The following is a 72,089-nucleotide window of genomic DNA, read 5'->3' as shown; positions in this document are numbered from 1 at the left end:
TGAAACTGGTTGAAATTTTAAAGCTTTACAAATACATCTGAAAGTCTTTCCACCGAGAGGAGGAAGGAGCCAAGGAAATATTTAGGCAAATATTAGCAGGCTTTATCTATGGCTATGGGCACTGTATAAGTTCACAGTGACCTGAAACCAGATTATATTTTGTTAGAGAAGAACGGAAAAGTCAAAAGCATCGACTTTGGCCTTCAACTCAAGACAAACCTGGGCAAAGGCAGAACTGGCAGCATGGTGCTTACCCTATTGGTGCACCAGATCTCTTCCTAGGACAACATTATGATGGTGCAAAAAAATACCAACATATGGATCTTAGGAGTAGGCTTATATTTCACTGTTGTATTTGACTCTGTTGTCATACAACAGTTCTGAAGACAGGTTGTAGCAGGTGTGTACCCTGCTCACTGTGGGGTGTCAGAAGAGGCAGCTTAGCCTCTAAATAAAAGTAAATCCAAACTATGGGCTGACAGTCACAGAGGTGATGATGTACCCCTGGTCAATGAAAACTGGAAGAAGTTCACAAATCCTTATGAAGAAGTGATCCCTCCCATGCCAGATACTCCAAAAGAGGAAGAAACGTAATATATTGAGTTTTGAGGTAAAATATTATAGATTCATTGAATCAAAAAGGTATAACCAGAACATGGCATCCTATTGCTTAATGTAACAGCAAGTAATACACAGGAATTGCTGCACAAAACAGGCTCAGCAGCTTTGTCCAGTTACGGTCCCATTCTCTACCCTTGCTGATTTCCCTCTAGGACTAAATAGGAATAGAAGTGAACACAACACAGACACATTGTTCTCCTCATCTTCCAATGGCCTAGTGTCTCCCTATGATCATAAGGCTAGTCAAAGAGGAAGCAAAGAGCCATTAGGCATGCCCTTTTTCTTTTCAGGACATTCCCGACAACACCCACAGCGAACAAAGCATACATACACACCAGAAGTGTCCTGTGTCTTCACTCACCAATCAGCCACACTTAGAAGAGCTGTAGCAACGAGAAAACAGAGGACAACCTACTTTCCTGCTGTCTCTCAGCAGAGAGCAGGCCATTCCCCAGCTGGGCATTTCCCAGAGGCATTAAAGGATGAACCAATTCCAATGGGGAAATTCACTGATGAAGTTGTGTTGCTGCTTTCCTTCAAGAATGAAACCTTACAAGGGGGTGGAGGAAGAGTTTTCTCCCAGAAATGAGGCCAAGGGAGATTGTCCAGAGAACACGCAGATGGCAAAACCCACGTGCCTTTGTACTTTGTCCTTCCCAGTTTGCTCTGTGCTCATTCTTCCTCTGGCTCTGTTTTCCAGTTCCCCATAATTCTTACCTTCTTATATCCTCTAAGTATTTTATGATTCTTCCCCCAACCCAAGCCTTCTCCCTCTTCTGGATTTCTTCTCTTCCCAGCAAGGACTCAATATGACTGCTGTGTAGCCCACTCTAGAGCGTGGTGCAGCTGAATGCATCCATTCACCTGAAGTTTATCACACTCTAAAAACACCAGCTTCCACAAAGTGAGGTGGAGAGTGGTATGAGCTCATGAAGTCTTCCATAGGTTACTGGTCCTAGCACACACGGCATTTATCACAAGAGCTATAGAACAAATTCTTATGCGGTCAAAAGTAGCATCACATTTCATTCAGCCTCAAATCTAATAACCAGCAATGACTTTGAAAAATTGAAATTACATTTGCTGCAACAGTGCAGATCCTGTGAAGAGGTAGGTCCTGCAACAGTGGAGGCACTGAAATAGCGCCGGTTCTGTGACAGTGAAGGTCCTTTGAAAGTGGAGCCATTGATCGTGGAGGTCAATCTACCTACAGGGGAGCTGCTGCACAATTGAAGGTTCTGCTACAGTGGAGGTCCTGCAAAATTGGAATTGATGATACAGGTGTATTCTTGTCACTGTAGAGATCCTGTGGCAGTGAAGTTGCAGAATCATGGGAGATCTTGCTTCAGTTGATGTCCTGAAACACTTTAGTTGCTACGGGTGGTGCTACGACAGTGGAAATCCTGGGATAGTGGAGGTTATAGGACAGTGGGTGTCCTGAGACAGTTGTAGTGCTCCTACAGTGGAATTCCTGTGACAGTGGAGGTCCCGCAATAGTAGTGTTGCTTGGACAGTCCAGTTCTTGGACAAAGGAGGTCCTGTGACACTTGAGATGCTGAGACACTTGAGCTCCTGAACAGTAGAAGTGCTGTGATAATTGAAGTGCTGAGAAACTTGTGGTCCTGTAACAGTGGAATTGACACACAGACAGTGGACTTCCTGAGGTAGTGGTGGTGCTTAAACAGTGGATGTCCTGTGACAGAGGAGGTCCTGCAATAGAGGTGAACAATATATGCTGGCTGATGACCCAGAGCTTCCAGAAAATAGACCACCAACCAATATATATCAGAGGATGGCATTATTTGAAACCAATGGGATGGAAGGCCCTTGGTCCTGTGGAGATGTGATGCTCAAACGTAGGAGGAGGCTGGAGTGGTGGGTTTCGAAAAGTTGGGTGAGTGTAGGAGCAGCATCATAGTGGCAAAATGGAGGGAGGAGGGAGAAGATGTAGGAGTGGGCATTTGTGGATTGGCACCTAGGACGGGGGATATCATTTGAGATGTTAAAAACAGTGGAAATGATAAGGTTTACATTGTCTGACCCAAACCTAAGGGATACTACATAAGGAACACAAAAACCCACAGGTGCTCACCAACAATCAGATAAAATTTGGCCTTATAATCCTATATTTAAAGTTTGATATGATTACAAATATTAAAATGGGACTATTTTACATATTCTAATATATTTAATTTAGAATTAATCTGTTTTTCAATGCACCAATCAGCCATAATATAGTTTAGATTGTTTCCTAAGTCATGTGTTTTAAGAGGCGTATCAGTCTACCAGCTAAATTTGAAACACCTTTTACAGGATTGTATTATTTAGGTACCAGGAATATTAAAGAAGATGAAAAGAATAGGAAAGTTAAAATGATTTAGTAAGCATTAAGTTTTATGGATGCATAACAGCTTAAATCTTGATGAGATATGTGTGAGAAAACTAGTAGGGGGAGCATAAGTAAAGGAATGGTCCTATCAGTGCCTCTAAACCATAAAATGCATTCCTACAGTTATCTGAACTTCATTGACTATGGAAATGAAGGTGACCCCCCCCAAAAAAAGAGGCAGATCAGATCGTTTTCTTTCTGATTATGTTCACAGCATAGTCTTCTTTATTTGTTTATTTGACTGTTTTTGTTTTTTAATTTTTTATTAGATACATTTTTTTACTTACACTTCAAATGTCATTCCCCTTCCCGGTTTCCTGTTCATAAATCTTAGGTGGGGCTGCTGTAAGTTTCAGATTCTTTGCTTGGGAGCCATTACCACACATGATGTTTATATTTTTGTTCACTTTTATCAATCTATTTTTCTGCAGTGTGCTCTAAGAGGGCAACGAGTAGGGTTACATAATTATTGGTATTAACAGCTGTACTCCCAAATCCTACTCAGTATGGAGTCTGTCGATGTTCAGCATAAGGAGGTCCAAGTCAGGGGACCTTGATGTGCTGATGCAGCAAATGAGAGTCCACAGAGGCCCCAAGCGGGAGATGGAGGAAGGAGCCATAAGGACAGTTGGGAGAAAACGGGTCAACTTAGGGAAGAAAGAAAGAAAGAACGAAAAATCAAGAAAGGCAGAGAGAGAGAGAGAGAGAGAGAGAGAGAGAGAGAGAGAGAGAGAGAGAGAGAGAGAACGGAAGGAAGAATGAAAGAAAGAGAGAGATAGAAAGGAGAAGAAAAGAAAGGAGGAAGCAAGCAAGCTGGTCAGCTGTAGAGAAATGGGACTGTAATACCAGACAATCAAGACACACAGTAGGAAGGGGGATCAGAAGTTCAAGGCTAGCCTGGTTTACAGCACGAGTTCAAGGTCACCATGGACAACTTAGTCACACCCTTTTTCTAAAGGTGAGGAGGGCTAAGGCTACTAACTTAGTGGTAGAGCACTCGTGGGGAAAGCAGACTGCTGTCCATTGATACCTCTCCTTCCTTGCTCTGAAATACACAATGGTATTAGAAGAGTCAAAGGTTCTTAGCCTAGTATCCACTATTCTATTTGCTACATCGTTAAGGGTGCAGTTTTTGGTTTTGGTCAGGGATCAAATCTATGAAATAAAACTTAAGCAATACTCTTATTGCTGTCAGAGTGGTAGGTGGATGATAAATGCTTGCCCACCTGCATCAGTACAAAGCTGGTTCCTTGGACTCCCTGCAAATACATCACTGCTAACTGTATGCCTTGTGTAGGCTTTTCCAGCACTGTACATAGCTAGAAAACCTTCCCTGCTATGGACCCTTGAGTGGGCATCCTGCCTCTCTCAGTCTCAGAATGGAGCAAAGATCCCCTGGTTACCTCTAGGCTCACAGGTCAGGGACCTCTTCCATCCCATTGTGAACAAGACTGGCACGGCTACACACACCTTGGAAAAAGAACATATTGGCAACCCTTAACGAAAAAGATGGTTCTTACTTTCCATTATGGCATTCTATAAAATAAGGGTATTTCCTGGTATTATTACACATGTCATTGATTGTGTGTGTGTATGTTTTTGGAGGTTGGAGGGGGATAATTCATTTCTCTAAGCTCCTTCCTCAATGCTGGGTGATAAACATTGACTCTCATATAGACTTTTAATAATTATACAGTTATTTATATATTCTTAAGATTTGTTTATTTCCAACTTTTTTAGCTCTCTCCCTTTCTGTGTGTGTGTGTGTGTGTGTGTGTGTGTGTGTGTGTGTGTGTGTGTCTGTGTATGTAATTAGATATGATACTCAGGGATAGTAATCCTACCCTAAAGCTAGCTTATAACTTTTTATGTTTTAAACAGCTTTATTATGATATCTTTTATATATAAAGCTGATATGTGCTAGAGGTGAGCATCTTGATGTTCTTAAAGACCTGTTCTTTCTCAGATACAGAACGCGAGCTGGCTAAAATCCTTGCTGCTCCTGCAGATTAACCTTGTCATGCACTGAAGCGATGGAGCACAGCCTAAGCACACTCCCTGAGCTGCTTCCAAGGTTGGTAGCACTAGCTCCATCCCAGGCACAGCTGGAGTGGGCAGCTGTAAGCTTGAGGACCTGTAATCAGGACACTGGACCCCAGGAGCACCTCACCTGCAGGTCATCCTTTGTACCTTTGAATGTCACTCCTGGGTTCTCACTGCCTGGCACTTAACCACAGACATCACTGTAGAACTGTCTAAGGCCAGAAGGGCAAAAACATTGTTGTTATAAATCTGTACTATGGAAACATCAAATGTTGAGCTTCTTGAACAGTATTCTGAAATGAACCTGGGAGAAACAAAAGAACTATGGCCTGAAGTCTCTTCTGAAACACCCACTCCAGCATAAGCTTCCACAGGCAGTCACTCTCCTCTGCACTACCATCCCCCTTGTTTTGCAGCTCATGGATCTCCTTGCTTAGCATATCCACAAGGTGCATTTGCTGTTGCTTCTCCAGCTTCTTCCTGACATCTCGTTTCCATGGGTCAGGAGACAGACTCCCCAGAGGACAACTCCTCTTTACTGATAGTTATGAACTGCAGATCCCTGTGCTCAATAGTGGGGGGCTGCTGCGGGGACTACAACACCACAATGACTGTTTCTTGGGGCCTCTGCAGTGTGGAAGGTTTTCCTGGTTTGGCCGGTGTCCTCAAAGAAGAGAAGGAAGCAGGTTCAGGGAATGAGAGTGCATCTGTTGCCCTTTCCTCTCCTGCTCCCCATGCTTCCTCTCTGCTTCCTCCTCCAGGCAGGCCTTCTATATCTCAGACCACCACTGCTGCTCCTCACTCTTTTTTGCTAGCCAGCAGCCACCTAAGCAGACTGGGATCCTGCCTCATTTGCAGAAGGAGGGGGGAGTGGCTAATCCACTGAAATGCCACCAAAATCTGGTGTAATGGACATGTGGTGGAGGAGGTGGTGGAGGGAGGTCTGTTCATATGGGCTGGGAGACAGTCAAAGGGGTGGACAGCACCTCTGCTGGGGTTTTCCAATGGCCAGGACCACTCTTGGTCAGAGTGGAAGCAGGGGTAACTGACTTGGAGGAAGGGTTCAGGTGCTCCTGGCTGGATGTCATAGATTCCACGGAGGAGCTCTGGATCCACATATCACTGTTACACTAGAGACCCTTGCCAGCCTCTACTCAATGGAGTTCAAGTAGGTAAAACTCTTCCTGAAGTTCTTCCTTGGAAGGGGTAAGAGGCTGATAAAACAAAAGAGGAAGCTCTACTACTTCAGGGACTCACCAGAGATATTAGCAAAATTTCATGCATGTTTCTTCCTCACAGAGGAGGTGCCAAAAACTGGGGAATGGGTGAATAACCAGACCTGACACTGCTTTATGGCTCACCCGCCAAGTAGCCATCTGTTCCTGTGTCTATGAAGGAATAAAAAGATTTTTCTATACACTGATGCATGCTGTTTGTGGCATTGTCACTCCTGCAATTTAGCTCCTAACTTCAGGTCTAGGTAGAGGGGTCTGTTCTTGTGAAATGTAAAGAAGTAAACAATCAGATGCTTGAAACTGCATAAAAGGCATACTTTTTCCTCGGGGATCTGTTTTACAATCTTTTAAAAAGCATTCATGGGGGTTGACACCCGGAAAGGAGATTGGCCATTTCAGGAAAGGGTGATGGAGGGAAGATTCGTATGGTGGGTTACTGGGAACACAGAAAGGGCTAATATTGGATTATAAAGGAAATAAATGGTTTTCTAAAAAGCATGTATTTTAAATGCCGTGCTAAAAACTATAATTTTGACCTTATGACTTCAATAAAAAAAAATTTCACATTTTCTTATTTACTCACTTACACTAATTCTCATTTTCCCAGATTCATTAATTTAGTATTAATTTACTTGGGTAGCATAATAAAAATAAAACTTTAGTGAACAAAATTCAGGAATGATAGTTAATGTAATTTGTTGGGAACTTTCTCAAACAAGTCAGATATTTCACAAGTAAGAAAGTGTTCCAGCTCATCTCAGACCTCAGTGCAGAGGTCTCCAGTGGAGACAGATGTTAGCTGCTGTTGTAGTGGTATATGCACACTTCTCTCCAGGAGTGGAGGCTGATCTATTAGAAATAGTGTTAAAAAACCAAGTGTCACATTAAATGACAAGTAAAATAAACATAACAACATTCCTTTAAATGCAGCAGCCATGTCATACCCATCATACACTGAGGGCAGGATGTTTAGCACTGAGTCAGAGACAAAGATGTACCAGAAGTCGGCTTCACACACCCCTACAAGTCTCCTGACACCACAGACCAGGATAAGGACTTTCTCCAGGACCAGATGAGATCTGTGCTAGAGACATGAGAGTAAATACGTGAAGCCTTTTGGAGGTTGAAGCCTTTTGGAGGTTGGGGTCCCTATTCAGGATACTCCATCCTCACTACTTTGTTAGCCACTCTTTTAAGTGTAAAAATGATCTCCACTACCTTGGAGACCTGACACTTTTTTGAAGACACATTTACAGTGCATTTTGATGTATAAGGTCAAGGGTTTTTCAAGTAAAATCCTAATTTTGGACTAATTCGAGAACTCTATGAAAATAACAATGATCAAAGTACAATGTGCCTCGCTGGCTTCTGGGTCACAAGGTGACTTAGAGAATGCCTCCTCTTGTCACATTGGGGCTGAAAAGGTGATCTGCTCTGTTTTTAATCAGCCTGTCTTTACCAGGCAGTTTCATTGGATCACTGTGCTCTGTCCAAGGCTTTTGAGGACTCTCTGGGGAGCCGTTTTGAGCTGAATTATTATAGAGCTCAAAACCTTTACTCTTCCACCTATCAATGATGGACAATGCCATCGTCTGCTACACATGTGGCTGGAGCCATGGATTCCTCCATGTGTACTCATTAGTTGATAGTTTGCTACCTGGTAGTTCTAGTGGGTTGTGGTTGGTTGATATTGTTTTTCTTCTTGTGGGGTTGCAAACCCCTTCAGCACCTTCAGTCCTTTCTCTAACTCCTCCATTGGGGTCCCCATATTCAGTGCAATGGTTAGCTGCAAGCATCTTCATTGCAGAGCACTTACATGCGAATGGGTGGGTGGGAGCAGGAGCATCCACATAGAAGCAGGGGCAGGGGGTTGGGAGAGCATGGGAAGGGGATAACGTTTGAAATGTGAATACATAAAATATCCAAGAAAAATAAAACTCATAAAAACTTCACTCTGTGCTCTGGGTTTACCTGAGCCATAACTATCTGAAACTGAAACCAAAGCCAATTCATTCATTCTCTCTCCCTCGTTCTTTCTAAGATGAAGAGCTTCATAATTCTTATATTTAATAACTGCTCTTGGTATAATAGGGTGATCTTATATATACATTCTTGACTAGCCTAAAAATGCAAAAACGAGCAAGCAATCGGAACATAACAGAGCCCAGGGTCTCACTATATATTTGAGGCTGGTCTGGAGTTCACTACACAGACAGGGGCACCGGAAACTAACAGAAATCTGCCTCTTTCTGCATTCTTAGAGCTGGCATTAAATGCACATGCCACTACAAATAGCTTTATATGAACATTTTCACAAGCTTTTACATATATTGTGTCTAGAAAAACATTTGATTTACTTAGTATCTAGGGGGGAAACTGACCTTATTTATTTTCTCAACACCTGAATTGTAATTTGTAAATAACAAAGTAACCTTTTTTGAGTAATTTTTAAAAAGCACTCAACTACTCTTCTCTCACTTGATAACACACATATTATTATCCATCAGAATGACAGCATCACATGGTGCTGTCACCTGGTGTGGTTATCCACACCTGTTCACAGTTTAGTCTTCCTGTCTGCTCACCTGGGACTCATTCGTTACCCACGTCCCTCTTTGAGTTAATAAATGGTGTTCTGCTTTAACATGCCAACACATGGTCTAGCCAGGATTGTTTCCTGTTCTACCCTTTAGTAAACAGGATTCTAGGCTGTCAGATACTGATACTGTTGTTGATACTCCAGCTACAAAGGTCAGGGCTAGGGTGTGCAGGTTCCACAGCTGAGTCAGGGTCAGAAGAGAGTTCACAATACTGCACTTAACAGACTGTGAATATATCTAGGAAACCGTACCATCAGATCTGATCTGGATCATGATCCAGAAGTATTTCTCAGCATCATGCACTCAGTCTCAACTAACTTCTTCCTTGAAGAGCTGAGCAAGAGCTGTGGTATGAGCTACTCCATGGGAATTTTAGGGCCTCTCTTTATAAATATAATTTATGTGTATGAGTGTTTGCCCAGCATGTGTGCACATGAATGCTTGACTGGTGTCCAAAGAACTTAGAAGAAGGCTTCAAATCCCCTGAAATTAGAGTTTCCGGCAGTTTTGGGCTAACACTGGTGTTGTAAAATACTGAATCATCTTTCCAGCCCCAGATTTTGATAACTTTTAGGAGGAGCCATATCTCAATACAGGATTACTATATGTTGGCTAACCTGGCTTGAGTCACTAGCTCTTACCTCTCTGCACAATGGAGGACAATGGCTGGTTAAGAAAGGTGGACAGGCAGTGAGAGAGGATGCCTTGATGTGCAACTTCCAGGGTAATCATGGAACTGGTACTAGTCATGAGTTCAGCTGCCTTAGGTAGAAAATATGAGGAAACTGCGGTCACTGTCACAGTAGAGTCTATGTTCAGAATACTTGTGCTTAGGTTCCTCAGCCTGGTTGCTGTTTGGGGAAATAAACCAGACTTTCAGAAGATTATGTCCTCTCCACGTCACTTCTGATAATTAAGTATAAACAGGTAAATATATTCTATTCTATAACATTAACATTAAGATATTTAAACATTTTACAAGTTCTCAGTATATGTGTACATATTTATATAATTATTTAAGAAAATACTCTATACTAATATACATTCTTAAGAGTGAACACAAAATGAGATTCATGTACTCTAAGAACTAGGATTATAGTGAAGGTGAGTAAACACAAAGAGCTTTTACATCACTGGTTTTTTAATTCAAATTTCAAAATTAAATGCAAAATATCACTTCAATACACTAAAACTAACCAATTAGTTGACGTGTTTAAGTGACCAATTAGTCATACCTTTCCTGAGAAAGTCCAACCAGACTAAATCCATCCACAATGAGGAGTTGGTCATGGGCACCTAGTTGTCCAACCTGAACCACCAGAAGTATGCAGGTGTAGGGAGAAAAGAAAAAAGGCAGCATCAACGCACAGCAGCATTCCTCATAGCACACAGTCAGTGCACAGCAGCATTCCTCACACTACACAGTCAGTGCACAGCAGCATTCCTCACACCACACAGTCAGTGAACAGCAGCATTCCTCACAGCACACAGTCAGTGCACAGCAGCATTCCTCACACCACACAGTCAGTGCACAGCAGCATTCCTCACACCACACAGTGAACAGCAGCATTCCTCACAGCACACATTCAGTGCACAGCAGCATTCCTCACACTACACAGTCAGTGCACAGCAGCATTCCTCACACCACACAGTCAGTGAACAGCAGCATTCCTCACAGCACACAGTCAGTGCACAGCAGCATTCCTCACACTACACAGTCAGTGCACAGCAGCATTCCTCACACCACACAGTCAGTGAACAGCAGCATTCCTCACAGCACACAGTCAGTGAACAGCAGCATTCCTCACACTACACAGTCAGTGCACAGCAGCATTCCTCACACCACACAGTCAGTGAACAGCAGCATTCCTCACACCACACAGTCAGTGAACAGCAGCATTCCTCACACCACACAGTCAGTGCACAGCAGCATTCCTCACACCACACAGTCAGTGCACAGCAGCATTCCTCACAGCACATAGTCAGTGCACAGCAGCATTCCTCACAGCATTCAGTCAGTGCACAGCAGCATTCTCACACCACACAGTCAGTGCACAGCAGCATTCCTCACATCACACAGTCAGTGCACAGCAGCATTCCTCACAGCACACAGTCAGTGCACAGCAGCATTCTCACACCACACAGTCAGTGCACAGCAGCATTCCTCACACCACACAGTCAGTGCACAGCAGCATTCCTCACATCACACAGTCAGTGCATAGCAGCATTCTCACACCACACAGTCAGTGCACAGCAGCATTCCTCACAGCACACAGTCAGTGCACAGCAGAGTTCTTCACACCATATTCAATGAACTGCAGTGTTCTTCACACCACACAGCATCCACAGCCATGAGCATCTGCACAGTTTTTCACAAAGCTCGAGTGCAGAATGCCCTTCACTGATTCCTTTAAAACAAATACTGGCCCCATCTGCAACACCGCATTGGACCAGGACTTAACATAGATTTCCAGTCTATAATGGCCAGCACCCTATGCAAAAACAAGGTCAGAACAGCACAATGAAATCACACAGCAGGAAATGAGCAAAATCCTACCCACATATACCCTGGAAGCTTGACTAGTTGGGAAAGTTTCTATTTCATTGTTCCAAACTTGTAAGACAAATACTCCTGTAAAAATGGATATTGGGTCAGAAAATGTCTGTAGACTTGGAATACTCAAAATGATTATTTATAAAGTCTAAAACAGCTGCGAATCTAAAGGAATGAGAAACACCTCAAGTGACCAGCCCTTACCCACATCAGGACAGATAACCAGCTTGGTACTAAAAAATCCAGCATCTGCCTTCTCTTTCTTCTATTTAAACATAAGGTTTAAATTTCACAACAATAACTTCTTGGAGGAAGCAGTTAACAGCACTTTGTAAGGAAATATTATCCAGAAAGTGTTCTACTGGAATTCATAAACTGAACAGTCAAATGCACTTACAATAGCATTCTATGGAAAGCTAATGAAATGTTTGAGAAAAAACTTAGGTATGGTATATAATTTCAGGATCATCAATATTCTGCTTAGAGATCATAATATAACAACAAAAGAACTTTGAATCACATAGGGAAATATTATACAATGCAGTCATGTGCATGAAGCCTTACCCGGACATTACTGGATTTAGCACAACATTATGTGTATACTTTTGTACTAACAATAAAAATAACTTACCTTAATAACTGTGAGATAGTATATCATATAATAATGTATCATAAAAAGTGACTTCAGGAAATGAAGAAAAATTTCTAAAGAAGTAATCAAGAAGATGTTATTTTATATGCACACCATCTGTATTTCCACCCTGTAGTTAACATTTTAGTTTACCTTTTTCATTGGTGAGACTGGTCCATTTTCTCCCCTGCAGTAGGGAGTAGGGACAAGGCAGCAGTCATCAAGTATGCAGTGTGTTACTGTTTCATAGGCATACAACCTGTGTTTTATTTACATATAGATATATGGATGTATATAATAAAATTATGAATAAAATAATAAATTACATTGTATATAAGTATATAAATAGAAATTATATATTATAAAAGAGAACTGTCTTATACAGGGTTCTTTAGAGTCACAGAACTTATGGGTAATCTCTGTACAGAGAGACAATTGGTTGATGACTTGCAGTCTGTAGTCCAACTCCCCAACCATGATCAGCATCAGGTATGAATGGGAGTCCAATGATCTAGCAGTGGCTCAGTCCCACAAGGCAGGCAGACAGGCAGGTGAAAAAGAGAGACTCTTCCTTCTTACAATGTCCTCATGTAAATCCCCAGCAGAAGGTGTGTCCCAGGTTAAAGGTGCATACAACCACAGCTGGATCTGGGACTTGCTTTGTCACAGGTGACCTTGAACTCAGAGACCTCCTTGCCTTAAGCTCCTGAGATTCCTAGCCACTTTGCCTCATGATCTCCATGCCAAGATGCAGTTCAGAAACTTGTATCTCCCAGCCTCAACATCAGGATCAAAGGTGAGCTTTACAATTCTTGGTATACAATTCCACATATAGTCAAGTTCACAACCAGGAATAGCCACTATGAGTATATATGATGTGTCATTATACATGCACAGTATATATATATATATATATATATATATATATATATATATATATATATATATATATACATATAAATTTGAAAACACCACAACATTTTATTAGTATATGTTAACCGAGTAAAGTGACAGATGTGGCATTTGTCTGCACATCATGCATGGGTGGGAGAAGAAATTATAAGCCCTTGCATCAAATGGGGAGATGCAGTTAACAGCAGCTGATAGAAATTCATTCTTCCTTGGGGGAAGGCCATTGGTACGACTCTCAGTGAACAGCTTTACACAGAGTATACAAGCCTGACTAGTTCTAATAGGGCTTAATGAGATACAAAAAATGTGTTTATGTGTATTTCTGTACACACACACACACACACACACACACACACACACACACAGAGGGGTGGTTTAGTGGTGCTGACTTTTAACCCAGGATCCGATTCAGTTGGACCTCTGTGAGTTCTAGACTAATCTGATTTACACAGCCAGTCCCAGAGCAACCAGGGCAATAGAGTCAATAGGGGGATTCTGAGAGGAATCTTTTAGAATTTGGAGGAGAGAAGTTAGGGTTGATAAGACCATATTTTACTGTATACATGTATGGAAATTTAAATAAGTGAGAAAATACATGAAGTAACTGAGAGGAAAAAAAGTACACTCAATAATGGCAACTTTTTGAACTGACTTTTGTCCATTTACTTGGCAAAGCAGAAATAAATATGCCTTTAACTGATTTTATCTATGGCAATGACACTTTCCTTGAATCAAAACAGTTAACATAGATGATTGGAAATGACCTTGAAATCACAGTTACCCTCAGCATCCATGGGCTAGATTGAAAATTGTTAGTTCTGATTAAAAAACTGGAAGATATTTCATAACTTTGTATTATCAACTGCGGATTATTTTATAGATCTATAGAATTCCACACCTCAGCTGTTAAATCATTCAATTCTCCCAGTAAACATCCATGATACAATAAGGATGCCCTAATCTCTTTGAACAGGTGCTCTGGTGCAGACTCTGCCTGAGACAGCCCAACAGCTGCATCCTCTCTTGTCTCCTTCTAGAGAGCTTCATGACTCTGCTGAACAGGATATAAGGTTGGGTATTTGTTTGGATTTTACTTGGGATTTTTGACTTTAGCCTTTTCCCTGATATCTTTCCATGATATATATTCTATTTTTTTTAATTTTTACTTTAGTTTATTTCAAGCACATTTTGTTACATGTAATTTTAAAATAACCCCGCACTAAGTCTGGCTAAACACAGGCATCAGAGTTTCACACAGCCCCCATGGCTACTCCTATGCATCTGTGTTACCCTGTATCCTGAGGCTCAATTGCTAAGCTAATTGTGAACCAGTTTAACATAAAATACCTTGACTACTCAAGATGAAATTGCTCTTTGTTTGAGCATGTGAAAAGATAGTCTTTTTATGAGCCAAATTTAATAATAACCAATCATAAGTCTTTGCTCATGCCTTGTGAAGGATAGCATAAGGAATCTTTACCTTTCTTGTTTGGTTCTCTAGAATTTTCTAGTTCTTCAGGGTGGCTCCCTCTGCCCTTTCTGACCCAGAGAACTCTGGACGGAGTCCAGGGCCTAATTACTTTTCCTATAAGCAGAAACATAAGGTCTTTCTCCCAAACTAGCCTGTCCTTTAGCCAGTAACCAGAAAGATTTTTAGCTTGACATCTTTCCCAGAAAAATAGTAAAATAACCAGAAAATTCAAAATCACACACATTTTGAAAATTAAATTCTCAAACAAAGGAACTAAACCAAACAAGCACAATAGAAACCTTTCTTTCCGGCCTTTTCTGATCTGCCAGGCCAGGATATTGAACCCACTTTTGAGAGAACAGGAGCATCCTGTGAGACACTGAGACTTTCCTAGAGGATTTTATCCTCATCCAATCTCTGTTGTCTGCTTTGCAGGTTGTAGTTTTTCTGTTAGCTCAGCTTCTCCCTGCACAGCAGGAGCTCCCAGTAATCTGGGCTCATTTTCCCTGAGTTAGCTCTGAACCTCAGGAGGAATTCCCCAGGTGACTGAGGCCAAAATTGTGTCCTCTTCTATCCAATTAAACCAAATTAGCAACAACTAAACCAAACTTTATTAAAAGCAGGCACCCTTTACTTTCCCTCTCTGCCTGGAGCCATTCATTATACTGATTCTTTTTACAGGAGGAGAACTCAGAGCCTTATTTGGGTCTGTCTATCCCTGTGTTTAAGATCCCCATGTGCTGGAGTCCCTTGACTCATCTCTGCTCATTCAGGAATCTAATTCTCTCATCCCTAGGACAAGAATCTTAACTCCCTAGTGGATTGTTGACTACCACACTCAACGTCATCTATTGCATGTAGTTTTAAATTAAACCCATGCTAATTCATCCTATGCTCTGGTATCAGTGGTTAGGTTCACCCTACATGGCTAGTTCTATGCAGCCATCTTGTCTTGGTTCCTGCTGTTAGTTTGCTACTTTAACCAAACGAAGTTCCTGGAGTGCTGTTGCAATTCTCAACCCATCCACACCCTCTGGCTGGCCTGCAGAAGGCTGGGTAATGTTCCTCTCACAGGACTTGCCTTAGTCATTTGAAATAAAAACACCAGAGGTTTATACAAGCCAGATTTACAGGGGTAAATCTCCAAACCCAAAAGGCCCATGCAAAGAACAGAAAAGTCAATAATATAATGACAAACTGAGTGATTAGATTGGGCGAATACACCTCTATGCTACTCTATTGCCCATTTATGAAATCTCTAGCTACTTGTGGCTCCACAAGGCCACAGGGGTCTGCTCCATTTTCAACCTCTTCCTCCTCCATCTACTTCTTGCCCACATCCTCCATCTCTATTCTTCTTTCTCTCCCTTTTCCAATGCATTCTGCTCTACCTTTTCCTTCCACTGTCCAATCACAGGCTGTAACCTTGATTTGGCTAATTACTATTTCACCTTACATCATCTGAATATGTGATCTATTGCACTACAGGTCCACCCTCTTGAGAAATCAAAAAATACAAAGAGCAATCCACAAGGCATTTTGCTCATTTTGAGTTAACACATATAGTGATTTTAGCTTCTGATTCACTACATCATGCTCAGGTACTAATTGGTCTATTTACACCTTTCACAATTTTTGTTATTCAATGTACTGTGAAGGGTGAATTTTTATTGTTTCACTTCTGCAAAGAGACAGAGTTTAGCATTGGAGACTCCCTACGGCATGACTGGAAGGGAGGCCTTAACACCCATGTGTCCTTCTAGGTAAAAGCTCTTTCATAGGATGCCTCCCTGAGTCCCAGGATGTATGGAGGGCTCTGTGCCCTATCCAGGGTTGACCTCAATATATTAACTGGAGCAGAGGCGTCTCTCTGATAGAACACCCTCCTGCAAGATGTCTATGATGGTTTGTATATGCTTAGCTCAGGAGTGGCAATATTAGGAGGCGTGGTCTTGTTAAAGTAGGTGTGTCACATTGGTCATGGGCTTTAAGACCCTTTCCCTATCCACATGCAAGCCAATCTTCCCCAAGCAGCCTTCAGATGAACATGTAGACCTCTCACTTACTCTGGCACCATGACTGCCTGGATGCTGCCATGCTCCCAGCTTGATGATACTGGACTGAGTCTCTGAACCTGCAATCCTGTGTTCATTAATGTTGTCCTTATAAGAACTGCATTGGTAATGGTGTGTCTCAACAGTAAACCCCTAACTGAGACAATGTCCTTGTTCCCTGCTCCAGCTTCCTGGCTATAGAAGCTTCACACATGAGTGGCATTCTCTTGGGATATGGGCCTAATAGGCTCTAGGCTGTCTGCTTGATCTGAGAGTGCTAGGACATCCTGCTCCTAAGGGCATTGTTACTGTTCCCATGCAATACTGTAAATAGCATCAGCAGGCTCCTGCTTTGTTACCCCCCTGAACACAATTCTGCCTTCTCCAGGAGTGGATCCAACAGCTCTCAGAACCTCCTCAGGAACTATGTGTTTCCCAAGGATTACCTGGACTCGCTTACACACCCCTATCCTGTTTTCTGAAAACTTTTCAAAGCCCATTCATCTGAGACTGGTGAGTTCAGGACAGTAGTCCCAAGTGTCTTGTCCTACCCTGACAGTTCACTCTCATGAGGCATCACCTGCCCTTGACAGAGGATTTTCCCAAGGGGCATGGGATGTGCAGGAGAATTGTGTGTGCTGACTCCTGTCAGATCCGCACAAGATGGCATCAAGGCACAATTTGCTCTTGATTTTGGAACTCATGGTCCTGTCACTGTCTTGTTGGTGTTTAGGTCCCTGTCAGTCCCTAATTGAGTTTTAGCATGGGAACCCAGGGCAGTTGTCTACAAAGATATTCCTAGTATGGACCACATCTTCACCGTGCCATACGTAAAGCACTACAAAACACCAGGCAGGCAGAGAACCCTCAGGGGCTGGAACTGGCATGTTCAAACACTCTGACTTGACCTTGGCCAGCACAGATTCAGAGAACATCTTCTATGTAGGAAGATCTCCTTCCTCCTCTCAGAGTTTAGGACATCTAGAGTTAGGCTAAGGTGCTGGCACACATGTGAGCAGAGGCAGCACTCTGGGCTTGTTCAGTGTCAAAGCCTGCCTGCCACCCCTGTATCACAGTCACAGCAGCCCATCTCATGAGAATTCTAGGGGTGCTGATATCCTGGATGAATAATCCATGTTCTGCTGCTAGTTTCTTTGCTTCCACATGGACAAATGAGAGAAGGGATTGATTTAGTGTAGGTGAGGAAGCCCTGCAAATATCTACTTGGTGTTACCAAAGACAGCGGTTTCTGACTGGCAAGATCTTTGCATTAATTTTGAAAAATGCCACCTAGGAAAAGTTAGTAGGTACTCTCAGGAAGGTGCAGCATGGCGGGTACAATGGGACAGGATCCCTGAGGCTGGTGCAGAGGGACAGGGTCGTTGGGGCAGGTAAAACTGAGTAGGAACCCTGGGCCAGGTACAACAGGCCAGGGACCCTGGTTCAGATACAACAGAGCAGGGATCCTGGGTGAGATGCAATGGGGCAGGAGTTCTGGTGTAGGGATCTTGTAGTAGTGGCCCTGTGGCATGTGCAACTGGCAGGGAACCAGGGGCAGGTGCACTGTGACGTGCACCCAAGGTGGAATGTTCAGACAGGTGTGTGTTTGCTTCATGCAGCTGCTGTCTGAAGTAGAGAACACTGGCAACTGACCCCAGAGGGGATTTTGGGAAGTCCTTCCAAGAATGCCTCAGCTCCTAACTGAGAAGCTATACATTCCACAGATGGGCCTTTATTGAGATGAGCAGATTCTAAGGGGGCTCCCTTCAATGAACAGCCAAAGAAAGCAGAAATGAACAAGCAATTGCAGCAGCCATGTCCAATGTGTTTAGCTCAGAAAAGTAGGACTGGAAGAAACTGATTAAGTCAAATCACTTCTCTGTCTATCCATCCAACCATCCATCCATCCATACATCCATCCATCCATCCATCCATCCATTTCCCTGAGGGAAGTCAGATTTTATTTCTGAGAAGGTCAAAGCAGCGCTCCCTTGTGGTGACAATGAGGATTGCAGGCAGTGAGATAAGTGGGTATTGATTGATTGATTGATTGATTGATTGATTGATTGATTGCATGATCTGTGATAGACTGCCACTTGTAGCCAGTCCCCATCTGGATCGGCTGTACCACAAACCCAGTCTCAGTGTGACACAGAAGAGGCCTAACAGGAAAGTATGTCCTCTCTCTAAGGGACACTGTATGATAACATACTCTGGAGTGCAGGTCAGACAAGGCCTGTGTTTAGGAGACTTGTGGACAGATGAATATCTGTGAGTCTGGACTTAGACTCTGTGGAGGGCTCAGGTCACCTGACTGTCCTGAAGCTACCCACTGTGATTTATTTCCCTCCTACAGAGTCAGCCACCTGAGCAACTGCATTTCCTAGTTATCCCCTAATCCTCTTACACTGTGTAGAGTGTTCAATCTCAGGGAGGGCCTGGGAATCTGAGAGACACCAATGAGCCCTCTGGGCCTGGCTGAATCAACCTGAGGCTACTCTGAGTGTCTTCATTTTGCTCACCCTCCAGAGACCTCAAAAGTCAGCAGTGAGCTTGCTGAGAGGTCAGGAAACTCCATATTGGCCCAAGAGCAACTGTCCTCTTTTACATGTTAATCCACAGAGCCTGTAATTCTGATTGGTGCAACAGTCTGGAAGAGTGAAAGATGTCACCTCCCAAAGACAAGTGCTGTGCTAGTGGACACTGAGGAACTTCAGGGATCAAACCCTTCCCCATTCTTCTCCACCCTCTCTTGTTCTTCCTTGAGATGTTTCCTGCGGATCTAAAAGATCCAGGCAATCCATGACATGGGTTTGAACATTTTCTCGACATTTTATTCATTGCCTGATAACTAAGACTAGGTAAAATTTATTTATTTATTCATTCATTCATTTGTTATACATACGTACAGGGTAGCTGTATTTAGAAAGACCAGAGAGGGCATCAGATGTCATTAGAGACATTTGTAAGCCTCCATGTGTTTGCTGGGATTTGAACTCAGGACCTCTGGAAGAGCATTCAGTGCTCTTAGCCACTTATCAATCTTTCCATTTTCCAGGCTAACTTTTTTACTTCCAATAATGTCTTCTTTATTCAGGTTACATCCTGATCCCAGTCACTCTCCCTCTTCCCTTCCCAGTCCCACCTTAAAATCCTTTCTATCATAATCCTCTCCCTTCTCTTTGGACAAGGGGATACTCCCTGGGTACCACACCACCCCGGGACATCTAGTCCCAGGTGGACCGAGCACATTCTGCCCCACGGATTTACAATCAGGCAGTCAGGGTATAGGGAAGGGTTCCCATGGCAGGCAAGAGAGACTGAGACAGTCCTGGATCTACTTGTCAGATGACCCACATGGAGACCAACTGCAGATAGCTACACCTGCCCCTGGGGTTGGTTGCACAGGCTCTAGCATACTCCATGGTCCAAGGTATCTGACTATAGGGGACTTCTTGTAGTGTTTTAACCCAACCAGTTTGCTTGGCACTCTCCTCCACTCTTCCACAAGACTTCCCAAGCTCCATCTGAGGACTGGCTGTGGCTTTCAGCTGCTGAGTGAAGCCTCTGGAGACAGGTGTGCTACTTTTCTGTCTGCAAGTAAATCAGAAAGAATATCAGAAATAGCGTCAGAGGTTGTGTCTGTCACATGAGATGGATCTCACTTTTGGGCAGTCATTGATTGGTTGTTCCCTCAATATCTGCCTTACCTTTATCCCTGCACACTTATTGGCAAAACAGATTTTGAGTTGAAGGTGTTGTGAGTGCATTGATGTCCTCTTCCTCTTCTAGAAGTTCTTTCTTGCTACAGGAGGTGGCCATTTCCATCTTCTGCTCCGGTAGGAGTCTAAGCTAGAGTCACCCCCATAGACTCCCCCTATCCTCTCCCTTACCAGGCATCCAGCAAGTCACCAGAGATCCCTGGACACTCCTGCCCAGACAATTTGTAAACTCACTCCTAGCCCTCTTCCAAACCCCTCTCCCTAGACCTGACCAGCATTTCCATCTCCTTTCCTGCCTCTTCTCTTACCCTGTTCCATCACTTCATCCTACTTAGACTATTTTGTTTCTCCTTCTTGTGAGATCCACACCTCCTTACTTAGGCCCTCCTTCTTCCTTCATGCCTATCAACCTGTTATCCTGCACTTTATGGTTAATGTACACTTATAAATGACATACATTTTTCTGTGGTTCTGGGTTACCTCACTCAGGATAACATTCTCAAGTTCATCCATTTGCCTACAAAATTCATAATGTATTTATTCTTAATAGCTGACGAGTATTCCATTGTGTAGATATACAATATTTCCTGTATCCATTCTTCAGTAGGGGGACATACAGGTTGTTTTCAGTTCTTGGACATTACAGATAAAACCACTATTAACATAGTTCATCAAGTGTCCTTGTGGGATGGTGGGTCACCATTTGATTATATGTCCCAGGGTTGTTTTGCTAAGTCCAGATGTAAACTGATTCCCAGTTTTCTGAGAAACTGCCAATATGATTTCGAAAATGGATGTACAAGTTTTCAATCCAAGCAGCAATGGAGGAGTGTTCCCACTATTCCACATCCTCATCAGCATGTGCTGGATGTCACTTTAGATTTTTATTTCATCCATACTGATGCACATAAGTTGGAATCCCAGGGTGCTGTTGATTTGGATATACCTGATGACCAAGGATGGTGACCAGTTCTTTAAGTGGCTCTTGGCCCTTCAAAGTTCTGCTGATGAATTTATCTCTGCACCACATTATTAGATTAGGATATTTGGTTTCTTGTAGTTTCACTTGTTATTTATGTAATTTGAATATTAGCCTTTTGGGCACTATAGGGTTGGTGAAGATCCTCTTCCAACCTGTATGCAGACATTTCTATTAAGTGTTTTGTTTTACTTACAGAAGCTTTTCAGTTTCATCAAGTTTCATTTATTAATTGTTGATCTCAATATGTGAGCACCATTGGTGTTCTGTTCTCTGCAGCGTGGAAGGTTTTCCTGGTTTGGCCGGTGTGGTCAAAGAAGAGAAGGAAGCAGGTTCAGGGAATGAGAGTGCATCTGTCGCTCTTTCCTCTCCTGCTCCCCATGCTTCCTCTCTACTTCCTTGTCCAGGCAGGCCTTCTATATCTCAGACCACCACTGCTGCTCCTCACTCTTTTTTTGCTAGCCAGCAGCCACGTGAGCAGACTGGGATCCTGCCTCGTTTGCAGAAGGAGGGGGGAGTGGCTAATCCACTGAAATGCCACCAAAATCTGGTGTAATGTACATGTGGTGGAGGAGGTAGTGGAGGGAGGTCTGTTCATGTGGGCTGGGAGACAGTCACAGGGGTGGACAGCACCTCTGCTAGGGTTTTCCAATGGCCAGGACCACTCTTAGTCAGAGTGGAAGCAGGGGTAACTGACTTGGAGGAAGGGTTCAGTTGCTCCTGGCTGGATGTCATATATTCCACGGAGGAGCTCTGGATCCACATATCACTGTCACACTAGAGACCCTTGCCAGCCTCTACTCAATGGAGCTCAAGTAGGTAAAACTCTTCCTGAAGTTCTTCCTTGGAAGTGGTAAGAGGCTGAGAAAAGAAAAGAGGAAGCTCTACTACTTCAGGGACTCACCAGAGATGTTAGCAAAATTTCATGCATGTTTCTTCCTCACAGAGGAGGTAACAAAAACTGGGGAATGGGTGAATAACCAGACCTGACACTGCTTTATGGCTCACCCGCCAAGTAGCCATCTGTTCCTGTGTCTATGAAGGAACAAAAAGATTTTTCTATACACTGATGCATGCTGTTTGTGGCACTGTCACTCCTGCAATTTAGCTCCTAACCAGGTCTAGGTTGAGGGGTCTGTTCTTGTGAAATGTAAAGAAATAAACAATCAGATGCTTAAACCTGCATAAAAGGCGTACTTTTTCCTCAGGTATCTGTTTTACAATCTTTTAAAAAGCATTCAAGGGGGTTGAAACCCCGAAAGGAGCTTTGCCATTTCAGGAAAGGGCGATGGAGGGAAGATTTGTATGGTGGGTTACTGGGAAGACAGGAAGAGCTAATATTGGATTATAAAGGAAATAAATGGTTGTCTAAGAAGCATGTATTTTAAATGCCGTGCTAAAAACTATAATTTTGACCCTATGCTTTTAATAAAAAACATTTCACATTTTCTTATTTACTCACTTACACTAATTCTCATTTTCCCAGATTCATTAATTTAGTATTAATTTACTTGAGTAGCGTAATAAAAATAAAACTTTAGTGAACAATATTCAGGAATGATAGTTAATGTAATTTGTTGTGAACTTTCTCAAACAAGTCAGATATTTCACAAGTAAGAAAGTGTTCCAGCTCATCTCAGACCTCAGTGCAGAGGTCTCCAGTGGAGACAGATGTTAGCTGCTGTTGTAGTGGTATATGCACACTTCTCTCCAGGAATAGGAGGCTGATCTATTAGAAATAGTGTTAAAAACCAAGTGTCACATTAAATGACAAGTAAACATAACATTCCTTTAAATGCAGGAGCCATGGCATACCCATCATACACTGAGGGCAGGATGTTTAGCACTGAGTCAGAGACAAAGATGTATCAGAAGTCGGCTTCACGCACCCTACAAGTCTCCTGACACCACAGCCCAGGATAAGGACTTTCTCCAGGACCAGATGAGATCTGTGCTAGAGACATGAGAGTAAATACGTGAAGCCTTTTGGAGGTTGAAGCCTTTTGGATTTGGGGTCTCTATTCAGTATACTCCATCCTCACTACTTTGTTAGCCATTCTTTTAAGTGTAAAAATGATCTCCACTAACTTGGAAACCTGACACTTTTTTGAAGAGACATTTACAGTGCATTTTGATCTATAAGGTCAAGGGTTTTCCAAATAAAATCCTAATTTTGGACTAATTCGAGACCTCTATGAAAACAACAATGATCAAAGTACAATGTGCCTCGCTGGCTTCTGGTTCACAAGGTGACTTAGAGAATGCCTCCTCTTGTCACATTGGGGCTGAAAAGGTGATCTGCTCTGTTTTTCATCAGCCTGTCTTTACCAGGCAGTTTCGTTGGGTCACTGTGCTCTGTCCAAGGCTTTTGAGGACTCTCTGGGGAGCCGTTTTGAGCTGAATTATTATAGAGCTCAAAACCTTTACTCTTCCACCTATCGATGATGGACAATGCCATCCTCTGCTACACATGTGCCTGGAGCCATGGATCCCTCCATGTGTACTCATTAGTTGATAGTTTGCTACCTGGTAGTTCTGGTGGGTTGTGGTTGGTTGATATTGTTTTTCTTCCTGTGGGGTGCAAACCCCTTCAGCACCTTCAGTCCTTTCTCTAACTCCTCCATTGGGGTCCCCATATTCAGTGCAATGGTTAGCTGCAAGCATCTTCATGCCAGAGCACTGAGATACGAATGGGTGGGTGGGAGCGGGAGCATCCACATAGAAGCAGGGGCAGGGGGTTGGGAGAGCATGGGAAGGGGATAACGTTTGAAATGTGAATACATAAAATATCCAAGAAAAATAAAACTCATAAAAACTTCACTCTGTGCTCTGGGTTTACCTGAGCCAGAACGATCTGAAACTGAAACCAAAGCCAATTCATTCATTCTCTCTCCCTCGTTCTTTCTAAGATGAAGAGCTTCAAAGGATGCATCTATAATTCTTATTTTAATAACTGCTCTTGGTATAATAGGGTGATCTTATATATACATTTTTGACTAGCCTAAAAATGGAAAAACGAGCAAGCAATCAGAATAAAACAGAGCCCAGGGTCTCACTATATATTTGAGCTGGTCTGGAATTCACTACACAGGCGAGGGGACGGGAAACTAACAGTAATGTGCCTCTTTATGCATTCTTAGAGCTGGCATTAAATGCACATGCCACCACAAATAGCTTTATATGAACATTTTCACAAGCTTTTACATATATTGTGTCTAGAAAAACATTTGATTTACTTAGTATCTAGGGGGGAAACTGACCTTTTTTATTTTCTCAACACCTGACTTGTAATTTGTAAATAACAAAGTAAACTTTTTTAGAGGAATTTTTAAAAAGCACTCAACTTCTCTTCTCTCACTCGATAACACACATATTATTATCCATCAGAATGACAGCATCACATGGTGCTGTCACCTGGTGTGATTATCCACACCTGTTCACAGTTTAGTCTTCCTGTCTGCTCACCTGGGACTCATTCATTACCCACGTCCCTCTTTGAGTTTGTAAATGGTGTTCTGCTTTAACATGTCAACACACGGTGTAGCCAGGATTCTTTCCTGTTCTACGCTTTAGTAAACAGGATTCTAGGCTGTCAGATGCTGATACTGTTGTTGATACTTCAGCTACAAAGGTCAGGGCTAGGGTGTGCAGGGTCCACAGCTGAGTCAGGGTCAGAAGAGAGTTCACAATACTGCACTTAACAGACTGTGAATATATCTAGGAAACCGTACCATCAGATCTGATCTGGATCATGATCCAGAAGTATTTCTCAGCATCATGCACTCAGTCTCAACTAATTTCTTCCTTGAAGAGCTGAGCAAGAGCTGTGGTAGGAGCTACTCCATGGGAATTTTAGGGCCTCTCTTTATAAATATAATTTATGTGTATGAGTGTTTGCCCAGCATGTGTGCACATGAATGCTTGACTGGTGTCCAAAGAACTTAGAAGAAGGCTTCAAATCTCCTGAAATTAGAGTTTCGGGCAGTTTTGGGCTAACACTGGTGTTGTAAAATACTGAATCATCTTTCCAGCCCCAGATATTGATAACTTTTAGGAGGAGCCATATCTCAATACAGGATTACTATATGTTGGCTAACCTGGCTTGAGTCACTAGCTCTTACCTCTCTCCACCATGGAGGACAATGGCTGGGTAAGAAAGGTGGACACGCAGTGAGAGAGGATGCCTTGATGTGCAACTTCCAGGGTAACCATGGAAATGGTTGTAGTCATGAGTTCAGCTGCCTTAGGTAGAAAATATGAGGAAACAGCGCTCACTGTCATAGAGGAGTCTATGTTCAGAATACTTCTGCTTAGGTTCCTCAGCCTGGTTGCTGTTTGGGGAAATAAACCAGGCTTTCAGAAAATTATGTCCTCTCCACATCACTTAAGATAATTAAGTATAAAACAGGTAAATATATTCTATTCTATAACAGTAACATTAAGATATTTAAACATTTTACAAGTTCTCAGTATATGTGTACATATTTATATAATTATTTAAGAAAATACTCTATACTAATATTCAGTCTTATGAGTGAACACAAAATGAGATTCATGTGGTCTAAGAACTAGGATTATAGTGAAGGTGAGTAAACACAAAGAGCTTTTACATCACTGGTTTTTGAATTCAAATTTCAAAATTAAATGCAAAATATCACTTCAATACACTAAAACTAACCAATTAGTCGACGTGTTTAAGTGACCAATTAGTCATACCTTTCCTGAGAAAGTCCAACCAGACTAAATCCATCCACAATGAGGAGTTGGTCATGGGCACCTAGTTGTCCATCCTGAGCCACCAGAAGTATGCAGGTGTAGGGAGAAAAGAAAAAAGACAGCATCAACGCACAGCAGCATTCCTCACAGCACACAGTCATTGCACAGCAGCATTCCTCACAGCACACAGTCAGTGCACATCAGAATTCCTCACAGCACACAGTCAGTGCACAGCAGCAATCCTCACACCACACAGTCAGTGCACAGCAGCATTCCTCACACCACACAGTCAGTGCACAGCAGCATTCCTCACAGCATTCAGTCAGTGCACAGCAGCATTCCTCACAGCACATAGTCAGTGCACAGCAGCATTCCTCACACCACACAGTCAGTGCACAGCAGCATTCCTCACACCACACAGTCAGTGCACAGCAGCATTCCTCACACCACACAGTCAGTGCACAGCTCATTCCTCACACCACACAGTCAGTGCACAGCAGCATTCCTCACACCACACAGTCAGTGCACAGCAGCATTCCTCACACCACACAGTCAGTGCACAGCAGCATTCCTCACACAACACAGTCAGTGCACAGCAGCATTCCTCACACCATATTCAATGAACTGCAGTGTTCTTCACAACACACAGCATCCACAGCCATGAGCATCTGCACACTTTTTCACAAAGCTCGAGTGCAGAATGCCCTTCACTGATTCCTTTAAAACAAATACTGGCCCCATCTGCAACACCGCATTGGACCAGGACTTAACATAGATTTCCAGTCTATAATGGCCAGCACCCTATGCAAAAACAAGGTCAGAACAGCACAATGAAATCACACAGCAGGAAATGAGCAAAATCCTACCCACATATACCCTGGAAGCTTGACTAGTTGGGAAAGTTTCTATTTTATGGTTCCAAACTTGTAAGACAAATACTCCTGTAAAAATGGATATTGGGTCAGAAAATGTCCATAGACCCGGAATACTCAAAATGATTATTTATAAAGTCGAAAACAGCTGCAAATCTAAAGGAATGAGAAACACCTCAAGTGACCAGCCCTTACCCACATCAGGACAGATAACCAGCTTGGTACTAAAAATTCCAGCATCTGCCTTCTCTTTCTTCTATTTAAACATAAGGTTTAAATTTCAGAACAAGAAATTAACTTCTTGGAGGAAGCAGTTAACAGCACTTTGTAAGGAAATATTATCAAGAAAGTGTTCTACTGGAATTCATACCCTGGAACTGAACAGTCAAATGCACTTACAATAGCATTCTATGGAAAGCTAATGAAATGTTTGAGAAAATACTTAGGTATGGTATATAATTTCAGGATCATCAATATTCTGGTTAGAGATCATAATATAACAACAAAAGTACTTTGGATCACATAGGGAAATATTGTACAATGCAGTCATGTGCATGAAGCCGTACCCGGACATTACTGGAATTAGCACAATATTATGTGTATACTTTTGTACTAGCAATAAAAATAACTTACCTTAATAACTGTGAGATAGTATATCATATAATAATGTATCATAAAAAGTGACTTCAGGAAATGAAGAAAAATTTCTAAAGAAGTAATCAAGAAGATGTTATTTTATATGCACACCATGTGTATTTCCACCCAGTTGTTAACATTTTAGTTTACCTTTTTCATTGGTGAGACTGGTCCATTTTCTCCCCTGCAGGAGGGAGTAGGGACAAGGCAGCAGTCATCAAGTATGCAGTGTGTTACTGTTTCATAGGCATACAACCTGTGTTTTATTTACATATAGATATATGGATGTATATAATAAAATTATGAATAAAATAATAAATTACATTGTACATAAGTATATAAATAGAAATTATATATTATAAAAGAGAACTGTCTTATACAGGGTTCTTTAGAATCACAGAACTTATGGGTAATCTCTGTACACAGAGACAATCGGTTGATGACTTGCAGTCTGTAGTCCAACTCCCCAACCATGATCAGCAGCAGGTATGAATGGGAGTCCAAGGATCAAGCAGTGGCTCAGTCCCACAAGGCAGGCAGGCAGACGAAAGAGAGACTCTTCCTTCTTCCAATGTCCTTATGTAAATCCCCAGCAGAAGGTGAGTCCCAGATTAAAGGTGAGTACCACCACAGCTGGATCTGGGACTTGTTTTGTCCTAGGTAACCTTGAACTCAGAGACCTCCTTGCCTTAAGCTCCTGAGATTCATAGCCACTTTGCCTCATGATCTCCATGACAAGATGCAGTTCAGAAACTTGTATCTCCCAGCCTCAACATCAGGATCAAAGGTGAGCTTTACAATTCTGGGTTGTAGTTCATTCCACTTATAGTCAAGTTCACAACCAGGAATAGCCACTACGAGTATATACGATGTGTCATTATACATGCACAATATATATACATATAAATTTGAAAACACCACAACATTTTATTAGTATATGTTAACCGACTAAAGTGACATATGTGGCATTTGTCTGCACATCATGCATGGGTGGGGGAAGAACTTATAACCCCTTGCATCAAATGAGGAGCTGCAGTTAACAACAGCTGATAGAAATACATTCTTCCTTGGGGGAAGGCCATTGGTACGACTCCCAGTGAACGGCTGTACACACAGTAAAAGCATGCACCCTTTACTTTCCCTCTCTGCATGGAGCCATTCATTATACTGATTCTTTTTACAGGAGGAGAACTCAGAGCCTGATTTGGGTCTGTCTACCCCTGTGTTTAAGATTCCCATGTGCTGGAGTCCCTTGACTCATCTCTGCTCATTCAGGAATCTAATTCTCTCATCCCTAGGACAAGAATCTTAACTCCCTAGTGGATTGTTGACTACCACACTCAATGTCATCTATTGCATGTAGTTTTAAATTAAACCCATGCTAATTCATTCTATGCTCTGGTATCAGTGGTTAGGTTCACCCTACATGGCTAGTTCTATGCAGCCATCTTGTCTTGGTTCCTGCTGTTAGTTTGCTACTTTAACCAAACAAATTTTAACTGAAGTGCCTGGAGTGCTGTTGCAATTCTCATCCCATCCACACCCTCTGGCTGGCCTGCAGAAGGCTGGGTAATGTTCCTCTCACAGGACATGCCTTAGTCATTTGAAATGAAAACACCAGAGGTTTATACAAGCCAGATTTACAAGGGTAAATCTCCAAACCCAAAAGGCCCATGCAAAGAACAGAAAACTCAATAATATAATGACAAACTGAGTGATTAGATTGGGCAAATACACCTCTACACTACTCTATTGCCCATTTATGAAATCTCTAGCTACTTGTGGCTCCTCCAGGCCACAGGGGTCTGCTCCATTTTCAACCTCTTCCTCCTCCATCTACTTCTTGCCCACATCCTCCATCTCTATTCTTCTTTCTCTCCCTTTTCCAATGCATTCTGCTCTACCTTTTCCTTCCAATGTCCAATCACAGGCTGTAACCTTGATTTGGCTAATTACTATTTCACCTGACATCATCTGAATATGTGATCTACTGTACTACAGGTCCACCCTCTTGAGAAAGCAAAAAATACAAAGAGCAATCCACAAGACATTTTGCTCATTTTGAGTTAACACATATAGTGATTTTAGCTTCTGATTCACTACATCTTTCTCATTATTTTTATTCTATTCGTTTTAAGTTATTTCTAGGGAATATTTGTAGTTTTTAACTACAGTGCTTACACATAGTAAGGAGGAGTTACAACACCCTAGACCTGAGAAGAATCTCTGAGGAGGGAAACTTCCACTCTCAATGAGATGTCTTAAGGACCATGGGACATAGGAGCAACGCCAAGGTCCCACTACCACACCATCAGCTCACTGGCAGCCCCATGGTCATCAAACTGATTCTAAAGAAGCAATGGTGCCAGCCACTCATGACCAAGGCAGAGACAATAATGATGGTCGACAACCTGAACAGCGACTTACTTCCTCAAGTAAGAGCTTGGTGAAGGACAACAGCTTTGCCATAACACCTGAAAATGGGGCCACCTAGAGAAGGAAGAGGGCAGGCAAATATTTAGGCAAATAAGAACAACTGTGAGCTAAGGTCATGAACACGGGATAGTACATAGGGAACTCAAACCAGATAAGATTATGTTGGACATAAATGGAAAAGTCAAAATCATAGACTTTTGCCTTAGAACCCAAGTTGAACCAGAGCAATGCTGAACTGGCACTGTGGTGCTTTCTTTTTTGGAGCTCCTGAACTCTTTCTCAGCAAACTTTATGATAGTCCACAGAATGACATGTGGACCTTAATCTTACATTTCATGGTAGTTAAAAAAAATCAGAATTTACTCTGTATTCATACTAGAGTTGAGAATACCAGTTGTGGCAACTATATATCCTAACCCGGGTGGGGTGTCAGAAGAAATGGAGGACCTCTTAGCCTCTTAATGATAGTCAACCCGAAATATAGGTTGACATCACATATGTGATGATGTACCCCTAGTTAAAGGAAGACTGGAACACTTTCACAAATCCCTATGAAGGACTGAGCTCTCTCGGGCTAGACCCTGCAATTGTGGAAGAAATGGAACATACTGGGTTCAGAGACTCAGATATTACAATGTATAATCAAACCGCGGGATCATGTTGCTTACTGTAAGGGCAAGTTCTCCTGATGCAAGGCTGAACAACAGAGGCTAACACATTGAATCCAGTTATTCCCTACCCTTGATGATGATGATGATGATGATGATGATGATGATGATGACGACGACGACGACGACGACGACGAAGAAGATGATGATGATGCATTCCCTTCGGGCTGAAGAGGAGTGGAAGCTACCCCGCCCTAGATACACTCGTCTCATCATCTGCCAAAGGAGTAGTGTCTCCCTTTGGTCATAATCTTGTCAAAGAGTAGGCTGCAGAGCCACTGGTGCTGCCCTTCATCTCTTCAGGCCACTGCAGATGACACGCACACAGGACAAACATACAAACATGCCAGCAGTTTCGCCTCATTTCATTCAATAATCAGCCTCAGTGAGAACAACAACAACAATGAGAACATAGGAGTACTAATTCTTGCTATGCTCTGGAAGCAGTGCTTATGCTCACGCCACATGGCTAGCTTTATGCATCCATCTTGTCCTGGTTCCTGCTGCTAGTTTGCTATGCTAACCAACCACTTTAACTGAAATACCTGGACTGCTTACATTTCTCATCACATCTACCCCCTCTGACTGACCTGAAGAAGGTTGGCTAATGCTCCTCTCACAGGACTTGCCTTAGTCTTTTGTATTGAAAACTCCAGATGACTATAGTAGCCAGATTTACAGGGGTAAGTCTCCAACCCCAAAGGTCCCATGCAAAGAACAGAAAACTCAACAATATAATTACAACCTGAGTGCTTAGATTAGACAAATACACCACTACACTACTCTATTGCCCATTTATGAAATAACTAGCTACTTGTGGCTTCTCCAAACCACATGGGTCTGCTCCATTTTCAACGTCTTCCTCTCCCATTTACTTCTTGACTGCTTCCTCCATCTCTAGTCATCTTCCTCTCCCTTCTCCAAAACATTCCAATCTATCTTTTCCTTCCATTGCCCTATAATAGGCTGTGGTATTATTTGTTTAATTAATATTTCACTTCACATCATCTGAATATGTGATCTATTGCACTAGAGGGCTGTCCTCTTGAGAGAGCAAAAAATACAAACAGAAATCCTAAAGACATTTTGCTCATTTTTAGTTAAACCATGCAGTGATCTTAGCTTCAGTTTCCCTACATCTTTTTCATTATTTTTATTCTATACTTGTTAGGTTATTTCTAGGGAATATTTGTAGTATTTTTAGCTACAATGCTTAGACAGAGGAAAGAGGAGTTCCCACACTTTTGCCCCAAGCCGAACCTCTGAGGAGGTAAACTTCCACTGTCAATACAAAGACTTAAGGACCATGGGACACAGGAGCAACGCCAAGGTCCCAATAGCACACCATCAGCCCCATGGCCATCAAAATGCTTCTAAAGAAGCAATGGTGCCAGGCACTCATGACCAAGGCAGAGACACAGATGATGGCCTACCACCTGAACAGCATCTTATTTCCCCAATAAGAGCTCATTGAAGGACAACCATTTTATGAAAACACCAGAAAATGGGGGTAAGCTAGAGGAGTACCAGGTCAGGCAAATATTTAGGGAAATAAGAGCAACTGTGAGCTAATGCCATGAGCACGGTATAATACATAGGGAACTCAAACCATATAAGATTATGTTGGACATAAGTGGAAAAGTTAAAATCATAGACTTTCGCCTTAGAGCCCAAGTTGAACCAGGGCAATGCTGAACTGGCACTGTGGTGCTTTCTCTTTCGGAGCTCCTGAACTCTTCCTCATCAAACTTTATGATAGTCCACAGAATGACATATGGACCTTAGTTTTACATGGTATTTAAAAAGTTAAGGTCTTTACTCTGTATTCATACTAGATTTGAAAAGACTGGTTGTGGCAGCTGTATCCTGACACCTGTTGGGTATTAGAAGAAATGGATAACCTGCTTAGCCTCTTAATGATACTCAACACGAAATATAGGATGAGAGTCACTGATGTGATGATGTACCACTGGTTAAAGGAAGACCGGAAGGCTTTCTCAAATCCCTATGAGGACTGAGCTCCATCACACTAGACCCTGTAATTGTGGACGACATGGAACATATTGAGTCCAGAGCCCAAGATATTACAATGTATAATCAACCCATGGGATCATGTTGCCTACTGTCCTGGCAAGTTCTCCAGGTACAAGGCTGAACAACAGAGGCTCACACATTGAGTTCAGTTATTCCCTACCCTTGATGCTAATGATTCATTCCCTTTGTGCCAAGAGGAGTGGAAGCTACCCCACCCTAAGCACACTGGTCTCATCATCCTGAAATGGCCTTGTGTTTCCCTGTGGCCATAAACTGGTCCAAGATTAGGCATAAGAGCCCCTGGTGCTGCCCTTCTCTCTTCAGGCCACTCCAGATGACACCCACACTGGAGAAACATGCATCCAACCTCCAGTGTCGCCTGAATTCACTAAATAATCAGCCTCACTGAGAAGAACAATGGCAATAAGAACCCAGAAGAGAATCTACTCTCCTAGTATGCCTCTGTAGGGAGAAAGTCTGTCCTCTGCAAGTGCCAGCCCAGAGGTTTTAGGGACAGACCAAGCAAAAGTGGTGTTCCTGACACAGTGATGTCCATTGTCAGTGGTCCTGGGACAGTGGATGTGCTTCAACAGTTGAGGTCCTCAGAATATAGAGTAGAAGCTATGGAGGTCCCAGGACAGGGGAAGTGCCATAACAATGGTGCTTCCACAACTGTGGAGGTGCTGCAACAGTCGAGTTCCTTCAAATTGGAAGACTTGTGACAGTGGAGTGGCTGAGTTTGGAGGTACTGCAACAGTGGAGGTACTGTGACAGTTGAGGTGCTTCATCAGATGAAGTCCTGTAACAGTGGAGTTCCTAAGACAGTTCAGGTCCTGTGACAGTGGAGTAGCAGCTGGGACAGTGGATATGCTGCTACAGTGGAGGTCTTGAAACACTTTAAGTGATGCACGAGTCAGGATCTTTGACCTAGGAGGTGATGGGACAGTACAGGTGTAGGAGAACCAGTAGAGGTGTGGCGACAAGAGAAATGCTATAATTGTGAAAGTCTTGCAGCACTAGAGGTCCTGTGATAGTGGAAGTGCTTGGATAGTAGAGGTACTATGACAGAGAAGGTCCTGCCAATTCTAGTTTCAGGAAAAATAGATGTCCTCCAAAAGTGGAGGTTGTTCAAGAGTGAGTGTCCTGTGACAGTTGAGGTGTTACCACAGTGAAAGTCCGACATCAGTGGGTGGACACGCTGTGCCACTTGAGGTAATGGAACTTAGAGTTCCTGAGTTATTGGAGGTCCTGTGACTGTGGGGTCCTGGGAGAGTAGAGGTGCTGAGACACTGCTCTGTGACATTGGATGACCTTGTGACAGTTTAGGTGCTGTGACAATGAAAGTCCAGCAACAGTACACATACTGTGACAGTAGATGTCCTGAAAATTGAGGGTCTTCACAATGCAGCCGCTGTTAGTGAGAAGGTCCTACGACACTGGAGGTCCAGTGATAGTGGAGGTACTGGGACAGAAGCCACACTGGAACAGTGGATGTCTTGCTACAGTGCACATCAAAGTGCTTGTAACGATGATGATTTTTGATCACTCCAACTTTATTTCACTATGCAAGTAATTGAGTCTGAGACAAGATAATACCTTGTCATGGTGCTACTTGAATGCCAATAGTTTTATAGATAAGTCTGAAGGGCTAGGCTGTGACAGAGGAGGTCCTTTGACAGTGAAGGTCCTGCAACATTGGACGTCCTACAACACTGGAGATCCTGCAACAATGGAGGTCCTGAGACTCTAGATTTACATTGACATTGCAGGTCCTGCAGCAGTGGAATTTCTCTGCGAGCTGAGGTCCTGCAACATACTAGTTGCTGACAGAATCAATTTTCTGCAACAGTGAAGGTCCTACAATAATTCAGGTCCTGAAAAGTTGAGACTCTCTGAGAGTAGAAGTACAGGGGAAGTATATGTCCTGTACCAGGAGAGGCCCTGCAATTTGGAGGCCCTGAGAATGTGGAGTTGACTTGACAACAGAGTTTCTAACACACTGGTGTTCCTGTGACAGTGTCCAACAAAGTCCTTGTATAGGAGAAGAAATAATGCCAGCCAGCAATGACCATGGCAGTGATGATGATGGTTGATCACCCCAACATCATCTCAAATCTTCAAGTAATTTAGACCAAAACAATACATCTCTTCATGGAGCTGGTTGAAGGGCAACAGCTTTACAAATACACCCAAAAGTATGGCTATATAGAGCAAGGCAAGGCAAGGGAAATATTGTATAAATAATAGCTGTGATGAGCTACTGCTATGGGCGCACAATATTTCACAGGGAACTGAAGCCGAAGAATATTATGTTGTATATCAATGGGAAAGTCAAAATTATCAACTTTGGCCTTAGTATCCCATTCCAACCAGGGTAAATGCTGAACCAGCACTGCAGTACTTATACCTTTGGTGTCCCTGAACTCTTCTTTGGCAAATTTTATGACGTTCCAAAGAACTAAATTTGAACCTTAGGTGGAGTTTTATATTTCATGGCAGTCAGAAAGTTTCCATTTGACTCTCTCTTCATTCTAGAGTTGAGAAGACAGGTTGTAGCAGGAGTGTGTGGTGCCTCTGGTGTGGTGTCAGAAGGACCTACTTAGCCTCCTAATGACAGTCAACCCTAGATATAGGCCAAAAGTCACTGTGGTCATGATGCAACCCTAGTTCAACTAAGGCTAGAAGCGGTTCCCAAATCCCTATGAGCAAATGATCCCCCTCAGGCCAGACCCTGTAAGTATAAGAGCAATGGAATCCTATATAGGATTCCAAGTGCTGGACACTAAGGACACTTCAACTGAACAAAATTATAACCAGACCATGGCATCGTACTTCCTTCTGCAAAGGCAGGAAATTCAGGGGCAACACAACACAACATAGGCTTGGACAGTCAGTACAGTGGAGGTGTGGGGGAAAAAGTAGGTGCTAAGACAGTGGATGTCCTGCTACAGTGGCCTCCAAGTCCTTGTGAGGAAGAAGCACTTATGCCATCCAATAATGACCATGGCAATGATGACAATTGTGGTTAACCACTCCAACATCATCTTCAATAATTGACATGAAAACAAGTAGATACCTTGTCATGGAGCTGGGTGAGGTTCAATGTCTTCATAAATGTATCCGAAAGTATGGCTACATAGTGAAAGACAAGGTATGGGAAATACTTATGTAGATATTAGCAGCCTGGATCTACTGTCAGGGGCACAGAATAAATACAGGACTTCAAAACAAATAAAATGTTGGATAAGAACAATAAAGTCAAAATCATCGACATTGGCCTTAGTACCCAAGACAAACCAGAGCAAATGCTGAACCCGTACTACGGTGCTAACATTTTGATGCCCCTGAACTCTTCCTGGGTTATACTTATAATGTTCCAAAGAACCACATATGAATGTTAGAGTCTTACATTTTATGGTAGCTGAAAATGTTACCTCTCTTTTCATATAAGAGCTGAAAAGACAGGTTGTGGCAGGTGTGAATCTTGACCACTATGGGGTGTCAAGAGAGCTAGATGACCTGCTTAGCATTTAATAACAGTCAAACCCAGAAATATCAGTCATAGACATGATAATGCACCCCTGCTTCAAAGAAGATTGGGAGTGTTTCACAAACCCCTATGAAGAAATGATACCTCTCAGGCCACACCCTGGAATTTTGTAAGTAGTGCAACATGTTCCATTCAAAACACAAGACATAAAGATTCTTTACATCAAAGAAAGTCTAAGTGGATCATGGCATCCAACTGCTTACTGGAAGGACAGGCTATTCTGATGCCTGGCTTCATACCCAGGCTCAGACAGTGATTCTAGTAATGGCTCTATTCCCTACCCTTGATGATTATGCTGCTGTCCCTCTAGGACTGGACTGCAGAGGAGTGGAAACCAACCCACCATTGACACATTGGACTTGTCAACCACATGGCCTCATTTATGCCTTTGACCATATTCTAGTCATAGAGCTTTCAGAAGAACCACGGGGACTGGCTTTCTTCTCAGGCCACTACAGATAACCTGGACAAAACATACATGCCAGAGTGTCTTCTTCCTTCATTCAACAAGCAGCCTTAGGCCGAACAGAAGCATCAATGAGAACATAGAAGAAAACCTATTATCTCTCTGTGCATGAGGAGAGGGCGAGTCTGTTTCCATCAGTGGCTGGCTAAGAGGATTCAACAGATGCTCCAAGAAATTAGGAATACCCAAATGAAGCAGTGTTCCTGTGCTCTATCAAGCAAGAAAACTCTCCTGGGACAGGACAGTATCTCTCCTGAGAAATGAGGGCTGGAGACAGCATCCAAAGAATAAGCAGCAGGCAGGCATAGACAGGTACCTTTGTGCTTTGTTCTACCCAGTTTGCTTTGTGTTGATTAGCTCTGTCTCTGGTATCCTTTTCTGCAAAATCGTTTCTGTCTTAACTTTTTAAGTACTGTATGATTCTTCCTCCACCATAATTTTTCTCCCTCTTCTAGATTTCTCCTCTTCCGAACAAGGACTCAATATGACTGATGTGTACCCCAGACTTCAGAGTTGTCCTGTTGACCCCATGCCTTTACCGGGACGGTATCACCACCGAAAGTAAAGGGTTCCCACAAGGTGAGGTCTAGAGGGCTATGGATTCATGCAATCTTCTAGGGGCAACTGATCCTTGCACATATGGCAATTAATCACAAGAGGTTTGGAACAAATTCTTATTTTGTCAAATGTAACGTCATTCTCCATTAAGCTTCAAAATAAATAACCAGCAAAGCCTTGTAATAAGTGATAGTGGTGTTGATAAAACAGTACTGCACCCGTGACATTGTAGGTCCTGCAACAGTGGAGGCACTGAGAGACATTGTATTTCATGCAACAGTGGAGGCACTGAGATAGCGAAGGTCCTTTTACATTCAAGATCATGCAACAGTGGAGGTCCTGAAAGAGTGGGCGGCCTGAGACATTGGAGATGGGATTGGTACAGTGGAGATCCTGAGACAATGCAGGTGTTGCAAGAATGGATGTCCTGCAACAGTGGAGTTCTTTGCACAGTAAAGGTCCTGCAATAGGGGTTGTCTTTAGACAGAGGATGTCCTGCTATAGTGGAATTCCTGTGATAGTTGAAGTTTTGAGACAATGTCAGACCAGGCACAATGGAGATGCTATGCCAGGAGAGGTTCTACACAAGTCGAGTTGGTGATAGAGTGGATGTTCTAAGACAGTGGAGATCTGGTGACAGTGGAGGTCCTGCCCCACTGGAGGTTCTGGAACAATCGAGGCCCTGAGACAGTGCAGTTGCTCGGACATTGGAGTTTATGCACCATTGTAGGTCATGTGAGAGTGGAGGTGATGGGACAGTAAAGGTGATGGGACAATGGAGGTTCTGTGACTGTTTTCGTGCTGCGATATTGGAGATCCTTCATCAGTGGAGGCCCTGGCACATTTGAGGTCCTGAAATATTGGGTGTCCTGCATTATTGGAGGTCCTCAGTCAGTGGAGATGGGCCTGGGACAGCTGAGATCTGGTAAAAATGGGGGTGTTTCCACACTACAGGTCGTGCAACAGTAAATGTCCTGATACAATGCAGTTGTTCCAACAATGTAGGTTCTGCAATAGTTGGTTTGCTAGAACAGTGAAAGTGGAGATCCTGCATCAACAGAGGTCCTTTGACAGGGAATGTCCTGCAACAGTGAACATCCTTCAACATTGGAGGTCCTGCAACAGTGGATGTCATGAGTCAGTGCCATTGAACTAACGGTGGAGGTCCAACAACAGAGGAATTATTGTGCCAGTAGAGGTCCTGCAAAAGTCTGGCTGCTAAAAGAGTACATCTTCTAAATTGGAGGTCCTGCAACAGTTAAGGTACTGCAACAGTATAAGTGTAGATACTGTGCATATCCTGTGCTAGTAGAGGTCTGCACATTGGTGTTGCTGAGACCGAGAAGGAGTTGAGACACTGAAGGTCCTGCCATAGTGGAGGTCCTTATAACAGTTGAGGTCCTGCAACAGTGGAAAAGCAGTGTCAATGGATAACCTGTGCTAGTAGAGTTCCTGCAGCTTGGAGATCCTGAGAAAGTGGAAGGGCTTAGACAATGGATGTCTTTTGACAATGCAGGTCCTTATAACCATGATATAGGAGGTCTTGCGACAATAGAGGTCCTTGAAACAGTTGAAGTGCTGTGACAGTGGATGTTCAGGGACAGTAGAATTCCTGTGCCAGTAGAGATCTCGCAGTTTGGAGGTACTGAGACTGTGGAGTTTCCTGACAGCCGAGGTACTACCACAGTGGATGTCCTGTGACAAGGGAGTTCTTAGGGTAGTGCAGGTTCTGGGACAGTGGAAGTACTGCTACAATGGTTATCAAAATGCATGGAAAGAAGCATCAAGGATGCCACCCAGACCAGACCATGGCAAATATAATGAAGATATTAATCCACCCCAAAATCATATTGCTTCACCAAGGAATTGAATCTGAGACACGTCTATACCTTCTCATAGAGCTCTTTGAAGTTCTACAGCTTTACAAATTCATCTGAAAGTCTGTGATAGTGGAGGCCTAAGACAATGTAAGACCAGCCACAATGGAGATCCTGTTCCAGTAGAATTTCTGAAAAAGTCTATGTGGTGATACAGTGGATGTCCTGAGACAGTGGAAGTCTGGTGACAGTGGAGGTCCTACACCATTAGAGGTTCTGGATCATTCGAGGTCCTGAGACATGCAGGTGCTCAGACAATGGAGTTCCTGCAACAGTGTAGGTCCTGTGAGAGTGGAGGTGCTAGGAAAGTGAAGGTGATGGAGAGTGTAGGTCCAGTGAATATTGTGTTCCTACAACATTGGAGGTCCTGCAACAGTTGAGGCTCTCATACGGTGCAGTTCTTCCAACTTTGCAGGTCATGCAACTGAATAGGTCATGGGAAAATTGAGGTTCTGGGACAGTAAGGGTGTTGGGAAAATGGAGGTGCTATGTCACCTGAGATCCTGGGACATTTGAGGTCCTGCAATATTGGAGGTCCTAAGACAGTGTAGATGACCTTGGAATAGTTGAAGTCTGCAATAAAGGGAGGCTCTGCACCAGTAAATATCCTGAGACACTGGAGATCCTGCAGTTTGCCTGGACAGTGAAGGTCCTACAAAAGTGGAGGTCCTGTGACAATGGAGGTCATGAATCGGTGCATTGGCACTGACTGTAGAGAGCCAGAAGCGGTGGACTGTCTTTGCCAGTAGAGGTCCTGCAAGATTCTAGCTGTTGTGAAAGTGGATATCCTACAACATTGGAGGGCTGGCATTAGTGAATGCTCTGAGGCAATGGAGATCCTGCAGGAGTTGGTTTGCTTGGACAGTGAAGGTGCTACAAAAGTAGAAGTCTTGCGTCAGTGGAGGGGCTTGGCAAAAATGGAGGTGCTGCCACACTACTGGTCAAGCAACAGTGAATATCATGAGACAGTGCATTTGCAGTGACAGTGGAGCTCCAGCAACTGTGGAATTTTTGTGCCAGTAGAAGTCCTGCAAATTCTAGCTGCTGAGAGGGTCTATGTCCTGCAACCTTGTTGGTCCTGCAACAGTTGAGGTACTGCAACAGTGTAAGTCCAGCTAGAGTGGATATCCTGTTATAGTAGAGGTCCTTTAAATTGGCCTTTGTGAGACAGTGGATGTCCTGTGATAGTGGAGGTCCTATGACATTGGAGAGGCTAGAACACTGGAGGTCATGCCAAAATTGCAGTTCTTATAGGGTTGAGGTGTTGTGACAGTGGAAATCTAGCGATAGTGGACATTCTGTAGGACAGTAGGGGTCCTACAATATAAAAGTCCTTGGACAGTGGAGGTACTGACACACTGGAGGTCTTGTGAGAATGGAGGTTCTTATAACAGCTGTGACACTGGAAGTACAGCAAATGTAAATGTCCTCTGATAGGAGAGCTCCAACAAACTGAAGTTGCTGAGACACAGGAGGTCCTCCAACAGCAGCGGTCCTAAGACAGTAGAGATCCTGTAACAGTGGAGAGGCTGAGACCCTGGAGGTCCTTTGACAGTGGACTACTTTGTAACAATAGATGTGCTATGACAAGGGGGTTGTACAATAGTAGAGGTCCTTGTTATAGTTGAGGTACTACAACAGTGGAAGTTAGGGACAGTGACTTCCAGTGCCCGTAAAGGTCTTGCAATTTGGAGGGTCTGAGACAGAGGAGTTGCCTGACCACAGACGCCCTACCACAATATTGGTCCTTTGACTGTGGAGGTCTTGGGATAGTTCAGGTGCCGGGACAGTGGAAGTTCTGCTACAGGGGTTATCAAAGTGCATGCAAAGAACAAGCAATGGTGCCAGCCAAACATGACCATGGCAAATATAATGAAGTTTTTCACCCACCCCAACATCATCTTGCTTCTCCAATTAGTCTGAGACAATTCTAATAACTTATCGTGAAACTGGTTGCAATTTTACAGCTTTACAAATACATCTGAAAGTCTTTCCACCGAGAGGAGGAAGGAGCCAAGGAAATATTTAGGCAAATATTAGCAGGCTTTATCTATGGCTATGGGCATTGTATAAGTTCACAGTGACCTGAAACCAGATTATATTTTGTTAGAGAAGAACGGAAAAGTCAAAAGCATCGACTTTGGCCTTCAACTCAAGACAAACCTGGGCAAATGCTGAACTGGCAGCATGGTGCTTACCCTATTGGTGCACCTGATCTCTTCCTAGGACAACTTTATGGTGGTGCAAAAAAAAAAAAAACAAAAAACAAAAAACAAAAAAACAACATATGGATCTTAGGAGTAGGCTTATATTTCACTGTTGTATTTGACTCTGTTGTCATACAACAGTTCAGAAGACAGGTTGTAGCCGCTGTGTACCCTGCTCACTGTGGGGTGTAAGAAGAGGCAGCTTAACCTCTTAATGTCAGCCCATAGTTTGGATTGACTTTTGAGTTTTGAGGTAAAATATTATAGATACATTGCATCAAAAAGGTATAGCCAGAACATGGGATCCTATTGCTTAATGTAACAGCAAGTTATACACAGGAATTGCTGCACAACACAGGCTCAGCAGCTTTGTCCAGTTACGGTCCCATTCTCTACCCTTGCTGATTTCCCTCTAGGACTAAATAGGAATAGAAGTGAACACAACATAGACACATTGTTCTCCTCATCTTCCAATGGCCTAGTGTCTCCCTATGATCATAAGGCTAGTCAAAGAGGAAACAAAGAGCCATTGGGCATGCCCTTCTTCTTTTCAGGACACTCCCGACAACACCCACAGCGAACAAAGCATACATACACACCAGAAGTGTCCTGTGTCTTCACTCGCCAATAAGCCACACTTAGAAGAGCTGTAGCAACGAGAAAACAGAGGACAACCTACTTTCCTGCTGTCTCTCAGCAGAGAGCAGGACATTCCCCAGCTGGGGATTTCCCAGAGGCATTAAAGGATGAACCAATTCCAATGGGAAAATTTACTGATGAAGTTGTCTTGCTGCTTTCCTTCAAGAATGAAACCTTACAAGGGGGTGGAGGAAGAGTTTTCTCCCAGAAATGAGGCCAAGGGAGATTGTCCAGAGAACACGCAGATGGAAAAACCCATGCGCATTTGTACTTTGTCCTTCCCAATATGCTCTGTGCTCAATCTTCCTCTGGCTCTGTTTTCCAGTTCCCCATAATTCTTACCTTCTTATATCCTCTAAGTATTTTATGATTCTTCCCCCAACCCAAGCCTTCTCCCTCTTCTGGATTTCTTCTCTTCCCAGCAAGGACTCAATATGACTGCTGTGTAGCCCACTCTAGAGCGTGGTGCAGCTGAATGCATCCATTCACCTGAAGTTCATCACACTCTAAAAACACCAGCTTCCACAAAGTGAGGTGGAGAGTGGTATGAGCTCATGAAGTCTTCCATAGGTTACTGGTCCTAGCACACACGGCATTTATCACAGGAGCTATATAACAAATTCTTATGCTTTCAAAGGTAGCATCACATTTCATTCAGCCTCAAATCTAATAACCAGCAATGACTTTGAAAAATTGAAATTACATTTGCTGCAACAGTGCAGATCCTGTGAAGAGGTAGGTCCTGCGACAGTGGAGGCACTGAAATAGTGCCGGTCCTGTGAGAGTGAAGGTCCTTTGAAAGTGGAGGCACTGAGATCGTGGAGGTCAATATACCTACAGGGGAGGTGCTGCAAAATTGAAGGTTCTGCTACAGTGGAGGTCCTGCAAAATTGGAATTGCTGATACAGGGGTATTCCTGTCACTGTAGAGATCCTGTGGCAGTGAAGTTGCAGAATCATGAGAGATCTTGCTTCAGTTGATGTCCTGAAACACTTTAGTTGCTACGGGTGGTGCTATGACAGTGGAATTCCTGAGATAGTGGTGGTTATAGGACAGTGGGTGTCCTGAGACAGTTGTAGTGCTCCTACAGTGGAAGTCCTGTGACAGTGGAGGTCCCGCAATAGTAGTGTTGCTTGGACAGTCCAGTTCTTGGACAAATGAGGTCCTGTGACACTTGAGATGCTGAGACTCTTGAGCTCCTGAACAGTAGAAGTGCTGTGATAATTGAAGTGCTGAGAAACTTGTGGTCCTGTAACAGTGGAGTTGACACACAGACAGTGGACTTCCTGAGGTAGTGGTGGTGCTTAAACAGTGGATGTCCTGTGACAGAGGAGGTCCTGCAATAGAGGAAGAACAATATATGCTGGCTGATGACCCAGAGCTTCCAGAAAATAGACCACCAACCAATATATATCAGAGGATGGCATTATTTGAAACAAATGGGATGGAAGGCCCTTGGTCCTGTGTAGATGTGATGCTCGAACATAGGAGGAGGCTGGAGTCGTGGGTTTCAAAAAGTTGGGTGAGTTTAGGAGCAGAATCATAGTGGCAAAATGGAGGGAGGAGGGAGAAGATGTAGGAGTGGGCATTTGTGGATTGGCACCTAGAACGTGGGACATCATTTGAGATGTTAAAAACAGTGGAAATGATAAGGTTTACACTGTCTAACACAAACCTAAGGGATACTACATAAGGAACACAAAAACCCACAGGTGCTCACCAACATTCAGATAAAATTTGGCCTTTGGCGGTCTACTCCAAAGAAACTATTCCAAGAACACTGTTTAGTTTTTTCAAACAAAGTTTAAAACTCTTAAGTGTACTCTCAAATCTGTCCTAATTCGCATAAATCGGTCAAAACTGTTGGCTTTGTAAATACTTCTATCTTGTCCCAATAGTCACATGCTGGTCATCCCAAAAACAAGATACTTCTCAAGGTCGGAGTCAATCAACATGGGATCCTTGTTCCAACTGGGCATGCAGACCCTCAGCTCACCTTCAGTTTCTCACACACACACACACACACACACACACACACACACACACACACACAGAGAGAGAGACACACACACACACACAGAGAGAGAGAGAGAGAGAGAGAGAGAGAGAGAGAGAGAGAGAGAGAGAGTTCTTATCATCTACTTTCTAATGCATATTGTGCGCTCTTGGAGTTGAGCACAGAGACTTGCACATGTAAACCAGTCCTGTACACCTAGGAACATTTTCTGATCAGTATTTTCTCTTCTTTATGCAGTTCTTAAATTATCTTTAAGAGAAAGTAGGGCATTGACCTACCATGAAATCTTGGACCTAAAGGTACATTTTAATACAAAGCTTACATATCACTTACAGATGACTCTAGTAGGAAGTACATTAAGTTCAGAATCATTCAATCAGAAACCTTTAATGTATATTCACCATTCTCACTGCCTTCACTTAACCTCATGTTTGGACCACTGTTCCTAGCTGGAGATTCCTGTTTATCTCCCAGAATAATAGGGAGGCTCCATGCTCTAGTGGTACAGCAGATTCAAGGTGGGACTGTTGGGTGACATTACAGTGAATATCAGGGACTGCCCCACAGAGGCAGGTAGTGGCCCTTTCTTTCTTCCTGGGGAAGCAGTATCTACATTGTCCTGAGCATAGAAGGATCCTCTCATTCTAGCAGATATTGTGGATGACACAAGGAATGTGAATAGATTATGAGATCACTTTTCCACATTTCTTTCTGAGGCAGAGACCCTTGAGACCCTTGGCTCAGGAGTAACAGTTCCAGATAGCAAGGTGAGGTCAGTGTGGGCCCTGTGTTCACCTATGAATAGTAATTTATGTTAATCACCGAATCTTTAAAACTTACAGCATGTGGGAGAAAAGTCTCCCAGGAGTCTCAGCTAAAACTAATCAGTGAGTTTTTAAGAACAAGAACAAGTAGGAAATTTAAATTCATGTGATTGCTACAAATAAAGCAAGATACTGTCACTAGATCACGTTTGTGTAAGGGCCCTGACGACATACACAACTTTAGATGTGAAGTGCTCAGCTAGCATGCTTCGTGGCATGAACCCAAGACAGAGCTTCTCTGTGTCTCATCACCTCTGAAGCATGGTCCACAAACAATGGCAACAAACCTTCTCTTCCTCAGAGTTCCAAGTTACCTTTACTGTTAGTGATAGTTTCCACAGTTAACTAACCTCTACTGGATAGACAGGTTTGACTAACCTTCTCTGAGCTTCTCCCAACCATGTACACATGGTACATTCCTCTGCACATGAGGCCTGTTCCTCTCACGCCTGCTGTTCTCCTTCCCAGATTAGAAACTGGATACCTTTCAAGCCTACATTCTTAAGTCATCTATCAACTTTGGGTACATGATAAGCACAACATGACATTGGGTGCCAAATAACACTTTCCTACCTGACAATGAATATGGTCCAGGGGTACCAAACATGGAAACTGGTCAGGTAAGGTCAGGTAACCCCCATGCTATCTCCATGTGGAGATGAAGATTGACACACCTTCCCAAGCAGATTTTCTCAGCAGTCTCAGCCAACACAGAGGTCCTTTGCTGAGCTTCCTTACTCCCAGTGTCTGATGAGAGTACATGAGAAGATGCCTGATTTCTGGAAAGCGCTGGGCCCCATGACCCACAGTAGCAGCAGCTTCTGATCACAGGTGATTTCAGGAACTGAAAATGCCTAATGTTCCTGTGTTGATTTGAATATGCTCAGCCCAGGGAGTGGGACTATTTGCAGATGAGCCCTCATTGGATAGGTGTAGCCTTGATTGAGGAAGTGTGTCACTGTAGATGTGACCCTTATGTTTCTTGTCCTAGCTGCATGAAAATCAGTTTTCTAGTAGCAGCCTTCAGATGATGATGTAGAACACCCAGCTCCTCCTGTACCATGTCTGCCTAGATGCAGCCATGCTCCCACCTTGATGATAATGAACCAAACTGCTGAACTTGTAAGCCAAACCCAAAGCAGTGCTCTTCTTATAAGATTTGCATTGGTCATGGTGTCTGTTAATAGCAGAAAAACACTAAGTAAGTCACTTTCTACCACAGATTATGAGGTTAATTGAGTGATGTCATCACCTGAGGAGACATGGCCTCTTATTAAGGTTCTAATCTCCTAAGTAATTGCAGGCTCTCTTCTGGCCTAGGCATTGGCTATAATATTAATCTTCCCAGTGTCTTTTTCTCTGTAAACTATACATTTTACATTTCTATTTGCCCCATTTGCTCCTTTTCATTGAAGACCTATAACCTCAGTATAACAGAGGCCATACTGGGCTCTCTTCAAATTTTCATCGAAGGCTGGAGTGGTGGGTTTCCAAAAGTTGGGTGAGTTTAGAAGCAGCATTATAGTGGCAAAATGGAGGGAGGAGGGAGAAGATGTAGGAGTGGGCATTTGTGGATTGGCACCTAGAACGTGGGACATCATTTGAGATGTTAAAATCAGCGGAAATGATAAGGTTTACATTGTCTGACCCAAAACTAAAGGATACTACATATGGAAAAAAAAAACCCACAGGTACTCACCAACAAGCAGATAAAATTTGGCCTTTGGCGGTCTACTCCAAAGAAACTATTCCAAGAACACTGTTTAGTTTTTTCAAACAAAGTTTAAAACTCTTATGTGTACTCTCAAATTTGCCCTAATTCACATGAATCGGTCAAAACTGTTGGCTTTGTAAATACTTCTATCTTGTCCCAATAGTCACATGCTGGTCATACCAACAACAAGATACTTGTCAATGTGGGAATCAATCAACATGGGATCCTTGTTCCAACTGGGCCATGCAGACCCTGAGCTCACCTTCAGTTTCACACACACATACACACACACACACACACACACACACACACACACACAAACACACATAACACACACACACACACCACATACAGAGAAAGAGAGAGACAGAGACAGACAGACACACAGACACATAAACACACACACATGCGCGCACACACACACACACACACACACACACACACACATGGACACACCCACCCATGAGAGGAGGAGAGGTAGAAAGAGAGAGAGTGAGAGAGAGAGAGAGAGAGAGAGAGAGAGAGAGAGAGAGAGAGAGAGAAGGGCGTGCTTATCATCTACTTTCTAAGGCATTTGTGTGCTATTCGCGTTGAGCACCGAGACTTGCACATGTAAACCAGTATTGTACACCAAGGAACATTTTCTGTTCTGTATTTTCTCTTTTCTATCCAGTTTTTAGGATATCTTTAAAAGCAAGTAGGGCATTGTCCTACCATGAAATCTTGGACCTAAAGGTACATTTTAATACAATCTTACATGTCACTTACAGATGACTCTAGTAGGAAGTACATTAAGTTCAGAATCATTCAATCAGCAACCCTTAGTGTGTATACATCATTCTCACTGCCTTCACTTAACCTCATGTTTGGACCACTGTTCCTAGCTGGAGATTCCTGTTTATCTCCCAGAATAAAAGGGAGTCTCTGTGCTCAAGTGGAACAGCAGATTCAAGGTGGGACTGTTGGGTGACATTACAATGAACATCACGGACTGTCCCTCGGAGGGAGGACATGGCCCTTTCTTTCCTCCTGGGGAAGCAGTATCTACATTGTCCTGAGCAGGGAAGGATCCTCTCATTCTAGCAGATATTGTGGATGACACAAGGAATGTGAATAGATTATGAGATCACTTTTCCACATTTCTTTCTGAGGCAGAGATCCTTGAGACCCTTGGCTCAGGAGTAACAGTTCCAGATAGCAAGGTGAGGTCAGTGTGGGCCCTGTATTCACCTATGAATAGTAATTTATGTTAATCTCCAAATCTTTAAAACTTACAGCATGTGAGAGAAAAGTCTCCCAGGAGTCTCAGCTAAAACTAATCAGTGAGTTTTTAAGAAGAAGAACAAGTAGGAAATTTAAATTCATGTGATTGCCACAAATAAAGCAAGACACTGTCACTAGATCACCTTTGTGTAAGGGCCCTGAGAACATACACAACTTAAGATGTGAAGTGCTCAGGTAGCATGCTTAGTGGCATGAACCCAAGACACAGATTCTCTGTGTCTCATCACCTCTGGGCTCTCTTCAAATTTTCATCGAAGAAATTTGTTTATTACTTTTTAATTTAGCCTCAGGTAGGTTTGTACGATGTGGGCGGAAGGAAGCCACATTTTTGTAAAAGCATCATACAAATTATCCCAGACCATTTACAAATATTATTGCCTTCTTAATCCCCTTGTCCTCGGCTTCCACATTCTGAATACGTCTTGGCACTCCTGACTCCCAAGCTCCTGCCAGTATACCCCATTAAACTCTTCTTAGAGCCTTGGGACACTTCTAGTTCAAAGTTCTGAATTCTTGCATATTTTTCAAAACAAGTAACAAGCACAAACTTGCATGGTCAGGTATCACACAGCAAGAATCCGCTCTATTACATCCCCTTCTGCATTAGTTACCTTTGTATTTCTGTGACAGAAATGCCATGAGCACAGCAAACTATAAAACATGTAGGCGATTAGTGATCCTATTTCACAGACCACCTGTTACCACAGGTTAAGTTCCATGACTACAGGGCACAGTGGAAGGAGCAGGAAGCAGAGGACTCACATCTGGAATCACAAGTACAAAGCAGAGAGTGCACAGGGAGTGGTGCAGAGCACTAAAACCTCAAAGCCCAGCCCCACTGGCATTCTTTCTCTGGCAAGGGCACACCTCCTGAGTCTTCCCAAACAGAGTCACCAACTGGGAAAGGAGTACTCAAATTCCCGAGACAGTGGAGGATAGCTCATGCAAAATGTCATGATGATTCAGGAATTCGAATCAGTAACAGACAGAACCTTCACTCTGGGTCAATGTGTGTTGCTGGAAAGCCAGCAAGCTGCTCTCCCTCCTCTTGAACATAAGATGTGGATTAAGTAAAAATGTAAACAAGCATCTCCATGGAAAATCAACAGCCCTGTTAATCTGGTAATACTTATAGGATAATTCCAGAGGTTCTGGATACTGAAATCAGAGAAGAAGCCAACACAAACTCAAACCGTTTAGTCTATAGGAATAAAAATACCACAGAAGCCAAAATGGGTAACGATATGGAGCAAACATTCACTCACTCAGCAGATAAAATTACACCTAGCCCTTACTCACAGACCTACTTCATAAACAGTGTACATTCTGCTGGTACCTACTCAACACAATCCTAAATGCTGCAATCAAACCAAATGGTTTCTTACTTTGTGGAGTATGACTTAAAAACACTGAAGTACTCTGAAGGAGGTTAATGGAAACTTCTCAGGGCCTGGGGAAGATGGCTAAGGGAGTACAGATTAGCAAAGCAACACAACCCAATTTCCCCACCAGCAAGCAGAAACCGGCCTGATGTCAGTTGCCAATTCCTGAGGGTTTAAGAGAAGCCTACAGACTGGAAGGACTGAGGTAGGTGAGATTAAAGTACAGTTACACTGAATGCTCACTTGAGGAATGGGAAGGGTAGCAACTGGAAAGTGCTCTGTGTGTGTGTGTGTGTGTGTGTGTGTGTGTGTGTGTGTGTGTTCCATGCATGTGTTTCTGTGTGAGTGTGGTTGGGTTGTTGCTGTTGTGTGCTTAATTTGAGACAGAGTGTTACCACAAACTGAAGTTGCCCTAAAACTCACCCTGTACACAAGGGTGGTTTGGACAGTAAAGAGACCTTCTCTCTCCTGAAAGGGGGATTAATGATGTGTAGCACAAGCTATGTGTGAATGTAAATTTCAAAATCTGAAGATTTTATAAATCTCCTTTGGCTTGCTTTAACAATGCTGGTGATTATAGCAATACATGGTACACTGAGGACAGAACAGAATATATAGTGTGAGGTTTTGAGATGGTTCAGAGGTGAAAGGAATAGCTGATGATCTGAGTTTAGTTCCAGAGGCACTGTTAATAATCAAACACAAATGTAGCCGACTTTTATCCTGTGTAAAAATCCGTCAGGGCATCCAGTCAGAGATTTAAGTATTTTTGGTGTTGTGATGCTACACAATCATAAGACTGATTCCTGTGGAACAGGCTTGTGAAGCAGACAGTAATCAACAGGACACGAGAAAACCTACAGAGCAGGAACTAGAGAGAAAGCTCAGGATTTCAGAGCACTGGCTGCCTTTGCAGAGGACCTTCACTTGTTTTTCAACACTTCCAAGTCAGCTCACAGTCATGTGCAACTCACGATCTAGAATATCTTACCCTCTTCGGGTTTTGTGGGCACTACATAACACACACAGTGCACATATACTCATGTACACCCTTGTTGGATGACCATAATCTAACCACAGCAGGGACAGAGCTCGCCACCCTCAAGCTTGCAAATTTGAAGGAGGAAGCCTTCTTGTTAAAAGCACTGGAGAACAGCAGGCACAAGGACACCTGACTCACACATTCCACCCGAGATCTTGAGATGGAAGCCACACATAACTCTGGCCTTCTCACTGAAGAGAGGTCATCTTTGGATAAGGAGCTTTCATCTGATCCTGTTTTCCTCTTGGATCCCATTACAGAAAAGCATTTGTGTTTGTCCAAGTCTGCACAGGTTCCCAGCACCCTTCCTAGTCATGTCTGACAAATCCATATGGAAACCACTGTGTAACTGGAGTCCTAGTCTATAGCATCTCTCTCCTTCATGCTACCCTCCTTTTATACTGCAGATTTCATAGGAAATCATATTCTTTGTGTACTTACAAATCCCATGTTGTTTACATGTGTCTAATGTTTCTTCCTCAGCATGCTTGCCTGGAGACAGGGCTGGATGCAGGTATTCTGTAGACAAGGCAAGATGCAGCTGCTCTGGGAGCCATACGACACCAGCATCACAGCTGTACTTCAGTGTATGCATGGCATGCATTCACAAAGAAGACTGTAGCCCCATGGGCAGGTACATCCACAGGGTACTAAGGAGAGGGACGTGATTGATACTGTTGATGCTGCATTTCCTCTTTGTTCTGACTGTTTTAACTGGAATTGCCCCCACACGAAAAATTCCTAAGATATCTGACAGCCACACACAGATGCACATGCAGGTAAAACACAGTGAAAGTGTCTATGATTTGACTAGGGCACTAGGGACTACTTACATCACTTTTCCAGTGATGGCACTGCAGAGATCAGACAGTAGTTAAATTTGAAAGCTCATCACATTCAACTTCTTCCTGTGCTCCTAACACACCTGATCCCCACACACTAAGAACTGGCAGACCCTTTAAGCTGCTGCTGTACATTCACACCCTGCCTCCCTGGACTCTGGACTCTTCCTCCTGATGCTCTGCTCCCAACTGCCTTGCACCTAGCATTTTACTCCTTTATTTTTATTTCTTGTTCCCACTTCCTGCATGTGTTCTGAGTGGGTCAGCTATGGGTAGGATCACGAAATATGTGGCTGTACACACACACACACACACACACACACACACATACACACACACACACACACACACAGAGAGGTACCAATTTAAGACAAGGCAGACTGTTTATCTTCAGGGGATACAATGCCTTCAAGTATTTGGACACTGAAAAAAGAGCAGTACACTTCAAAACAAAAATCGAAGGAAAATAAACAACTTGAGTGGCAGTGGAGGTTGTGTCAGAAGAGCCTGTGAGAAGGTGAAGGGTACACTGAACACCCAGCCAAACAGGAAACATCTGCATCTGAACTGTGCAGCCTCCACCCTGCAGTGTGGCATGCTGTGGGGGTGTCTGAGAAACCATATCTCATCACCTGAGTTTGCACGTATTTAGACCAAGTCTTTGGGTGTTGCAGGTGACTACTATATCTATAGATTAATTAAAATTAATATGGATGAATTTATCATGCATAAACAGTACAACAAAGTTGTCCAGACCCAACTGTTGGATGTATCATTAATGGATTATTCCTTAAATACTTCTGATCACGAGGATGAAAAATTTAAGATTAATCTCTGTTCCACTAGTGGATGACTCACTAAATGTGCACCACACTGGAGGGGACCAACCATCAAAGGAAAGCTACCGTTCTTTTAATCTTTTGCAACTGTAGTAGCCTATGCAAAGCAAACACTCACATGTGTCTCATCAGTCAATCAGTCTTCAGGACAGAGATTACCTATGCCAATCTCAGGGTCAGAACAGCATTTTCAGTTTACAATTCAACTAACTTTTTTTCTTTAACCTGCACCCAGGATCCAAGAAAATGCATCAAAACAGCATTTACCTGCCCACACTGAAACACCATTAATGAACAGAGAACAAGAAATGGTAGAAACAGCATCAGCAAGGAGACAGTCAACAGTCAGGTTGCGAAGACTCCTTCACATACTGCAGAGACAAGACAAGTCAGCCTCAGCAAGGCATGGCCGGCTACCAACATGCACCCCATCGCTCTGAGCCCATCAGCTCCAGACCTGAGGACTACCAGGGAAGCAAGCTTTACACTCGAGACTCTTTTATCTTTTGGTCAGTAAGGTGCCTTGGAAAGTAGCTGGGAAGCAGAGTTTACAGAGAAAGTCACAGAAACAGTTCAGCCTTAAAAATCAAAATCTGATCCCTTCAAAGCCGTGTGTGTGTGTGTGTGTGTGTGTGTGTGTGTGTGTGTGTGTGTGTGTGTGTGTTTGTAGGGGCTCATAAGACATAGGTGGTTTGGAAAATCAAGGAGAGGAAGGATTTATTGAGAAGCTGAGATGGTGGGGAATGAAGGGTGGATGTTGGAAGGAAGCTAGAGCATGGTGGGATTTTAATAGCCAAAGAAGTGAAATTCGTATTTAATTCCCTGAAGACAACTGGTCCAGGTGCAGTGTTCCTGGTGGTGGCTCAGTGCTCCAGCTGTGGATTCAGGGAACTTAGAACATCATACTGAAAATAATCTCTCAGACTACAGAGTCAAATTCCTGCAGGTGCTCCAGTCTCATCAGAGAAGAAATTAAGTCCCTACTCCTATGGATCCTCTCATTTTTGTCATTCTCTCCTGCAGGAGATTCAGTCCTTCCTCTGAGGGGCTACTCATTCCTGCAGGTGATTTAGACACTCTTGAAGGGAATTCTGTCTCCAGATTGGGATGCGGACCCTCCTGCAGAGAATTAACTCTCTAAATCTTCTCACAGAGTATGTGTGACTACTTGGAGACAGCATTATCTGCACTTCTAAACTCTGATTGGTAAAGATAACCCACAGTATGAGTTTGAAAACCTCTGAGTTATATACTGAGTAATGAAATCCTATGAGTTCTATACTGTTGATTTCTAAATGTATTCAGTTGATTATGAATTATTCTACAATATTTTGATGAAATATACTTACTTACTAGATTTCAAACAAAAATAGAAGCTATAGTTAAAAGGTTAGTGTGTGTTTGGCCAAATTATTTACAAATTATTTTTGATTTTTATAAAAGTTGGTGTATGACATAGAAATTTTCCCTATTTTGTTTTGTTTACTGCTAGGATATAGAAATGCTTTATTTCTGCTGACAGAGCTTATATTCATTGGTCTTCTATAACTCACTGTTCAGTGCTAAACTTTAGCAGATTCCTTAGGGTCTCTGCCATTTATAACAGGATTCCATCTACAAGTCGAATACCTTGTTTTTCCTTTCTGATGAGATGCCTTTTTTTCAGTTTTCCCCCGTAAATGACAGAGCTATACTGTGAGAACAATGATGGACAGCAGTGCCAGAAAGACCTGGGACACATTTACAAAGTCTGGTCCAATTAGAATGGGGCATGGTGAGATAGTTCTGTCAGGTTTGCTCTGACCCTATGAGTCTCTCTTCACTACCTTCACTTGGACAAGTTGTAACCCAATTAATATGGTGAAGGATGAAGTCCTTGACACTTAGTATGTGACAATGCCTTCCACGTGATCCATTCAAGGAAACCTGAAAGGTGGGCTCTCTTGTAATGACATTGGTGTCCTTATGAAAGGGACCCTAAAGTCACAGACACTTGAAGGGTGCAGAGAGAGACCACAGGGCACCAAGAGGAACCAGCTACCTACAAACGGAGGAGAACTGGAGCCAACTCTTGGACCCCAGTCCTCCAAACGGAAGCCAACAGAAACCTCTGCTCAGTTCTGCCTGCAGCCCACAAACACTAGAGTGTGCATTCTTGGTGTGCTCCAGAGCCTGAAAGTCGCTGCTCTAACCCCAGTTCTGTCATGGTGTGGATGGAAGTCTTGTCTATCTTGGGGTGGATGGAAGTCTATCTCTCAAGGTGAGGTAAAGTGGTCCTGAGTTAGGTGCCAAGGTCCAGTCCCAGGGGGAAGCTTCCCGATAGCTAAGCTTGAGCTTGAAGCAGGCAGAGCTGTGCTCTCCTTAAGGAATGTAGCACTAGTTGCCAGAATAGAGGTTTCTTCTTTCAATGTACACTTAGGCAAATTTCAAAGATCCAAAATGCTGGCTGTGGTTCTCACCAGTTTGCTTGGAGTATGCCCACAGAGTTCCTTGTCTGCTCCTGGGAATCCAAGCCTTGTCCTCGCAGGGGCTGGTCATGCACTCATCTGACTTCTTTGGTCAGGAAGCACACCTGCTAAAAACTGAATTTTAAGAGGCAGATAAGATCAGAGAAAGGACTAAAAGAGCTCAAGGGGCTAGAGTCCCCATGTGAACAATAATGGCAAGCAACGAGAGCTTCCAGGGAATAAGCCACTTCCCAAAGACTATACATGGCCTGACCCTGGGCTCCAACCTCATAGGTAGCAATGAATAGCCTAGTAAGAGCACCAGTGGAAAGGGAAGCCCTTGGTCCTGCCAAGACTGAACCCCCCAATGAATGTGATTGTTGGGGGGAGGGTGGTAATGGTGGAGGATGGGGAGGGGAACACCCATAGAGAAGGGGAGTGGGAGGGGTTAGGGGGATGTTGGCTCAGAAACCAGTAAAGGGAATAACAATCGAAATGTAAATAAGAAATACTTAAGTTAATAAAAAAAAGACATAGAGACAGGAGGAACTGAATCCTGAACATTTGTGTAGGAAGTTTGGCTTGGATGGATCAAGTATCAGAAGGACCATGAATTCCCTATGGCCAAATTAGCTAGGGCTAAGTTTATACCAAGAGAGCTCCTTGAAATACCTGATCTGCAGTTTGTGCTCCCTTCTACAAGCAATGACTCAGTTGAATATAAGTGACTAAATCCAGGTTACTTAGTTGGCTGCTAAGTGTAAATCTACTTTTACCTGTATTTAAACATACGGTTCACATCCCCATTAAATGGAAAAGCCCCAGTGGTATTTGTTATAAAGGTGCTCACATAATAAGTTTTTGCCAAGAAATTTTCAGTAACTCATGTAAAAATCTATATGGAGAATGCAGTATAGTACAGTCAAATCACAGGCTTTATAATCCTATATTTAAAGTTTGATATGATTACAAATATTAAAGCAGGACTATTTTAAATAGTCTAATATATTTAATTTAGAATTAATCTGTTTTTCAATGAGCCAATCAGCCGTAATGTAGGTTAGCTTGTTTCCTAAGTCATGTGTTTTAAGAGGCGTATCAGTCTACCAGCTAAATTTGAAACACCTTTTACAGGATTGTATTATTTAGGTACCAGGAATATTAAAGAAGATGAAAAGAATAGGAAAGTGAAAATGATTTAGTAAGCATTAAGTTTTATGGATGCATAACAGCTTAAATCTTGATGAGATATGTGTAAGATAACTAGTAGGGGGAGCATAAGTAAAGGAATGATCCTATCACTGCCTCTAAAACATAAAATGCATTCCTACAGTTATCTGAACTCCATTGACTACGGAAGTCAACGTAAAACACACACACACACACACACACACACACACACACACACACACACACAAGAGGCAGATAAGATCATCTTTCTCATTATGTTCACAGCATAGACTTCTTTATTTGTTTGTCTGTTTTTGTTTTTTAATTTTTTATTAGATACATTTCTTTACTTACACTTCAAATGTCATTCCCCTTCCCGGTTTCCTGTTCATAAATCTTAGGTGGGGCTGCTGTAAGGTTCAGATTCTTTGCTTGGGAGCCATTACCACACATGATGTTTATACTTTTGTTCACTTTTATCAATCTATTTTTCTGCGGTGTGCTCTAAGAGGGCAATGAGTAGGGTTACATAGTTATTGGTATTAACAGCTGTACAAACAAATCCTACTCAGAATGGAGTCTGCTGATGTTCAGAATAAGGAGGTGCCAAGTCAGGGGACCTTGATGTGCTGATGCAGCAAATGAGAGTCCACAGAGGTCCCAAGCAGGAGATGGAGGAAGGAGCCATAAGGACAGTTGGGAGAAAACGGGTCAACTTCCCTAAGATTCGGAAAAGAAGCAGTTGGTCTCCATCCCGAAGGAACTCAAGCTAAGACTCACAAAATAGTGCTACTAAGCCAACCCAAATTCTCTTATTTTTCTCACATCCCTGAGAGAAGAAAGGAGTGGTTTCAAACTCCATGGGCTCCCCTCATACTCACTGGAATTCGATGCTGAAACTGCCATAACCTCCATTCGCAAAAATCTCCTCAGGAACTAATGAAGGGCGTGGCTAAGTCTGAGAGAGGAGGGGCAGGTATCATTCTTTGGCCACTCATGCGCGCGCATGAGATCTATGCCCATACACTGAAGTTTTCCAGGCTACCTTTCAGGATCCTTCGCATTTACAGTGTTTGTAAAATACAAATCAATTTACTGTGGCATTGAATACCCATCTCACCTAGAGGCATCACTTTCCCAGCCCACTGGCGATCCTGCCCCCTGAGACTTGTAATGGAGGAGGCCCGTCCCCTTCCTCTCTACCATCTCAGGAGAGTCTACCACACAGACAATGTCTTATAGGGTCCTTCAATCAGGCCCCGCAGGTTCTGTGTTCATTTCTCACACTTTAACATTTATCCACACTTGTGGTCTGCTGATGTCTCCTGATCTGCCATCCTGTTCTGTATGTGACTGTCTGTGATCACAGGGTGAGTAGGGGCAGTACTATCTACATACTGTTTAAAACGTTTAGGCAATCTCAAGACTGGCACTTACCTCCCAGCGCTGTGAGTGAACAGGTTGAAAAAAATTCTTATACAAACACAATCACCTGACACTTTAGGAGATGAAAATTTCTTCTGCCAAGTCAATCAACCAACCTATTCTGCTTAATTGTATCATAAATTCATGAGTATAACTGTTTCTGAAATCACTTTATTACCTGGGAATGGGCAGAGGAAGACTCATGTAGGATTTGGCAGAAAATGAAGTGGTACAGAGACCAGGGGCCACAGCAGGCCAGAGCCACAAATCCCACACAGGACAGGGAGCACAAGAAGACATGGTCCTGGGTCAGCACCAAATCTAGTTTCTAAGGGATGTCTCTACTGAATTAAAAAAAAGCAAATTAAAATATAGAAATACAAACAGTAATTCCAACATATAAGATCTGTTCTTCCAAAAAAGTTCCCCACAAGCTTTTTAAACCCTCAAACATGCTTCCCCTTTCTTAAAGTTCCTTTGCATTATTTATAGGACACTGCTGAGTGTCATAGGCTACAGGTAACAGTACTCAAAGTCACTCCCTGTTCATCTGAACTTTACATCCTTTGACCAGCAACTTCCCAACTCCATCCTTACATTTCACCCAAACCCTGAGATTTGGACACTGTCCTGCTCCCCGTGCTTAAGCACAGTAGTCATGAGGGTGAGGGGACACAACATCCCACTGACCCTTCAGCCTGCTGGAACGGATCAGTGTATCCTGTGCCATGATAATAAAACATACCTTCCTTCCATCAGTACTGAGTGGCCACTTACATTTGAAACGTGAATGACCAGAAGACCTTTAAGGCAATGGGCTTATCAGTGCTTATCTTTGGACCATCATAAGTATAACCCAGGAAGAGTTCAGGGGCATCAAAAGTGTTAGCACCGTAGTACAGGTTCAGCATTTGCTCTGGTTTGTCTTGGGTACTAAGGCCAATGTCGATGATTTTGACTTTATTGTTCTTATCCACAATTTTATTTGTTTTGAAGTCCTGTATTTATTCTGTGCCCCTGACAGTAGATCCAGGCTGCTAATATCTGCATAAGTATTTCCCATGCATTGTCTTTCACTATGTAGCCATACTTTCAGATACATTTATGAAGACATTGAACCTCACCCAGCTCCATGACAAGGTATCTACTTGTTTTCGTCTCAATTATTGAAGATGATGTTGGAGTGGTTAACCACAATTTTCATCATTGCCATGGTCATTATTGGATGGCATAAGTGCTTCTTCCTCACAAGGACTTGGAAGCCACTGTAGCAGGACATCCACTGTCTTAGCACCTGCTTTTTCCCCACACCTCCACTGTACTGACTGTCCAAGCCTATGTTGTGTTGTGTTGCCCCTGAACTTCCTGCTTTGCAGAAGGAAGTAGGATGTCATGGTCTGGTTATAATTTTGTTCAGTTGAAGTGTCCTTAGTGTCTAGCACATGGAATCCAATATATTCCATTGCTCTTATACTTACAGGGTCTGGCCTGAGAGGGATCAGTTGCTCATAGGTATTTGGGAACCGCTTCTAGCCTTAGTTGAACTAGGGTTGCATCATGACCACAGTGACTCTTGGCCTATATCTAGGGTTGACTGTCATTAGGAGACTAAGTAGGTCCTTCTGACACCACACCAGAGGTACCACACACTCCTGCTACAACCTGTCTTCTTAGCTCTAGAATGAAGAGAGAGCCAAACAGAAACTTTCTGACTCCCATGAAATATAAAACTCCACCTAAGCTTCAAATTTAGTTCTTTGGAACGTCATAAAATTTGCCAAAGAAGAGTTCAGGGACACCAAAAGTATAAGTACTGCAGTGCTGGTTCAGCATTTACCCTGGTTGGAATGGGACACTAAGGCCAAAGTTGATAATTTTGACTTTCCCATTGATATACAACACAATATTCTTCGGCTTCAGGTCCCTGTGAAATATTGTGTGCCCATAGCATTAGCTCATCACAGCTATTATTTATACAATATTTCCCTGACCTTGCCTTCCTCTATATAGCCATACTTTTGGGTGTATTTATAAAGCTGTTGACCTTCAACCAGCTCCATGAAGAGATGTATTGTTTTGGTCTAAATTACTTGAAGAATCGAGATGATGTTGGGGTGATCAACCATCATCATCACTGCCATGGTCATTGCTGGCTGGCATTATTTCTTCTCTAATACAAGGACTTTGTTGGACACTGTCACAGGAACACCAGTGTGTTAGAAACTCTGTTGTCAAGTCAACTCCACATTCTCAGGGCCTCCAAATTGCAGGGCCTCTCCTGGCACAGGACATACACTTCCCCTGTACTTCTACTCTCAGAGAGTCTCAACTTTTCAGGACCTGAACTATTGTAGGACCTTCACTGTTGCAGAAAATTGATTCTGTCAGCAACTTGTATATTGCAGGACCTCAGCTCGCAGAGAAATTCCACTGCCGCAGGACCTGCAATGTCAATGTAAATCTAGAGTCTCAGGACCTCCATTGTTGCAGGATCTCCAGTGTTGTAGGACGTCCAATGTTGCAGGACCATCACTGTCAAAGGACCTCCTCTGTCACAGCCTAGCCCTTCAGACTTAACTGTAAAACTAGTGGCATTCAAGTAGCACCATGACAAGGTACTATCTTGTCTCAGACTCAATTCCTTGCGTAGTGAAATGAAGTTACAGTGGTCAAAAATCATCATCGTTACAAGCACTTTGATGTGCACTGTAGCAGGACATCCACTGTTCCAGTGTGGCTTCTGTCCCAGTACCTCCACTATCACTGGACCTCCAGTGTCATAGGACCTTCTCACTAACAGCGGCTGCATTGTCAGGACCCTCAATTTTCAGGACATCTACTGTCACAGTATGTGTACTGTTGCTGGACTTTCATTGTCACTGCACCTAAACTGTCACAAGGTCATCCAATGTCACAGAGCAGTGTCTCAGCACCTCTACTCTCCCAGGACCCCACAGTCACAGGACCTCCAATAACTCAGGAACTCTAAGTTCCATTACCTCAAGGAATGGAAATCATACAAATCATACAAATCTTCCCTCCATCACCCTTTCCTGAAATGGCCAAGCTCCTTTTGGGGTGTCAACCCCCATGAATGCTTTTTAAAAGATTGTAAAACAGATCCCTGAGGAAAAAGTACGCCTTTTATGCAGTTTTAAGCATCTGATTGTTTACTTCTTTACATTTCACAAGAACAGAGCCCTCTACCTAGACCTGAAGTTAGGAGCTAAATTGCAGGAGTGACAATGCCACAAACAGCATGCATCAGTGTATAGAAAAATCTTTTTATTCCTTCGTAGACACAGGAACAGCTGGCTACTTGGCGGGTGAGCCATAAAGCACTGTCAGGTCTGGTTACTCACCCATTCCCCAGTTTTTGGCACCTCCTCTGTGAGGAAGAAACATGCATGAAATTTTGCTAATATCCCTGGTGAGTCCCTGAAGTAGTAGAGCTTCCTCTTTTGTTTTATCAGCCTCTTACCCCTTCCAAGGGAGAACTTCAGGAAGAGTTTTACCTACTTGAACTCCATTGAGTAGAGGCTGGCAAGGATCTCTAGTGTGACAATGATATGTGGATCCAGAGCTCCTCCGTGGAATCTATGACATCCAGCCAGGAGCACCTGAACCCTTCCTCCAAGTCAGTTACCCCTGCTTCCACTCTGACCAAGAGTGGTCCTGGCAATTGGAAAACCCCAGCAGAGGTGCTGTCCACCCCTGTGACTGTCTCCCACCCCATATGAACAGACCTCCCTCCACCACCTCCTCCACCACATGTCCATTACACCAGATTTTGGTGGCATTTCAGTGGATTAGCCACTCCCCCTCCTTCTGCAAACTAGGCAGAATCCCAGTCTACTCAGGTGGCTGCTGGCAAGCAAAAAAGAGTGAGGAGCAGCAGTGGTGGTCTGAGATATAGAAGGCCTGCCTGGACAAGTTAGCAGAGAGGAAGCACGGGGAGTAGGAGAGGAAAGGGCGACAGATGCACTCTCATTCCCTGAACCTGCTTCCTTCTCTTCTTTGACCACACCGGCCAAACCAGCAAAACCTTCCACACTGCAGAGGCCCCAAGAAACAATCATTCTGGTGTTGTAGTCCCCGCAGCAGCCCCCCACTATTGAGCACAGGGATCTGCAGTTCATAACTATCAGTAAAGAGGAGCTGTCCTCCTGGGAGTCTGTCTCCAGACCCATGGAAATGAGATGTCAGGAAGAAGCTGGAGAAGCAACAGCAAATGCACCTTGTGGATATGCTAAGCAAGGAGATCCATGAGCTGCAAAACAAGGAGGACAGTAGTGCAGAGGAGAGTGACTGCCTGTGGAAGCTTATGCTGGAGTGGGTGTTTCGGAAGAGACTTCAGGCCATAGTTCTTTTGTTTCTCCCAGGTTCATTTCAGAATACTTTCAAGAAGCTCAACATTTGATGTTTCCATAGTAGAAATTTATAACAACAATGTTTTTGCCCTTCTGGCCTTAGACAGTTCTACAGTGATGTCTGTGGTTAAGTGCCAGGCAGTGAGAACCCAGGAGTGACATTCAGAGGTACAAAGGATGACCTGCAGGTGAGGTGCTCCTGGGGCCCTGTGTCCTAAATGCAGGTCCTCAACCTTACAGCTGCCCACTACAGCTGTGCCTGGGATGGAGCCAGTGCTACCGACCTAGGAAGCATCTCAGGGAGTGTGCTTAGGATGTGCCCCATTGCTTCAGTGCATGACAAGGTTAATCTGCAGGAGCAGCAAGGATTTTAGCCAGCTCAGGTTCTGTATCTGAGAAAGAACAGGTCTTTAAGAACATCAAGATGCTCACCTCTAGCACGTATCAGCTTTATATATCAAAGATATCATAATAAAGCTGTTTAAAACATAAAAAGTTATAAGCTAGCTCAAGGGTAGGATTACTGACCCTGAGTATTCTATCTAATTACATACACAGACACACAGACACACAGACACACAGACACAGACACACACACACACACACACACACACACAGAAAGAGAGAGAGCTACAAAAAGTTGGAAATAAACAAATCTTAAGAATATATAAATAACTGTATAATTATTAAAAGTCTATATGAGAGTCAATGTTTGTCACCCAGCATTGAGGAAGGGGCTTAGAGAAATGAATTATCCCCCTCCAACCTCCAAACACACACACACACACACACACACACACACACACACACACACACACACAATCAATGACATGTGTAATAATACCAGGAAATACCCGTATTTTATAGAATGCCATAATGGAAAGTAAGAACCATCTTTTTCGTTAAGGGTTGCCAATATGTTCTTTTTCCAAGGTGTGTGCAGCCGTGCCAGTCTTGTTCACCATGGGATGGAAGAGGTCCCTGACCTGTGAGCCTAGAGGTGAGCAGGGGATCTTTGCTCCATTCTGAGACTGAGAGAGGCAGGATGCCCACTCAAGGGTCCATAGCAGGGAAGGTTTTCAAGCTATGTACAGTGCTGGAAAAGCCTACACAAGGCATACAGTTAGCAGTGATGTGTTTGCAGGGAGTCCAAGGAACCAGCTTTGTACTGATGCAGGTGGGCAAGCATTTATCATCCACCTGCCACTCTGACAGCAATGAGAGTATTGCTTAAGTTTTATTTCATAGATTTGATCCCTGACCAAAATACCAAAAACTGCACCCTTAACGATGTAGCAAATAGAATCGTGGATGCTAAACCAGGAACCTTTGACTCTTCTAATACCATTGTGTATTTCAGAGCAAGGAAGGAGAGGTATCAATGGACAGCAGTCTGCTTTCCCCACGAGTGTTCTACCACTGAGTTAGTAGCCTTAGCCTTCCTCACCTTTAGAAAAAGGGATGTGACTAAGTTGTCCAAGCAGACCTGAAACTCATGCTGTAGACCAGGGTAGCCTTGAACTTCTGATCCCCCTCCCTACTGTGTGTCTTGATCTGGTATTACAGGCCTGTTTCTCTATGGCTGACCGGCTTGCTTGCTTCCTCCTTTCTTTTCTTCTCCTTTCTATCTCTCTCTTTCTTTCGTTCTTCCTTCCTTTCTCTCTCTTTCTCTCTCTCTCTGTCTTTCTTTTTCGTTCTTTCTTTCGTTCGTTCTTTCATACGTTCCTTCCTTTCTTCATTCTTTTCTTCCTTTCATTCTTTCTTTAACTTTCTTTTCTTCCTTCTTTCATTCCTTTGTTCCTTTCTTTTAAGATTCAATTATTTGAGTGGTCTACCTGCATGTACATCTGTGTGTCCAAAGAGGGCATCAGATCTGATTATAGTTAGTTAGTATCCATAATATGGTGACCGGAATCAAACTCAGGACCTTTGAAAGTGCAGCCAGGCTCTGAACCACTGAGCCTGCTCTCCAGCCCCATCCTATTTTCTTAAACTTAGCACACTTGGTTCACATGAGAATTGTCTGTCCATGAGCAAGATAAGGTTAATCATAGCACAGAGTGCTTATCCCTTGCCAGATCAACCTGGGGTCTCCTGTGACTTATGCTGTCCTTTTCCAGGCCTGTCACCTGTGCCCTGGCGTTTGTGGGGCTCATGCACAGAGGCATGCAACTCAGAGTCAGCACCCCAACTTAGTGCACAGGAACTCTTTCAGGTGTCACTTGATTGTCACAGGTTTCTGCTCGGTCAGCAAGGAAGGGAAGCCTAGCCCTGTGCCAGGTCAGTTCCCAGTACAGAAGTTCATTCATGGCAAACCCAAGTGATCATTGCAGTGAGCGTTGGCGGTCTAGAGCCCACACCAAGGAGGCCTTCCAGACTTTGGAAGTGTAGAGGGAGGGAAGAAAACAAAAGTATGGTACACTCACACTTTGGAAGGACACACATCCATCCTAAGTGAAACACAAGTTCTGCTTTCCAGTTGACAAGTATATAACATGGCTCTTAAGGCTACACCCACATTGTAAAAGCCGGTGATGTCAATCACAGCAGGTAAGATGTCAGTCACCTGAGTCATGTAGAGTTTGACCACATGAGACTCACCCCAGGACTTAAATGCAGTGAGTTCAAGGACTCACATGCTATGCTGCGTGGGCTCCTCCTTATGGCACACCTTGACCCCATTGCACCCTGGGCCTCCACACCATAAGCCAGAGTGCAGAACCCTGGGCACAGTAGGACACACCTAGGCTAGTTTTCACTCCCATGGATGTTCTTGTGGCCTTGTCAGAGCACTGTGACCACATCCCACATCTGAACAGCAAGCTAATCAACAGGATGCTCTTGGAGTCCATCAGTTTGTCTTCCTCAGAGACCCCATAATAGAGGGGGCAGAAATCCAGGCTTTAGGGAGTTACCACAGCCATGATTGTACTTTTGTCCCAGCCACTCCACCTTTGGCCAAGTTACAGCTCTGGCAGGCCCTGTCATGTTGTCTTCAACATGTTTGTGTGACAGTAATACTTGTATGAACTATGCTACATGTTGGCCTAGAGGCTGGGCTTTCCTCTTGCATTTCCAGCAAGACTACAGAGTTCCCGGGGGAGACTCTCATGGCTCTTCATGTTCTGACAGCACAGTCTGCAGATGTCTCTAAGGTATTGGACATCAAACCCCACTGAGGAGTGAGAGGCTTTCAGTGGCTTATAGACCCGGGGCTTGGGCATGATGGCCTTTATTGTGTGTTTGATAGCATGTATGCTCTGCTCCAAGTGTAGACAGACACTCCCCATGCCTGTGTTCCGTGCTTGGAGTGTGGGTACACACTCTCCATGCAAACAGCTGTCTACGCACACACAGATGCCATATTCATGATTTACACCTGTTTTCTTTGATGTTTCTTTTAAAAGACAATCAGATTAAGTTACTGTGATTTTGTGCTGGCTCTTTACCCAGCCCATAGATGAATATTGGAAAAAGACTCGAATCTGCGTGGGCTCCTCCTTATGCCCACACCCTGACCCCATTGCACACTTTTAGGCAGAGGCATGGCAGAGCGTAGCCTGTAATTGTCCTGTCCATTCCCTATGGATTGTGACCAAACTCTGCACTTCTGCACAGCCTGGCATCCAAGGAAATTGGTATAGTTCCCTACAATGTCTCCACAGGCCCAGAGGAAGGACATAAATAGAATCTTTATGAGACCCAAGTGGCTTCTCAGGGTCAGCCAATGCTCTTGGCTCCTTCTTATCTCTGAAGACACAGGGCACAGGTCCTGACCTGCATGCACCTGTAGCTGCTGCACACACTAAGGATGACTTGTGCTGGCCTCTGATGCTTCTGGGAGTCCTGAAAACCACAATCCTTGGGCCAAGGGGACTAGTGAGGGAAAAGTGAGCACAAGGCCCCTGCCTGCTCCCTGGAGACCAGAAACCCCAGCAGGGTTCTCACTGCTGTGTTCCCCAAGATAATGACATGCACCTGTTACAACAGGCCATGCTCTGGTGGGAAAGGCAGACAGGCACATCCAAGGCTGTTCTGTGGCCATGCTGGGCCTGCCTGCTCTTCAGGGGCATTATCTGCCATGCCACTCAGCATATCCCAAGCTGTGTCTGGAGTGCTTTGGTCTCACAGGAATGCTGTGGTGATGGAGACACTGACAAACTAAGGACCAAGACCCTGTCAAGTACCCATCCACACATGACTCCTGCCAGGAATGAGCAGTATGGGCAACCACGTAAACTTGGAGACATGGATTATTTCTTCCTTGGGAGCACTTGTGAACCACAGGGTCAGGTGACAAGCTCTAGACCAGGAAAGGATCAGGAGGAGCAGAGTGACCTCACCTGAACTTGAGGAATAGGGAACCCAGCAAGGGGAGTGACCACCCCAGGTTCACACAATTTAGGGACATATGTGGTGGGAAGAAGCTAAGTTGAGGCAGCCTGGACACATCCCAAGATAGCAGGTGATTGGGGGAGGGCGGTGTAGGCTTGCATGAAATGATGTGTGTGTGTGTGTGTGTGTGTGTGTGTGTGTGTGCCTGTGTATGTCTGTGGATGGGCCTATCCTGACACCAGAAATGACTGATGCCAGGCACCCACAGTTGGCACAGACACCACTTTACACTAGGGTTTTTGTTCCCAAAGGTTTTCTAATGGAAGGTAATATGCGTCTTGTGCAGGGCTAGTTCACCAGATTTTCTACGAAAGATGAAATCTGATCTTTAGAGATTGGAGTCTGAGCTAGCCTTGTGGACCCTCCTCTTCCCACTGTTCCCAGTCTGTTTCGTGTCACAATGTCCAGGGAATAGAACCCTCAGTTCTGCCAGCACCTCTGTGTGAGGCATTGCATCAGCTGACATCCAGAATGGTTGTCCCAACTCCTCATGTTCTGGCTGAGGTCCAGATGCACACAAGAAGGCCTAGGTGAGGAGGTACTGCCCCACCCAGCCAGGAAGACTTCATCTTCTAACAGATGTTAGGAGGAGGTGCAGATATGACTCACAAAAATGCATCCACTATTGGGCTCAACTACCAAGAACCTGTGAGCAGCAGTGACATTCAAGTCTCCTCTCATCCAAGTAAAGGGACATCAAATACTTCTTTGGACCCTGGGCAGTAAAGAAATCTTGAGGTTTCCATGAGTAGATAACATACCATGAACCATATCAGAGCCCATGGACTGTACCTGCTTGATGACCCTGGAACTCCTTGGCTAAGGTGAGGAGAGGAGACCCCAAACAGCCCTATACCAGTGACTCAGAATCACTGTTAGACAGGATGTACCAGCCTCCACAACCTGAGATGTGCAGTAAGGGTTCTTTTCCATTCCGTACAAAGATGTCTGGTTTGCAGAGTCTCAAATGGATCTGAGACATACTGCAAGGGAGGCTTTGTGTTGGGTGCAGTAGTTAAAACCAGGACATGAGAAGGGTAACTGCAGAGCTGTGATCTTGGAAATTCTGCAGTACCCAGTTTGGATTATTGGAGCCTAGGCAGGCTTTGCAGTCATAGACCTCCCTCTACTGCCCATGTCCCTTCATGACACCTTCTCTAGCAGATAAGACCAGAGCACAAGCTGCTTCAGGGCTAACAAGACACTTGTTTCTCTCATACACTTATGCTCCTGAGAATCCTAGTAGCTTACAACCAGAAACAGGAAAAATAGAGCACATCCAAAGCCCTAAGATTAAGTCAGAGCTGGTCCCCGACTCCTACAAGTGGGTAGGGAAAGGCGACTGAGGTGGTGGGCAGAAGTCGTAAGGGCCAACAACTGACTTGCTTGGAAAAGGATGGAGACTGGTCATGCTGGAATGATCTCAAGCAACTTTCAAGGCTGGCTGGCACAGAAAGGGCTGCTGTATATCTCTTGCCCAGACCACAATGTCCTCCAGGGTTCTGTCTTCACCAGGCCAGCATAGGAAGAGGTAGCACCTGAATTTCATGCCATTGAGAGAGCTAACCTCTTGAGGAACCAGCTGGTCCACCAGTGTGTAGTCTCAGGTTTCGCTGGGTGAGAGAGTCGTGGGCTGTCTGTATGATTGAGCAGACACTTGTTGTCCAGGCTGAGGACATACTGGTCACCTCTCCGGTCGTTCTCTGCCTCTTCAACCTACTGGGAGGTACGAAAACATGGAGGTAGTTTGCACCCTGACTTTGGCGCTTTCTATACTCCTACAATCCCAGGACTGAAGCTCTACATAGACCATCTAATTCTGGCAGAGTCGATCTGTTCTGGGCCAGATAAGCCATCCTGTTGGTTGCTCTGTCTTAGCTTTCGTGACACACTGCCCTCTATTTTACCTCAGGCTGTCTCTTCCAAGCATCCCAGCATGCATCAGCTCCATATCCTGCCCAACATACCTTAGGGTCCCTGATAATTCCAGATACTTTAATGTTCTCCCAGGCTGCACTGTGGGCTCTTGTGTGCCTCACATTGATCCTAGAAGTTCTTGGGAGCCTCCATGCCATGGCGTAGGATATCTTTGTGTCCACACTGAGCCGAGTGATTCCATCCAGTGCAGGATTCTCTCCCTATTGTTGAATTTTGGCACTTATATCCTTCAGGAATGGCTCTGCATATGGTCAACACACACTACCCTGGAAGACCGGAGAGTTCAAGGACGGCCAACTTTCACTTAAGCAAACTTGTCCACAGACTGCGTGGGTCCCATCAGCTGAGAGTAGCCTCCACATTGCAGTGATGTGCAAACTTCTGCTTTTAAGTCATGATGGACTTTAGGATCTAACCTGAGGACCCTACACAAGGCACAGGTAGGTGATGTGTAAATGAGGCATGTTACTGGGTCAGGTCTTCAGTGCAGTGTCTTAAGCTGACCGCCTTTTGGGAGGGCATATGCTTCTCTATTAAATGAGCTGGCTCCTCTGAAGGCCTCGACTCTGCTGTGTCTGCCGCTCATGCTCCCTCCTCCAAGAATCTAACTGTCCCTATCTCTCTGTGACTGGCTGGTCAGTCAGCCTTCATGCCAGTCCACAGCCACTCTATAACACAGAGCCCACACTGTCCTCTGCAGAAGTTTCACAGGGCTGCTGCTTTAGTCTCTCTGTTGCGCTATGGGGGTCCAAAGTCAAGTTTCTTAGGTCCCTATGGGTCCCTGAAAAGGCTTTAGAACAAGGTAGAGGTGAAGAAATCAGGAAATAAACTCCTGCAGTACTTCAAGTCTACCACTGGAGGGCTCTACACTTTTCTGGTCTTGGTGTGCCACTCAGCAAGCCCTCTCACTCACTCTAAGTTTCTGAGCCTGATGGAGAGGACTCCTGCTAAACCCAGTGTTCCCAAGTAACTGGCTGTATCGGCAGGGCTAACTGTAGAGGATTCTCCACGACCCTGAGAACACAATTTGGAAATCTCAGGTAGGCAGGGTGTGTGTGGGAGCAACCAGGGCTGGATGGAGAACTTAGCCAGAATTTGATCTCCAGCCCTGCATTCTGATTGGCATGAACTACTCTCCTGTGAAGGTCTCTGGGTGGTTCCTGAAATTAGGTGGAGGAAGAGGAGGAGAAGGAGGAGGAGGAGGAGAAGGAGAAGGAGGAAGAAGAGGAGGAGGAAGAAGAAGGAGGGGGAGGAGGAGGAGGAGGAAGAGGAAAAAACAAGTAAGCAAGGACAAGACAGGCACGTGGCCCGTACTCACTGCAGTGGCCCATCGTATCCTAGGTGTTTTCCTGCCCTAACTGTGAAGCAGGAACCAAACACCACTCCTCATGGGACTGTCTGAGATGAGGCCAGCTGTGGGTCTGAACTGTCAGCAAGGACAGGAGCTGTCTGTGCCATACATCGAAGCATAGTGTCCCACATAAGCCCATCTCACAAATGATGCCATCTCCTCCCCAGAGTGGCTCAAGTAAGGGTTAGGAGTGCCTCATGAATGCCAAGACCTCCCCTACTCCTGCAGACCCATGAATGGTGCCTTCTCAGGGCCCATCTATCCTGAGCCCAGGGATAGAGCTTCCTGCTGGGAAGAGGAGAAATCAAGAAGAGGCAGGAGGCTTGGTGTTGGGGAAACCTCATAAAGAACTTAGAGCAGATACAAGGTAAGAATTGTGGGGAAAATGGAAACCAGAGACAGAGGAAGGACCAACATAGAGCAAACTGAAAAGGACAAAGCACAAAGGTACCTGGGCTATGCCTGCTGCTTGTTCTCTGGACTCTCCCTGTGGCTCATTTCTGGGGGGAGATTCTGTTCTGCCCCAGCGGAGGTTTCTTTCTCCTTGGCAAGCAGCAACACAGCTTTATCAGGGCATTTGCTATATTCCTGGTCCACCCCTTAAAACCTCTGTGCCGGACCCTGCTGGGGATTGGCTTATCCTCTAATGGGGCTCTGTGGGAGAGTGGGTTGTCTTCTTTGATTTCCTTATTGCTACTCTTCCCACTGAAGATGCTTGTTGCTTGAATGCATGGGACACTCACGGCACATTTGTGATAGTGGTCCTGTGTAGGTGTCATCGGTAGTGGCCTGAGACAACGAGCCACAGTGGATCTTTTGCCTCCTTTTGGATGAGCATTCTGGCCATAGTGAGATATGTGACCATGGGAGGATGACACCCGCAATGTGCCAAGGACTGGCAGGCTTTCACTCCTCTTTTGTTCTAATCTAAAAGCAGCAGCAGGCTCAAGGCTAGGAAATGAGGCTGCAAGGGGACTCACTTGCTGTGACTGGGCTGTGCAGCCATCCCCCTGGAGAGCCTGCTGTTGTAGAAAGAAATAAGTTGCCATTTCCTCATTATATTTTCTTTGTTTTAAAGAGTGTTTTACTACAGAGGCTTGGAATCCAATGCTTTTCATGGCATCCAAAATGGCCGGGTCTGGTGTGAGGGGAAGCATTTCTTCATAGGGACCTATGAATCCGTTCCAGTGTTCTTTGAACCAAGGGTGTTTCATCACCTTTCTTGCTGTTGGTCTATAATTCGGGTTTACTTTCAGTAATTGACTAAGGAGGTCCTCCAGTTCTTTTGAAACCCCAGAGGGAGCAGGATATACCCCTGCCACTACTTGTCTTTGCAGTTCTTGGATGATCACTGAATCAAATGGGAGCTTTCCCACTACCATACAGTACAAGACCACTCCTATAATCCACATATCATTCTTCGGCCCGTCATACCGATGGCCAAGGAGGAGTTCAGGGGAACCAAAAGAGTACGTGCCGCAGTGGTGGTTTAGCATTTTTCCAGGTTGAAATTGGGTGCTAAGCCCAAAGTCGATGACTTTGACCTTTTTGTTTTTATCAATCATTATATTGTCCAGTTTGAGGTCTCGGTGAACAATCCCCTTTCCATGGCAGTAGCTCACTGCTGACAATATCTGTTCTAATATTTGCCGGGCCTCATCCTCCTCTATGTGCCCTGACTCTCTGATGTACTGGTAGAGTTCTTGGCCTTCCACCAGCTCCATTATGAGGTATATTCTCGTTTCCTTTTCAATAACTTGTATGAGAGACACTATGTTGGGGTGGTTGATCTTTCTCATTATGTTTGCTTCCATCATGGCTGGCTGGAACCACTGCTTGTCCTTTCGCAGAACTTTGACAGCCACCGGGGTTCCTGTGAGCCGGTGGTGGGCCAGGAGGACTTTGGCGTTGCCCCCTTGCCCAATTGTCCCCAATACTTGGTATTGGGAATGGAAGTTGCCCTCCTCAGAGATACTGGGCTCGGGTGTAGGGGTTGGTAACTCCTCCTCAGTCTCTGTAGGCATTTTATCAGTACTAATGCTACCTAAAAATAACAAAAATGGAATCAAATAATGAAAAAGATGGAGCAATATAAGAGCTAAAATTACACTTGTGGTACCTAAAAGAAACAAACAAAAGAAAAAGAAAAAAAACAAAGACAAAGTAAAAACTAGACTAGAAAAATAGAGCAAAATTATGAAAAAGTTAAGGGGAAAATATGAAGAGTCATAAGTAAAAGCCACCCAAATGACCAACCCCAAAAGAGAAAGCCAAGAGCACACACATACTAAATGCAATGATGAAAATAAAAATCGTCATACTACAATAGTATTGGGTGGCCAAAGATGGCCAATACTATAAATAGATGTTCATTGAAGAAAAAAATCAGATGAAAAAATGAGAGGAGAAAGAATTAGTATAAGACAAAACAAACAAATATAAAAAGCCAACACTTAAGGGAAAACTCCATTGAATTTCAGAACCTAGTGATCCACAAAAATCCACAACTCTCCAGAGCAAAATACTGAAAATTAAAATTAACCAACCACAATGAATAAGGCAGTTAAATATCAGTGAATAGTAAACCTAAAACCAAGGCCGAAGGGTCAAAGTGTCACAAAGGGCAAATTTGTATCAAGTCTAAGCCAATGATTGCTTGTACTCAATAAATAGAGAAACAGGAATAATGCAAAAGGATGAAACTGCAGGACATTGAAAATGGAGATAGAGGGTTGGGGATTTAGCTGAGTGGTAGAGCACTTGCCTAGCGAGTGCAAGGCCCTGGGTTCAGTCCCCAGCTACGAAAAAAAAAAAAAGAAAATGGAGATAGAGTGAATCATCCGACTGCAGAAATGTATATAATCAAAGCAATAATATACCATGTGAGAACATAAAATCCACCAACAAAATGAATCCAGCAATCCATAAGAAAGAAAGAGAGAAAGAAAGAAAGGAAGGAAGAAAGAAAGGAAGAAAGAAAGAAAGAAAGGAAAAAGGAAAGAAAGAAAGCATAAATAAAAATCAAAACCATAATAAGGAAACAGCCAGTGCCTTTGCCAACATGTGACCTAATTCTTTCTCTTGAAGTCATCCAAAAATCAATCAATCAAGAAATAGGCAGCCAGTCATCTACATAGGCCTTTAAACTGATATTATGGGGTTGGCATACCAAATGCCTG

The 72,089-nt window shown here is 43.7% G+C and overlaps 1 long non-coding RNA gene across 2 annotated transcripts; it reads right to left on the bottom strand.

The window, feature by feature from the left end:
- Nucleotides 1-21,413: 21,413 nt before the first annotated feature.
- LOC134485055 (uncharacterized) lies at nucleotides 21,414-56,494 on the bottom strand. 2 transcript variants are annotated; one of them, XR_010062936.1, is made up of 5 exons: nucleotides 56,313-56,494; nucleotides 54,274-54,396; nucleotides 25,890-43,207; nucleotides 25,333-25,542; nucleotides 21,414-22,072 (listed from the first exon to the last, which is right to left on the bottom strand). It is a non-coding gene; the product is annotated as an uncharacterized LOC134485055 (long non-coding RNA). The 2 variants fall into 2 exon arrangements; XR_010062935.1 differs by having other exon boundaries at nucleotides 25,928-43,207; nucleotides 56,313-56,493.
- Between the last annotated feature and the right edge of the window lie 15,595 nt (nucleotides 56,495-72,089).

This window comes from Rattus norvegicus, chromosome 1 (genome assembly GCF_036323735.1).
Source record: "Rattus norvegicus strain BN/NHsdMcwi chromosome 1, GRCr8, whole genome shotgun sequence".
NCBI classification, from domain to species: Eukaryota; Metazoa; Chordata; class Mammalia; order Rodentia; family Muridae; genus Rattus; species Rattus norvegicus.
The sequence above is the reverse complement of the archived record's forward strand: the minus strand, read 5'-3'. Positions and strand labels throughout refer to the sequence as shown.